Source organism: Zonotrichia leucophrys, chromosome 2 (assembly GCF_028769735.1).
Source record: "Zonotrichia leucophrys gambelii isolate GWCS_2022_RI chromosome 2, RI_Zleu_2.0, whole genome shotgun sequence".
NCBI classification, from domain to species: domain Eukaryota; kingdom Metazoa; phylum Chordata; class Aves; order Passeriformes; family Passerellidae; genus Zonotrichia; species Zonotrichia leucophrys.
Window position 1 is genome coordinate 131,850,174 of NC_088171.1, and position 72,089 is coordinate 131,922,262.

General features: G+C 41.4%; 2 protein-coding genes across 15 annotated transcripts; both read right to left on the reverse strand.

The window, feature by feature from the left end:
* Nucleotides 1-2,348: 2,348 nt before the first annotated feature.
* PLEKHF2 (pleckstrin homology and FYVE domain containing 2) lies at nt 2,349-24,200 on the reverse strand. 4 transcript variants are annotated; one of them, XM_064706465.1, is made up of 3 exons: nt 24,031-24,200; nt 23,175-23,226; nt 2,349-5,553 (listed from the first exon to the last, which is right to left on the reverse strand). In XM_064706465.1, exon 3 carries the CDS (start codon nt 5,537-5,539, stop codon nt 4,790-4,792), a length of 750 nt encoding a protein of 249 aa, XP_064562535.1. In that variant the 5' UTR covers nt 5,540-5,553; nt 23,175-23,226; nt 24,031-24,200; the 3' UTR covers nt 2,349-4,789. The 4 variants fall into 4 exon arrangements, with proteins under 4 accessions (XP_064562535.1, XP_064562533.1, XP_064562534.1 ...); XM_064706463.1 differs by lacking the exon at nt 23,175-23,226 and having other exon boundaries at nt 24,031-24,199; XM_064706464.1 differs by lacking the exons at nt 23,175-23,226; nt 24,031-24,200 and adding an exon at nt 23,629-23,972.
* Nucleotides 24,201-40,641: 16,441 nt separating this feature from the next.
* Nucleotides 40,642-59,772, reverse strand: NDUFAF6 (NADH:ubiquinone oxidoreductase complex assembly factor 6). Of its 11 annotated transcripts, none has more exons than XM_064706472.1 (11): nt 59,621-59,730; nt 58,581-58,705; nt 58,374-58,442; nt 56,111-56,214; nt 55,074-55,196; nt 52,990-53,046; nt 51,281-51,383; nt 48,582-48,715; nt 46,671-46,772; nt 41,326-41,382; nt 40,642-40,796 (listed from the first exon to the last, which is right to left on the reverse strand). In XM_064706472.1, the coding sequence occupies exons 4-11, from the start codon at nt 56,129-56,131 to the stop codon at nt 40,668-40,670; spliced, it is 726 nt and encodes a 241-aa protein (XP_064562542.1). In that variant the 5' UTR covers nt 56,132-56,214; nt 58,374-58,442; nt 58,581-58,705; nt 59,621-59,730; the 3' UTR covers nt 40,642-40,667. The 11 variants fall into 11 exon arrangements, with proteins under 11 accessions (XP_064562542.1, XP_064562545.1, XP_064562543.1 ...); XM_064706475.1 differs by having other exon boundaries at nt 55,074-55,250; XM_064706473.1 differs by lacking the exon at nt 59,621-59,730 and adding an exon at nt 59,237-59,572.
* Nucleotides 59,773-72,089: the final 12,317 nt, after the last annotated feature.

A 72,089-nucleotide genomic window follows, 5' to 3' on the forward strand; every position in this document is an offset into this window, starting at 1 on the left:
ACCTGTAATAGAGCTGACCACATCTACTTTTCATCAGCAAAAAAAGACTACCTAAGAAAGGTCAACAAATGCTCTTGAAGATCTGACTGTTGAAAGATTTAAGTCCTTGAACTCATTAGCATTATGCCTCAGAATATCTGAATAAAATAATCTCTTGCTTTCTGCCTGAACAATTATTCAGTGTGGGGGTATCACCTTGTCTAACAGGATTTGTAAAGGAGGCTTCTTTTAAAGAAGTTCTTACCATTTAATCCAGTTACCTTCTGTGCAACTGAGAATGACCCTGAAGAGTGCAGGGGGGGAAGCTGTGGCTGCAATCAGACCTCTTGGCTTCACCTTGGCCTTTCCTGCTGCTGCTGTTATGTGTTAGCCTTCTACGCTTGCAGAAATTAACCTGAGGTGGAGTTTTTAAAAATACTAGGTACAAGTAACTGTGAGTTTCATAAATGTAAAACTTCATCCCAAGGGACAGGTTCATTTACTTAGATAGGACCAGTTAGATGCACTAAGTGACTAAGGAGCCCTCTGCTCCTTAGCACATTATTTCACTGTCAACTCAACTGATTCACTCTGTTAGTTTTTATCCTAAATGTGTCCAAGTCCAGTTGAAACATTTTGGTTTTTACTCTGGGCACATGTAGCATTTCACAGACAATGAAAAATTTACATAGCAACCAGTCTCTATTCCAAAGACTGAGGTTCAAATTTCGTCCTGATGTTTCAGAGAATGCTCAGGTCGGTGCAGTCCAGCAGAGCCAGGGCTGTGCTCCCGAGCAGCTCCATCCCAGCTCCATCGCGGCAAGGGAACAGAGCAGAGATTCTTCCCAGCGCCGCCAGAGACCCGATGAGTCACGGGAGCCAGCTCTGGCTAGAGACCGGCTGCAGGCACAAACAAGTAGCTCAGATTTCACCAAATGAAATGCAATAGAGAGCCAAAAGACTTTCCAATATTTACTACAATAATTTGCTGTTGGAGGGGAAAGGGGGGAAATCAGTACTCTAACTCTTTTCTGTCTGTATCTGCTAACAGAACCAGGCATGCTTCTCTCAGTTCAGGGCCTACAGGAAAATACAAAAATCACAATACAATCCATAATCTGCTTCCACACAAACATTAACCAGCAACTACAGCCACCGTTTCATTTGCATTAAGAGATTAGCTAAAGCGTGTCCCCTGGGGGGGAAAGCCTCACATAAATACAAGGTTTCTGAATGTGATTTTCATAATCTGCCTGTTACAGACAGGACCTTAAAAGCTCCACTGCACACTCAGCACTCATTAATCCACTCCCCCATTTTGTTAAACTTTGTTTCAACTGAGTAGCAGTGCTTGACCCTCGGATTACAGCTACAGCAAATTCAGCTGCATCAAATCTGAAGGGAGAACAGTGGAATTTATCTTAATGGCAGTTTAGGTGCAAAAGCTAAAATTACTAGTGTTCAATTAAAATCTTCAAAAGCAAGACTTTTCCCTTTCCTTTAATATTTCTAGCAAATGACCTATGAAGTACTAGAAAACAGTGTTCAAAATGTGAACTCAGCTAAAGCAAACACGTACTTATTTTTCCAATACAGAATCTTCAACAAAGCAGAAACTGACTGCAGAGCCTTGCAGGAGACATGCACACTGTTGCTTTTATTTCATTGAATTTAGAAAAAGAAAAAAAGAGGTTAAATCTACCACAACCAAAAGGTACCCAAAATACAAAGACTGCCCACACATAATCCCTGTTTTATGATCTGGAGAGTGCAGCAGTTTTGGGAGAAGTACCAAGTTCCTCTCCTGTTCGATACCCCAAGAAGTCTTGTCCCCAGGGGTGGTGTGACAGGACCAAGAACAGAGACCTGCAACGTTGGAGCTGTGCCACTGCAAAGGCAGGGCCCCCAGCCTCTTCCAGTGACTGGAACTGTCACTTCCAGCAACCAACACCAGTCCAACAAAGCCAACCTTTGCAATGTGCTTGGTCATACTTCTTTCAAATCATTCCTTAAGTGCATAACTGGCATCTAAATCCATAACCACACTGATTTCAGAATTAGTCCTACAACTCCTTCTGCAGGTTTGTGCTCCCAGTTTATCGGTATCTCCTGACAGTGAAAACACCTGCTGCTAAACTACATGTCAATATAAATACCAGCTGCCCTGTTTTCTCTCACCTTTGAAGGCCGACAGTTAAAGAAAATTAAACACAGACTTGAAGCTATACCATGTATTTGTAAATAAAATAACTTGACAGAACAAGATTACAAAGTATGACATGAGCCCTTTCAGAATGTTTTAACTACAAGAGAAGTCAATGTTCAGTCCATATTGTAAAGTTTTAAACAAATATCACTGAGGAATATGAATATTTCCATAAAACACCTTTTTTAATGCTTTTTAAAAAAGCTTGGACCATATACAACAATTTCAGGTGAAAAATTCCACACGCACACATTGGTTTGGTTACAGCTTCAGGGGTCAGTGCAGCACAGTGCAAGTTTCATTCACAGATAAAAAGATATATGAAGTAGGTACAGGTACATTCTCAAATTACAGGATGTGATCTAACTCTGAGAAACCCTTTTCCCACCACCAAAAGGTGCTGAAAAGCAAAACATATGGAAATCAAGGGGAAAGTACACAAGGAGATGGACTCTTTAATAAGACAAGTTAATATTTGACAGCTTAAGAAAGAGGAAACAATTGGATAAGGAGGAAAACAATTGTTAGTCATTGGAAGGTATGTACGAGGGAGGCTTGGACTTTGATTCCCTAGAAAGACTGAAGCTAGCAAGTCTCCACTCCTAAAATAGAAATACCAAAATGTACAAAAGGTAAGCACTATTAACACAAAGTGCCTTCTCAGAACAGCCCATTTTCCCTGCTGCAGGGTCCCCACTCCCCTCATCTTTCAAGGAAAAAATATGTAACTCTTTATTTCCACTAATCTTTCAAGATATACAACCTGGCAATTTTACAGAATCTTCCTGGTCCCAAGTCTGCATCAAAGTGTTTTTCCCTTTGTGTATTTATTTCCAAGTAGAACAAATACTCCTCAGTGCTTCTAAAGAAAGCCTTATTTTGAGAAATTGTCTAAGCTAAAAATACTGATGCAATTTTCACCTGAAGCAATGTCTTGCAAAGTATGAGTGTAGAGTGCCTCTCTATAGATGCTAAGTGCACCTTTAGCTACCAGAAATCTCATGGAGGGATATGGCTCTGAAGTACTCTGCTAAATGTTATAAAAAAATATGACTGACACTTTCAGCATACAGAATGGGAGACTAGTGCAACATGCAGCATTGATTGTTTATTCAATAAATACTTCACCCAATTATTGCCAACCAAGGCAAACAGTGCAGAAATTGTCATGTATAGATACAAAGCTTTAACATTTTTTTGTATAAAGTCAGTCGCTACTATATCCATACAACTATTTCAAAGAGGTTTTTCTGCTTCAAAATTGAGGTTATCATTATAAAAACACAGAAACATATCTGGGGGTTTAACATGTCTTTGCAAGTGTAAATTCTGCATTTATACAGGAACATGACACTTCTGTATTCAAGAAATTAAAGTGAACACTATGATAGAGACATTTTCTGCACTGACAATTTCATGACAGTCCTTAAATACATCTCTCTTGGTCCTGGGTATTCATTTAAAATGAACTTGCATCTCACATTTATCCTGAGGTCAGCTGTGTAAAAAGGAAAGCCAGTTTTACAAGGATACTCGCAGGCTTCTTGTTCAAAAGATGAGGTTATTTTTAAACAAGCCAATAAAACTCCCGGGGGAAAGAAAAAACCCAGCCCTCTCACCAGTGTTTTAAGAAAAAAACTTGTGACATCTTTGGGAATTAATTCCAAAAATATGTAGGCTAGCACACCCAAATGCTGTATCACCCAACTAAAATTTCAGTATGCATTTGCCAAATTTGAAACTTAAACTGTTCTGAAAACAAAGTATATAAATCCCCATGAAGAATCTCCCTAAGGTTCTCATCTCAAGATCCCAACCTACAATAGAACTTCTGCAAGGAGAAAGCTGCTGAATCCTGTGAGTCTTCAGGCCTGCCTGCACAGGTGAGGATGTAACATTTGAGTGTCCATCATCCAACATGGGGTACAGTTATGACCTTGTCAAAGCTCCACTTTGAACACAGCAGTTATTTTCAATAGCACCAACAATCTCTCAGATACCAGCATTTAGGCAAATACAGACATAAAATAGGTTTGTTTCCTCCTGGATCAGCACAATTGGTACAAGGCACTGCTTGGCATAGGAAGTCATAAGTAACAGCAAAACAAGAGTTCCCAAGTTTTGTGACATTTAGGTTTGTGCACTGGATGACTTTGTAATTAATTATATACCATGGCTAGAAAAATAAGACAGTCTACAGGATTAACAAAAACATCACCATCCCGTGCATGCTCACAGTTTTCCTCCCTAGTTCTGAAAAAATCCCACATAACATACCAATGTGAAACATTAGAAAGTATGGGTTGTTAAATTAAGAAAGTACATTGCATTCTCCAATCTTCCACAAAAGTCTAACCCAGACACCACTCAAGTAAATGAAGTTGGAAAATATTCTAATAACATTTGCACCAGTCTATCCCTGCAGAGGAGAAAAATAAACAACTATTGTCTAGAGAATTCATAGATTGAGGCACATTGAAGATATTCAGGCATATTTCATGGCTAGAACAGGATTTCTCTGAGGAACCTCACTACAGACTTCCCCAAAAGCAGCTCCGTATGGTTTGAAACACAACTTGCAACACATGGAAAAACATTTGGTCCTTAATCGCTACTGTCTTCATCATCATCATCATCAGACACATCATTTAAAGATGACTTGGGTGACTGGCTGTAGGAGTCTGACCTAGCGGACTGACAGGCAGTCATCTCCCCCGTAGAAAGCAGATCGTAGCAGAAGTCGCAGATTCTCACTGGCTTGGAAGACTGGCTGGGGAGCAGGAACCTCTTTTCCGAGCACGGCCCGCACACGACGAAGCCGCACTTGCGGCAGTGGTGCCGGCGGTTGACGGGGGTGAACTTGGCTTTCTGGCAGCGCATGCACACCGCGGCTTCCGAGTCCGGCACCCACACGGCCGCGTGCTCATTGCTGGGGGTCTTCCCGCTTTTGGAGAGCAAATCAGAAACACATTTATTTATGTGGTTCATCCACTCCGACTTCTCTGTGGCAGTGGCAGCATAAACCGCAAAGGACTTGGTTGGTGTCTTGATAAGCCACCCGTTCCGTAAGTCTCCCTCATCCTGGATGGAATCAATAGTGACGTTCTCCAGTGGGATTATGTGCTGCTTGTTGTATTTCTTCTTCTGGATGACAATGTTACCATAAACAAGAATGTCGTTGAACAGGAAGAACTGCCTTGCTTTGGGCTTCTTCCTACAGAGTTTTGTTAGGACTCCCTCTCCAATCAGAACACGGCCAGGAATAGTCAGGGGTTGACCAGCTGCTCCAAAGCAGTTTTCCACTATACTTATTCTTCTAGTATTTGCCTCGCTGTTTGCCAAGCGATCCACCATCTTTCACAAGTATCCTAAAATCAGAAAAAAAAGTTTGTTATTAGAAGAGGACTGAAGCAAGCAGCCTTCCCCAAGGAAGGTACCAACCCTGCATTTCTTAAAATTCTAACAGGACCTGCTGGCTGAGAGGCACTCACTTGGGCTAGATTTAAATAAGTATTAACACCTAAGAATTTTTAGCAACTGGTTAGTCTTTTTTCCAAAACCAAAAATGTTCTATGCAGCTGACAGCTATCTTTATCACACAGACAGCACCTACAGCACTGCATTTGGAAGCCTCCAGCAACAAACCAGTTCCTCTTTAGTAAGGCTACTGCATCCTGACTTAATGCTCAAATTTCTCTTTATATCCTCCTGCACCTTTCTCCAGATGGCAACAGGAAGTATCATCCATCATTTCAAATTCTAATGCTACAAAAACATCAAGTTAACTGAGCAGCCTGGAGACCCACATTAGTTTTAACACAACAAACAAATTATACAATTACTGTTCACATAGGAAACCACACTCCCCAAACTAGCTCACAACTGCTCGTTTTTTCCAGTATGCAAACCTCAAATCATGAGCCAAAACCATGAATCTACCTGCTGGAAACATTTTGCACAGGCCACAGCTTGCACCCCCCATTACCCCTGCTTTCATGGCAAACTCTTGAGCCAGGAACAGGGTGTGAGTCATGGCTGGTGGCTCATCACCTGCTTTCTGCTGCCTTCATTTTGCAGGAGTTCTACAGTCTCCTCACCTACATGAGCCACATCTGCATCCATCACATTCAGGCAACCCACACAGAGGATAAGCCACACAGCTCACAATTGCTCCTGAGAAAGACTAAGTGACCTGCACCAGCTCAAAGTTTAAAAAAGATTACTTATAATTTCAGGAAGTGCTAATGAACTGTATGGTCCCATTACAGATTAAAGCCCCAGCTTGTTGTTCCCCAGGTAGCAAGTAAGATTTTTTCTTGTGTGAGATAGCTAAGGCATCCAACAGGGAACTAAAATTAAGAAGTCACTACAGTGATTCATACCTTGGCAAACCACTCTTTAGCCTCTTTTGCCCTAGAATTTTCCCAGGCAGAAGTCTGGCAAAGGCAAATCCTGCCAGCCTGATCCAGATCTGCACCCTTCAAACCCCTTGTGAGCACAGCCATGAACCTGAACTGTTGTGCTTGGTGGAGCAGTGAGACATCTGGCAGAGGCAAGTGCTATGGACAGACTCTCAGCACACAGAAGATGCTACCCCATGCCTCGCACAGGGCTCACAACGCCCCTTGCTACAGCCACAGCTTTGGACAGTGAAGAAGAGCAGAGCAGCAAGTACTCCAGGGCCTTCTACCTGTGCTTCACAACATGATCCCAGGGTGGGAAGTCCTCTACATCACCTACTTCTGCCATGAATACAGCATCAGCCTACAACTGAGAGGAAACTGGGCTGAGACACAGCTCAGACTCCATCGCTCTGCTACAACCTGATCCAGGCAATCTTCCTCCTACGAATCAAAGCACAGATACTTCCTTACAATATAGGGATGAAATATCTCACCAGGCCTCATCTAAATAAACATGTTACCTGTGATCACACACACTAAGTTACTGCTCTGAAAGAGTAATTAGTTTCACACTGTAATAGTTTGACAAGTGAGCTTGCAGATATAACTACCTTTTTTAAGCTCTGCACACATTATCTTGTATCGAAGATAATTCAAGACAGAAGAATCTCTAAAAGTTATTTCTCAGCGCTTGTCATGGTTTGAGCCTGGCACAGAGCCAGTGCCCCCCATGAAAATGCCTCACCCTGGTGTCTGCTGTGAGATGTGACCAGGAATAAGCAAAACAGGCTCTAACTTAAACATAAAGAACACTTTATTACCTAAACTACAGGAAAATAGGGAAAGAAAAAAAAAAGAAATTGAAAACCTTACAAAAAAACTTTCCTCCTCCCCACTCCCTGACTTTCCCAATCCGATACATTCTCCCAAAAAACACCAACTGCCCAGCCCGGCACGACACTTTAGTATACTCAAACTTCAGTTCATGAAGAGGAAAGGAGTCTTTCTCGTTCCATAGGCTTCTCGTGGAAACACACTGAAAACCTCGTGTGCTTCCCTGTCACTTCGGCACCGCCCGGAAAGTCCATTTGCCGCTTGTGACATCTTCCTTCCATGCTCAGTGCTCTCACCACTGAGACATGGCCAGAGCTGCTTTTAGGGTTGTCTTTCAAGGATGCCTTGTCTCACTCCAAAAAGGCACAGTCTCTGCTTTTGGGACATCTGTCCCCCCCATATTTTTCCAACCCCCTGGGGCCGGGGGTCCTCACGAAGAACCTTCCTGGTTTTGAGGCACTGCCTCCCCCTAAATGCAGTCTGTGTCACAGGAACAACTGAGTCCATAGCCACGAGAAAAGTCCAGCCAAAAGGCCACTCCAAATCATCTCTCCCCATCCAATCATCTCCACATTCTTCGGGCCAGGTCTTTATCTTATCTCATCTCTTATCTCCCTTCTTATTCAGCTTCGAGGAGGATTAGCATTTTTGCAAGGCCCCAATCATGCAAGAAAGGGTTAAAAGTTTTCAGTCTCTGTCTGTCCTGGGACGAGATGATACTCCCACACGTGCTGCTGCTGCGGCCGGCCGGGCAGTCTTCCTCCCCCCTTCTCCTCCTGGCTGGCTGCCATCACATTCGGTGCCGCCGGCTCTCTCTCTCTCTCCTGGGGGGGGCGGGGCTGGCTGCCCGATGTCTCGATGTCTCTTGGGGCTCCTCCACCCTTCCATCCTTGAAAGCCCCCTCAATCCCCTCTCTGTCCAGGCCCCGGGCCTACCGCATGGCTGCCCCTCCCCCCGCCCAGCAGCAGAGGCTGGACGGGGGAAGAGATCTGACCTCTGCGCTGCGACGTCCCAAGAGAGAGTGCCAAGGGCAGTGCCTTGCTTTTAACCCCTGTGTATTCTCGGAGGTGTGTCCAAACCCCACTGGCCACACCGGACGCCAGTCTCAAACCCAAAACCTTCATTGGTTTGACCACAGCTTCCCAGAATTCCCACTCCTTCCTGGTCAAACCACGACAGCGCTGTTTTTGAATTTTCTTTACATGCCTCACAGCATTAGCACAATACATGAATATTGTGTTAACTGGTTTTATGGTTAGGATAAAGCCACCAAATACAAAACAATTTTGAACTGCAGAAGGTGAAGACAAAATACAAACTGCCAAGTAAAAAGTAGTAAGAAGGGAATGGAAAAGAAACTAGGAGCTCTTTTTATGTGTACTTGCTGCTGTCCTAGGCTCCAAAATCAAATTCAGGTGCCTGAATGCTGAAGTCCAGAATCTGGAACAACAGTTAATTGCCATTAACTGCCAAATAACCATTCCCATTTAACAATATAAGAGAAATCAACAGCCTTTGCAAACATCAAAACTGAACCAACAGCCCTTCAAACTTAAAAAGCATGGCCTCAGTCACAGGGTCAGTCTAAAGTTATTTAGTAATCCCATGCTCTTCATGAAGTGGGAAAGGACATCAGTCATCACAATGCAAAGCAGACAGCCCAGAAAACACATTTTTCTGCAGGTACAAATCAACATGCACCACTTATGAACTTGCACTTTTATACAAATGATCTACAAGTTACAGCAAGTTAAATGCTTTTGGTAGTCCACAGGGGGAACACTGCTGCCACCCCGCCCACAAACACACCCATACTGAAGGGTTTCAGGGAAGCTCCTGGTGGGAAGTCACAGCCACCTGTAGGAAGCAGTTGCTGCTCCACAGCTCCAACTCAGCCACTGCACTCCCCGCCAATAAACTGCAAACTCAGTTCAAGGCCACTGCAAAAGCTTTCAAAATACAAGTCACCGGGAGAAGAAAACAAGGACAGAAAAAGCTAAAGGTTTCAATTAACTGTTCCCTAGGACAATTTAAGAGAAAACAACTCCAGCCAGGAATGTTTAATAATCATCATGGCTTGAAATCAAGAGACACAGCTCCAGAACTTCTGCCTAAGACTATTTTGAGCTTGTTGTGAAAATAATCACTAACTGGACCTTAAACAAGAATCCTGGGAAAGTTAGAAACTATTATGAAAGACAAGATAAATTGCATATCTTCTAGATTGAAACCTTTTTCTGTGATGGATAAACATTCCCACCTGCCAGCCTCAAGCCTGTAAATGCCAGAGACTGCTGCTGCCAATTCCACCTTTTCAAGGCATTAATTGTATTTTCCCACACTAACAGATTGGACTTTTTAGAATAAGCATGCAGATATTTTTCTCTTGAGTTTTTAAAGAACTGAAAATTAAAAATCCATCTGAAATCCTGTGCACACTAACGCTCATACACCTCCACTAGCCTTTTCTAAGAAAGGAAGTAAGTTCAGAAATGGAGGGGAAACTATCCAAAATACATCCTGATTACAAATAATCATGAAATATGACAAAAATAGAAATACAAGAGAAGATATCCCTAACTGACAAGAGCTAAAGTTACAAGAAGTGCACCTCTCGCTCTCATGAGCACATTGACCAAGGAGATTTAAATTAAATACTGTTCGGACACACAAAGCAACTTTTAACCCCAAGATGTCACAGTCCAAAAACAAAGTTATCAATTACCAGTCTTTAAAAATTACAATCTTTTCTTAAAGCATATTCAGATCTATTGTAAGAGATAGCAGATCATCATGCCCTGGAACTGGGTGGCAATATCCTCCTCTTCCAGTTAAAGTTTATTCTGAAATTTCTACTGTTGGCCACCATGAGAAGCAGATACTTGATTACTGCCCTGAAGATGCAGGATGTCAAGATCTGATCAAACAAAGTGATTCCTGATTAATGGCAAATTGCTGAAAACATACCCAAATCCTTCCTCAAGCAAGTGAAGAATAAACCAGAACTACAGGCTTCAAAATAAAAGGTCAGACAGCTCCACTTAAGGGGAGAGTGTCTTACAGTTTAGTAAGACACTTACATAGTCTCCATTTATGGATGCTGTGAAATTCATTCCCACTTCTATCATATGTGACTGATTTCACACTTCTGGCACACAAACTCCTAAAAGTCCTGAGGCCTTCATGCAAGGGGGACCCCATTTGTGATGGACTGCTGGTCCTCACAGCCATCAGATTCATGTGCTGTGTTCAGACGGCAGCACAATACTAGCTGCTAGTCAAAACACTTAAAAACCTGCCCCCAAACAAACCAAAAGAACACAAACAGATCACTTTGTAAGAAAACTAGCTACAAAGAGCTACTTCCTAAGCAGGGTTTACAAGTCTTTCCTAATAAATAAATCTCAACTTGCAAAATGCTGCGATACCTTCAGTTTGTCCCTCTCACACACACTCTTAGTACCTTTCCTGATGAAAATGCTGGGCAAAGGCTTTAATTTCCATGGCATAATATGCCATATAAAGGTGACAAAATACTCATGACACAGAAAGCCCCAACTCTCCTACAACATAAAGAACTGTTTTTGACATTTAAGTTATATCCACTTTTATTTACAAGTTTCAAGAGAAAGAACAAATCTGATATCAAGATCTTGCTCCTCCATTTCTAATTTTACACTTGTATCCTGTTGGCGAGAACAACCCCCTTCAATGCGATCAAACAACAGACACCACTGAAATTTCTGAAGAACTAACAAGTTATCCACTTACCTAAAACACAATCTATGCTGAGGAAGCCACGCACTTACTACAGTTATTAACATTCCAAACTACTGCAGCAGGAAAATAATTCTGTTAGGGTTGCTGTGCACAAAGTCACTTTCCACATAATTTTTTCTTTCTGCCACTGTATCCTGGAGACCAAACCAGTGCTCTCCCAGGACTCAATACTTCTACAGGTCTTATTTAAAATAGAATGTTTATTTCATATGCTAGCTCTGCTTGTGATAGCGACCAGACTAAACCGCACAGAATTGCTGCAGCTGAGGACAGACATAAGGAGTCAACCAAAAAGAATGCAACCCTGACTGACATGGTTACACCCAATTCACTACCAGTACATTAGCACTGTAGCAGTTAGCACCATAAGCAAAACCACAAATAACAAAGGTGCTGGAGGGGAGAAATGAGATGAAAAAGCTGTTGTGGCAGAGTGAGGCAGACTGCATGCAGCTCAGCACTAAACATCTCCTCACCCCAGCTCAGTGCATGCCACCATCACCAGCACTCCCTTCAGGCTGTAGGACAGGCACAGAGGGTGTGCAGGAGAGACGCAACCCAAATTCCCAAGTTTCTTCAGCAAGACAGCAGAACTGGCAGTGTTCCATTACTTTTGGCTTGAGCAAGAACAAAGTCCAGTGTACAGTCCTTGTTAACAACTGTTTATTAATTAACATCTGATTTTTAGTATTATTTTTCTTCAACACTCCTTCAAGGGAGAAAAATATTACTGGCCTTGTTATAATTGTCAGTTAATCTATCATCATCTTTGCAATTAGCTATTAGGCTGTTAACAACTACATTTAACACATTGTATTAATACAAACCGGGCAGTCTGTATTTCTCAGAGTATGGTATCAGGACACAGGCAGTTTATCCATTCCTATGAACACTCACAGTTAAAGTGACAGCTTTAAAGAAAAAAACTTATTTAAGCTGCTGCAAAAAGCACAAGAGCTCAGAACTAATCACAAAGAGGCCCATCCAGCCCTAAAGCTGCAGCAGGATCCTGGATGTTTCAAAGCCAGATTCAGCAACACAAATCCAATAAAAAAAGTGTCACTAACCGCACCATCAGAATGGCCAAGTGAGAGCTAGATATGGGTGCACTGAAGCAAATCTAGGGAATAGACAAGAGTCAGAAATGGAGTACAAAAAAAAAAAAAAAAAAAAAAAAAAGGCAGAAACAGCAGATCTAAATCAAAGCACATTGTACCTTGCCACACAATAACATGTAAATAATTATCCAGTTGTCATAGAGAGCCCTTGTTCCCACACCTGCACATACAACACCAGCAACTCTGCTACACCACATACATTCAAATTAACCATCCTTCTTACCTAAAGGTAACATACATGCTTCATAAAAGTTTTTAAGTCTCTCAATAGCAGGCAAAAGTTACAGGTTTTATCATGTTTGACTCCACAACTTGAAGGTTCTGAATGAAACAGAAATTTCACACAGAAATTCATTTTGTTTCATTATACTTAAATCACACAAATTAAACATATATGAAAGGTAGAGAAGAGCAAAAGAAATTTTTTGCAATTCAGAAACACATAAAATGTAAACCAAAGACAGATAAGAACTATCTGCAGACCAGATATCTACTGTGCATTAAATGACTGGTTTGTAAGATGACTCATTATTTGGATTCAAAGAGGAAAATATCACTTTTCCTAAAAAGAGTTCATCAGGCAGAATCAGTCATTTAGTTACATGGCAGTATTTTAGTAACAAGTTTAAAGTAATTATTATATATTATCACATCAGACTCATACAATTTTCCTCTTGCACTTTACCTATGCAAGGAAGACAGGCTAATTTGAGTTACAGCTGCATAAACACCAAAAATTAAGTTACCCAGACCCTCATACATCCCTCACTTAAAGCTCTGTCTGACACAGTAGTATCACTAGATTTTCTGGACAAACTTCCAACTATACAGGCATCTCAGTACTGTTATACAATATGGTGATCTCCATCAATATTATATATATTGCTCTTAAGAGCAACATTTGACATTTTGCACTACTGCCAAGTAAAACACAAGTGTAAATTCCTGAAGTGCAACCTGTTTAAGGAAACTTCTCCATGTTTAACATGCTGAAAATAGTTTTAGTGTGGAAAATCGCTGAACTAGAAACACATACAGCAGATCTGATACAAGTGAGAAGACAAATCAGCATGTCTTAAATCTTACTTCAGCCTCAGTAGTTACACCTCCTACCCTGCATCCTTCAGTACTTCTGAGAAGGATGATATTGACTCTTGTCCTGGCTGGCAAAATTACATTTTCTATGGACTTAGATCTCATCAGCTGTAATCAGAATCCAAGCATTCAAAGGTGGCACAAGACACCTTTACAGTCCTTGACAGGTAGGGCCAATAACAACAGCTGGATTAAACATAATATAGAAAGAGGCATTTAATTAAACTTTTATTTCTATAATTTAACATGTAAGATAAAATATTGAGGAAAATTAAGCGTTAAGTATCCACCAACCCATTTTTTAATCTCTTAGTATTTCATTCAATTATCTACAGTTATTTAAATACATTTGTAACAATTAACTGATGGCTTTTTTAATGTTAATTATATATTTGAATTATTCACCAGTTGCTTTTTATTAAATAGTAAAAAGACCAATTTAAGCATAAAGTGAAATAAAAAAAATTACCCACAAAAATATTACGTTGATAGGAGATATGGGTATGACAAATGTTTTCTAAAGGTCTTATCACTGCTAAAAGCTGACACAACAGCAACAACTAAATGCCCATCCTGTGCTGGAGCTAGGTGGATGCTATTTAAAACATAAGACAATTGTCACTTAAAGAGAAATACAGCCTTCTAACAAGCAGTTCTCTTAATGATTCTCTTCCAAAAAGTATTCCCCAAACTGCTGTATTTAATAAAGTCTTGCTATCACTATTATAACCAGCTAGTAAGGATACAGAGGATAACCCTGATAATATATCAAAGATGTATCAAGTGCAACAAAAAGCTCCATCACGATACCAAAAAGAAAGAAGACCAGAGATATTAAAGAGACTTCATCAAGGTGCAGATGATAGCAGGAAATGAGGCAATAAGATCCCTCTGAACTTCGGCGTAGTCTTTATCCAGATAATCACTTGTGACTGACCTGGTTAATGGCTGCAGTGTTCAGAAAGCTACTGATAGTGGGACAGAAACTTTGACTTGATTTACAGACAAAAAAAAAAAAAGCCCTTTTCCTTATGGCAATATAAGCTACTGAATCTTCAAACCATTTCCCACACCCTTAGTAAATACTGGTATTTAATAAAGGCAAAAAAGCTGCAAGATAAAACACTAGAAAATATGATGGCAACACCAAGGCTGCTTCAGATTACAGATGCAAAGATGCTTGCAACGTTTTATTCTGAGCACTATAAAGAAAGAGTAAGCAGCAATCAGTAGCACACTGGCAGGAAAGAGGGTGTTACTGTGGACCTCTCCCAAGTCCCATTTTATGATTCTCATGATTTATAGGATTTTCTATATGAATGCATTTTTTTCTTCCCCCCATGAAGACACATCTTCCTGCATTGTGCAAGCCTGTGGAGCAATGGCTGCAGTGTGGGGAAACACAGATTAGCTAACTCACCCCCTTACTGGTATATCCAGTATGACCCAGCAATCTTAACCCTTCATTTGTCTCAACCTGCTGGCCAATGCTGTGGCATCAACCACAGAAACCAGGCCGGAAGTATGTTCACAGCAACCACATTACTTCATGCTGTAATGTGCAGCCTGCGAATGCTCTGCCTTGACAGAACTTTAAAAACCTTCAGATTAATTCTGAGTCCAGCATACAGCCATGTCCAACTACATCATGGAAGTCATGAAAGCAAATCCATGCATTTGTCTGGTTAGATGTCATTATATACTATAATTACTATAATGGACCATATGACAGTTCATACAAACTGTAATTAACTGTTTTGTTTTTAACTTCTGCACATGACTGTCACAAACCAAATCCTACTAAAATTCTTCTTGAAAGCTCAGTGTAGATACTCTTGTTTTAACTGGATGACATCTTATAGTTTAGTAATTCTTTCTACAAATTACAGTTAATTTTTGTATATTCTAATTTCCATCTTACAAGCAAGGACTGTTCTTTCACTTTAATTCACCAGTTGTGTAATAATTGCTCATATAATGTAAATAATTCTAAATGTATAACAACAACCAAAACCCTCACTTTATTATCAAACCTGCACAGCAGGTGCATTGCTTTTCAAGTTTGCATTATCCAAAGGAGTTAGGAAGTCCTGAGTTAAGATTGCCCAGAAAGGCCAATTCTATCTTCAGGACAGAGATAATTTCTAGGGAGATCTTTCAAGATGTATGACCTTATATCCCCTAACCCACTCAGAAGCTCATGTGGGAACAGAAAGCCATCCTTAGCAAAAGACTATTTGTTTTGCCAAGCAGCATAGGTATCAGCACAGTGAGAGCAGAGCAGAGCTGTTTTACTATCCAGGCTACTCTGCTGAACAACCACCACACTCCTTGAGCTGCTGTACGCAGGGAAAACCATCCAAGTTCTGCACGTCAGCTCCTCACAAGGTTTGGTATTTAACACCATAAACCTCACCTGGAAATAGAACACCAACTTAACCTGCTTGTAAACAGAAAGTCCAACTCCCACATCCAGAGGAGCTATAATTCCAAGTAATCATAGAGGAGACACAAAGAAAGGCATGCGGAAGAGGGCTGTCCCACCAGACATGTCTGGCCTGTTTTAAACCTGCCCTGCATGAAGGATCAGAGCAACCACCTTGGCCATAAGGCCACGTGCAGGAACAGCAGCACCCCTGCTCCAAGCAAGAAACATGTGGCACCCATGAAAGAAACAGAGAAATGCAGAATTACCGAGTTCAAAGCTGCTCCCACTATCTTCTGCTTGGGGAAAACACGAAAGATGGAAATGCAAGCAGTACTAAAGGGTTTGTGCCACAGGGAAGTACGTGATCAGGAGTGCACTCCTAGACCAATTGGAAGGGGTTGCATTTCCCTCCTGTCCCCTGCAGCACCAGAATGCCCTTTAGGAGAGAAGATACAAGAATGTTCCCCCTGGACTTCTGCAGTGAGGTAAGAGGTCCAACCTTTTAACGAAGTCAGCTGCTTATTACCACTGTCAGGCTTCTATTTACAATAAACCATGGTAGCTGGTACTGTTTTTGTCTTCTGGCATGACAGAGACAGAGCTGCTGCTGGGAAGAAACATTTAATTCTTCATCCCCCACCTGGCAGTCAGGGGTTGGAGCAAACAGAGCAGCTATCTAAACTAACTTCTGTGTCCTTACCCATCTCTTGATAAGCTGAGCATTTCCCAAGCACCTACACAGGCTTACATGGCTTTGAGCAGCACTTTGGGAGCTGAGGTACTGCCACAGTTAGAGGAGAAAATTCTTAACGCTGTTCAAGATGTGAAAGAGAAGGCCACCAGCATAAGCATGTGAAATAGCTAGAATTAAAGGAATTATTATAAAAGTAACTAATCAAAAATGTACACACACAAAAGAAAAAAAAACCAAACCAAAAACACACACACAAAAAACCAAACCACAGTACACAGCCAAAAACCCTGAAAGCTTGAATTCTGCAGAGATGAACAGGCAGGCCTGATCCACCATGAATAGTGCTCAACTTCGACAAACTTGTCTCTCAAAGCACAAAAAGCAAGATCCAGGCAACTACAGGCACAGCAAATACTTGCAACTGTCAGCATACTAAAACAGGGATAAGTAAAAAAGCTGATATTTTGTATCTCTAAAAATTATGTATTAATAAACTACATAACACAAGCATGCCCTTTAAAACTAATTAACAAACAACTGACTAAAATGTCCAGTATTCAGATCAAGTTTTTATTGTCATGGGAAAACACCTCAGTATTTTGACTTGCCATCTGCAGGTATTTAAGAGCACTGTCAGTGGTTTAGCTTAACTTCTGGTGCTAGCAAACTGCATCTTTCATTTTCACCAAAGCACTGGGGACATACACCAGAGTAGAGTTTCAAAACCCATTTCCACAGACCTGAAGTTCAAAAAAGCTGAAGTTCATTCTGAAGTTTTCCACAGTTCTAAGTAGATAAAAGACATCAGAGGAAACATAGCCAGTAGATCAACACTTTACATGCGCCTGTGCAGAGGACAGCAGCCTGGGATCCTACTCCACCTCAAGCAGCTCCACGAGACACGAACCCCATCTGCTGAGCCGGTGCCTAAAGGATCACTTGACCAGGCAGCGATACCAAACACCGGGATGTATTTTTCTGTTTACAATCAAACGTTTCCCTACTCCAACTGTTTAGCTGTTTGGAGAGCCTCTCCCACAAAGTGTTACTCTCCAGTTTGGAGCAGGGACAGGGACTCGCCCCTCCCTCGCAGGCTGCCTGGCCAGGCGCCGGCCGTGCCCCTCCCATCCGACGCAGGGCTTCCCAAGGAGCAGCTCCGCTGCTGAGAGCCCCTTCGGCAGCGCCGGGCCAGCACTTGGACAAGCAAATTACTTGACAGACATACACACTTAACATTAAATGGACATTGGGTGAGAGATATTAAAAAAAAAAAAAACAACAACAGAGAAACAAACAAAAAAAACAGCCAAAAGGACCCGACCAATTTCTGAGCAAGCTAGAGCCTGCTTCAGCTTTGTCAATCCAGTATAACAAAGAGAACCCACTGCATCAACATTTTAAGCTTTAGAAAAGACCTATTTAAATTCTTTTGAGGAGGGGACGCAGCATCATTAGTATAGAGCAGCTGCATCTCTGTTTTTCTACAAGAACTATTGCCAAATTCATCTTGCAAGCAATTTTCCAAAACCAGATTGGCTGTGTGGTTTGTTGTTGTTGTTGCTGTGGATTATTACAGCACACACGGAGATAACTTGTTCATGGCTACCCAGCCCTCTCAGTCTATGTGAAAAAGAGGATTGGGTTTCCAGTGATTGAAAGAAATTGTATTTTTCAGCATGCTTCTTGCAGCAACTTTAACTGACAAGTACAGAACATTCACAGAAAAATCGCTATGCATCTGTAAGACAGAAGTATACATTAAAAATAGCACCTCCTGGATCTCAGGGCACCCGCTTGTTTCAGCACCTAAGAGCTACCAGACCAGCTACATGTTTCAAAGACCTTCATCAGTTCACAGAATTTACTTTTCCTTTTTTTTTTTTCCCCACAAATGCAGCCTGTTCAATGGCTCATGTACTTTTATTATGCACAGGCACTTAAGACAGTGTTAAAAAAGAAAAAAAAAGCTTTCTGTTTTAAGTTGTTTTAAGTTTTCTTTGGTTCATTTTTATTACCATTACGAGAGAAGTTACTGGCTTAACTAACAGTCTAACAAGGACTAGAGGACAGGCAATAATTCACAGCATGACCAAACTAGAGAGAGTTACCAAGTAGTCAGAGCCTGATGAGAGCCATTAATTTTCTACAAAGTACTACAACACAAAAGGACTTTCACTTTTAGGAAGCCATGTTTTAAAAGAGAGCAAAGTTTTCCCATGGAGTCTCACAATTTACAAGCACAGCAACATAACATCATTGCTATTTCATTTTTATTATATCAGTCTTTTTCACCTGCATGTGTTCTTTGAATCCTGTTATAGGAAAAGAAGCTGCACAACAAAGAGGTTTCTTTTATCAGCTCAGTAATTTTAAGCATTTCCACAAAACTAAACAAGACAAGCCAAGTAACAACACTCAACCTTCTCTTCTCTAAGCAGGTGCGATCACCTCAACTTTCTCCTGCTCCTGACCCACCTAAGCTAAGAAATTTCTACTTTGAGGAGTAACCCTAATAATATATCATACTGCAGAAATACTTTCAGGAGACCAGGCAGCTGACTGCTGACCTAACAGGATCAGACAAAACACACTGCTGCAGTACACTCTCAATATTATAGCAAGAAAAACAGAATATACAGACATACTGAACTCTTTCAAATTCTTCACTCCTTAATTAAAAAAAGCTCCAAGTAACTTCTACCACTAGTTCATCAGCAAGAATGGACTAAGGACAAGTATGACTGGTTGCAGGGAATCCTTCCCCTACTATTTAAAACCACTGAAACAAGTTGCCCAAGTTTGTACCAAAAATGGCTCATACCCCAGTAACCATGTGCAGGGCTGGCATCAGGAGATCCCAGAGGTGCAGGCAGCCAAAACACAGCTTAGGGCTTGGAATCAAACTACACGTGATTTTCAGAAAGCTTGACAACACTGAAGTGCTGCAATCATGGACCTGTCACTGCTGATCCCTAGCAGTATTTAAAATATCTTTATCCAGCATTATTTAAAAACACATAAGCCAATATGGCAAGGGTTGAATTCTCTTTGAGCAAAGGACATAAGACCTTTCTTACATCAAATGCTGCTACCTGGTGAAACATGGATGAATGATGAAGGTCTAGAAAAGTGACATGTGACAGCTATTAATAAAAGCCAAAAGGAAACCTATAACAATGATGCCATAAATAAAATTTGTCACTCTTCAATGTAACTAGCTCTTCAAACATAACCTGTGTGTTAAAAGGGCAGTTCACTCGCCTCAATGCTGTTACCCTAGATCAGAGAGAGGGGTGGAAGGGGAACTAATCACTGACACACACAGCTTTCAGAACAGAAGTACACTGAAAATCACTCTCAGAAGTTTTACATTACCAAGTATTGACAGCTAAGGCAGGAGAAATTTAAAGCAGAAGGAGAAGAGTAAAAACAAGGAGTTATTTCCTGGAAGAATCCCTTAATCACAGTAGCTTACTGTAGGTGATGGCCTTCCTGGGAAATGCACTCACTGGCCCTTTTCCCTTTCACTGCTTGTCAGATGTGTTGGATTTATTTTAGTTATATGGAAAGCAACTGGAGTACAGACTATACAGAGGACAACTGGAAAACTGCACAAAAGTTTGCACTGAAGTTAACCTGCACTAGGAGATGCTGGCAACCTGAACAGCTGTGTGTATGGTACACTGTTAATTTGGTTAGCAAATTATATGTACACTTTAGAAATGCAGATGTTAAAGAACATGCTGTAACTTTTCCTTTTTCAGAAGGCATACTAAGCACTTAAAAGCAAAACAGTTACCTCTAGACGATATGCTGGAGGCACAAGAAGCACTTAAAAAAAGCTAAAGCTGCTGATACAAAGATCCTATTTATCACTATTTAGCAGCCCCCTGTGTCTGCTTGAATCAGTAGAATTTCTCAAGAGATTGTCTCTCAACACAGTAAATAACTGCTTGCACGTCATCTTACTAATTCACCCACATTCTTACAACCCCCATCACACTGGGGATTGGAGGACAGGCTGATGCAGCAACAACATTCCTGTATTGGAAATCCTTAACTTTCAACTGTTTTTTTTCTTCTTTTGGCACACGTAGCAGGATTCTGGGACAGTCTGACAAATGCCAAAATCCTGCTACCTTACATACACAATACGCTTAACACTGTTTTACTGTAAAATAAAATGATGCAAAGAGGAAAAAATAAAAAGTCACTTCCTTCCATTTCATTTTTTAAATCCTTAAATTATTTACAATCACTAATAAAAAAACCCAATCAAATTAACAAAAAAAAAAATCTCATCCAAAGAAGCAATACTCTTACCTATGTATGCAACTAAAGTCAACATGTGTGCATTTCTGACTATGTAGCATTAAAGGAAGGCTGAAAAACACACAGTACTCTTCAATAACACTTCTCCAGAATAATGTTTATTTTCTTAAAGGGAGAATTTTTGTCCTGCAAGTCTCAATCAAGCCACTTCTCATGTGTAAAGACTCATTTATTTCAACCAGACTACTCTTGCAGCCCTGAATTTGCAGGACTCTACTTGCTAACATAATCATATCTTACAGTTCATGACAACAATAAAATAATCTTTAGTAAAGATATTCTACCACACCTATCTATAGAGTAGTTTTTCACCCCTCTCAACTATAAAAACAAGTCCTCCAATGAATCACGAAGACAAAAGTCATCCTGCAACAGCAAACTTGGCACTTGCAGCATTAGGGAGAAAGTTTTAAATACGTGTTTCTATTTCAGAAATCCATATTTGCCTGTATGTATTCTCTTTTGGAATATCATACTTTCATCCAAATACTGAATTAGTTCATGAAAGTAGTAAAATATACATATATAAGCATGATCTAGAACTTAAAAAAAAAAAACAAAAATTAAATGGAAAAAGTAAGCCTGAATATTAACACAGCTTAAAATAATCACAAACGTACCTTTACAATTTGAAGCTGTACAGAACAAAATTCCATTTTCTAGTACAAAATCAAGAATCTGTATTTCTAGCCTATCATCATCTAAGAATTGTATTAGTTTTTAATACTGGGATTTCCTTACTTGACATCATTCACTAACAGGTTCACTTTAAGAACAAAAACTGGCATGCCATTTTGTTTGCTAGGACATCACTTCCAACATTTTATCTAATATACATTTTCAGAAAATGAGGTCTGCAAGTACTAAAAAAATAAACTCTGCCTTATCTATGTGCCATGCCTTGACCCAAAGCTTTCACTTAAACACCTCTAGCCCTCTTTGGTGAAGACAAGCCACTAAAAAAGCTGTAAGTGCATGAAACCAGTGTTTGTACTCTGCCATAATTGCTCTCATGGGGCTTTTGGCAATGCGCTGTCATATCGTGCCTCACATGAAACTGCAGTTCCACCTCTTTACTGCTCTGAAACTACCCTGCATCCACTAACCACAACAGCGAAACTTAAACCCACCATAGCTTTTGAATATAGCAAACAGTTTGCCAATGATATTTTTTGTAAACTAAAGGGCTTTAGGATACTATGGATAGATCCTTCTGTTACTCTGGGGACATGTCTAATTACTGCGGTTGAAGCTCAGCCCTTGATTAAGGGAGACAGGACAAAACTCTAGCTGAAAAATTATTTCATCACTGCACCTAATGAAAACTCGCTTTTCAGCTAAAAAGATGCTACTCTCTTTCTACAGAGCACAACACGAAAACTGAACCAGCTTCTCCAGCTAAAAATTTCTACACACCAACTCTCATTTAGCATTTAAGGGACTTCCTCTATATGGGCTTCTATGTAGAGCAAAACGCAGACACACCAAACGGCACACAGCTGATTTGCATTCAGAAGGAAGAATTTGGGACTCAGGCACACAGCACTTCACTTTCACTCTTGTTTTCAACAAAATTGGTGGCACTAAAACTCTTGGGAAAGTATTATTTAAGAAAGTGAGCTGATATAAAAGACATTTAACAACACTGGGATTCCTATTACCCACTGGGATTAGTCAACAGTATTTAGATTAGAGGCTAAAAGCAAGAGCACTGCCTTCCGAGCTAAAGAACCGATTCCATTCTGCATGCTGATGACTGCACACAAAGCAATTAATCTGCAGGATCTCAGCGCCGATTATACTGCTGTCTTTAAATACTTCCCTTCTTTCAGACAGGCATCCCTAAAATAATTCAATATACAAGTATCAGAATTTAGGATCTGAATATTTAAGTTCTCCTCATTTCAGGAGAGAAAGAGGAATTTGCAGTCTCACTTCTGAAACAGATTCCTGCGTTGTGGGTCTGGTTTTAGAGTCACTTTGCCTACTGTATTAACCTCATCTGACCTTAAGCTGTTAGGCACATTGAAGCTTCAGCTATAGTGTTTCTCAAATAAGCATCAACCCTTTCAGTAACTCTTAGCACAGCCTGAGGACAGCCTGAATTAGAACTTAATGATGCTTCTGGAAGCATTTGCATCAATTGAGCCAAAAGACAATCCTTGATCTCTGGTTAAAGATATAAAAGGTCCTTTTGGTTATCAACAACCATTGTGCTGATGCGTCATGTCAAAACTCGAGTTTACAGCTATTTCCCTTAGTAGGGACAAAGCCGATGCCAGGACGTGCTGCTCAGCAGACTCACCCATCGCTTTCTTGCCGTGATGAGCAGTTCTGCCTTTTATAAACATCGGTGCCTATGAACATAAGTATTTCGAATGAGGCGAGAGGAAAAACACGCAGCTGTCTTTTCTCGAGCTACTTTCAGAACACAGCTTATGAGCCATACGTATCTCCGGCAGAGCAGTTACATTCCCCTCAAAACAGGCGAACTTCATACAGGGGGAAAAAAAAAAAAAAGGCACCTTATGCTCGCAGCCGCACGACTCGCGGTTCCGCTGTTTTTTCACAACAGTGCCAACACTTTTCGAGCGACTCGCTCTGAGAACGAAACGGAGTTTCCCCGGGCGAGCGAAGGGTCGGGGGCAGCGCGGCCCCGCCAGCCCGCCGGGGCAGGAAGCGCCCTCCGCCCGCACGCCCGTCCCGCCGCCTCAAGGCGCCTCGGCGGAGTCACGAGTCGAGGAGTTTCGGGCACTTACGTAACGCCGCGGGCCCGCCGCCGTTGTTGTTTCTCCCCTTTCCCGAAGACGAACTCGTTTCCGAGACCCCCAACTCCCTCAGTGCCCTGGGACAAGCCAGCGTCCGCCGCCGTCGCTTCCTTCCCCAGGTCCTGCCCGCCCCGCCGCCTCCTTCCCTCCCTGCCGGCGGGACGCGGCGCTGCCCCAGCCCCGCGGCGGGACAGCGGAGCCCAGCGCCGCCTCCCACCGGGGAGCTCCTTCCCCTCCCCGGGCAGCCCCCGGTTCTCAACATGGCCGCGGGAGAGGGGCCGGAGTCCCGGCGGAGAAGGGCTCCGCAAGGAAAGTTTCTCTCTCACTCCCCGGTCGGCCCCGACCCAAGCCGATCCCCAGCCGCCCGGAACACGGCCGGACGGCGCTGCTCACCCGGTACAGCCCGCTCCGGCCGCCGCCTGCCCTATTCGCCGCACGGCCGCGGTCATACACCCCGCGCCGGGGGACGGGCTCCGGGACCGCGCCCGGCGGGGCGGGGCCGCCGCCATCTTGGGCGGGAAGGAGTAGCGCCTCGGCCGCGAGCTGCCTGCCCACAGAGCCGCCCTGAGCGGGGAGGGCGGGCCGAGCTGGGGCGGCTCGGCCGATCCCGAGCCGTGGGTGGCACCTCGTGGGAGCGGCATGCTCCGGGCAGGACAGCTCCCTCGTCGGGCTTTTCTAAGAGATGTTCTTTGTGGACGATCGCGGGTTTGTGCTTAGCTCTGAGTATGCTCACCCAGAGGTAATTCGGGATGGGCACGTTTTTAACCACCTCTCTCTACGCAGCAGATGGAAGGGAATTAGTAACATGTCTCAGTCTGAAGAGTTGCTGGTAAGCCTGGAGAAACTATGGCAGAAGGGCTCCCACCAGAAACACTGTAAGCACAAGGAGCCCCTTCCACCTTCTGTGTCGAAATTTTTTGTGCGGACACATGGAGTCACCCAGAGCAGTATTTCCCAAATCTAGCCGGCTGCTCGGCAGCTCAGCTGATCCTCCAGGGTTCCCAGCCATTGATGGGTGCTGTCGGGGGGAAGGGGGGCTGGGAGTGTTCTGGAGAGTTTTGGAGCAAGGACAGGAAACAGGGTACAGCACCATTCGCTTCGATGGTGTTGCTCCAGTGCCAAAGTCTGCACTGGAAAATGACCCAATGGGCTTTTTTTTTTCTCAAGAAAATTTCACTTCCATGTAATATGGCAGTTTCATTTTTCAAATTTCACATTATTGAGCAATAACGTGGTTGGCTTTTCTGGGGATTAAAAGTAGGTAGTGGGGCTTTCCAGTAGTAATCATGAAACTGCTGAACTTTCTGTGACTTTCAGCTGGATTTTCTATCCCAGCTCAGACAGGGACACACATAGGCAAGAGCCACATCACTGAGCTGGATTTCTCCTGCTGTGGCACACAGGAAAGGGAGCAGGACATGGAAGTCTGAGCACCCTGCAGCATGGCAGTCTGGCCTTCCACTTCCCCCTCAAATCCTTCCAGTGTGTCAGCCTGAGCTGTCATGTAATTACTCTTAATGCACTGATTTATAGAAGGTGTGGGCCAAGCTGTTTAACATGAGTTTTTTGGAAACAGGTGCTTGTGGCTTAAGCCGCAAATCTCAGATTGTGTGCAGCAAGGTATATTTGGCAGGTGCTTCATGTGTAAAGAATTCGGGCACAGCCAGTATTTAAATTGGCCACGAGTGTCTTTATTTTGAGACTTCCAGTTGCAGAGAGATCTTCACACCACAGGATCTTTTATGTATGGGCTGGGATGGTTCTTGTGAACCAAAAAGATCTCTTTGTGTTGTAAATTTCTGTAGATTTTTCTTGTCCTCTAAGTCAATTTTCTTGGCATCAGAAGCAGCTTCATGGTTAATTAAATTTTCTTTCATGCTTACAAATAATTTTGTAACACCCAGCCGAGTTAAGATGCAGGAGAAAGTTGGATGCAGGCAAAGTGAAGCAGTCCTAGTGTTTTTGCCTGCATGTCTGTGTTTTAAGTCTCACCATGAAGTGCAAACTGGCATTGTTTTCTGAAAGGCTTGCAAAGTGTAACTAACAGCAGTGAGATGCTTTTTCTACCATATGTAGTCATGGAAAATCAGCACAAGACCTTAACTCGGGTTAAGAGAAGAATAAGTAACCTAAGTAATAAGTAACATAAGTAACAAGTTGTCTGAGGAAGGCTAGGAACTAAAAGTGACTTCATGTTATCATGCAAAGCAACTTTGGTGCTGTGAAAGCCTGCCATAATTTTTTTCTGTTATCTTCCTCTACCTTCAGAATTCTTTTTTTCCTACTCAATGGGATTTTTTTTACTCTATTCAGCAAGAGGGGAAAATAAATCTGAAAATGGTCTGTTTGCAAATCCTCAAACACTTCTTCCTAAGTATAAAAAAAGTAAACATTTGACCTAATTTTTAAATAGTTTTCAAAAACTTGGCTAAATGCCAGTAATTCTTGCTTTGTATTCACTATATGGAAATGTCATACAGATCATGTGTGTTGGTTTCAATGGTGGTTTTTGTATTTATCTATCTTTGCTCTTATATGTAGACTTTGTTAGTAGTGCAGAAGCACTCTTGAAAAAACTGGCTGTACAGAGAAGATGCATAGAAGGCAAAGAATGGGAGATCATCCAGTGTCTACTGGAAGAAGTAGACACTAATTTACTTTACTATTTCACATAGAGTGATTATTTATTTGTAATTTTAATTTAGCTGAAAAAAACTTCTTCCAAAGCATAGTGTAGTCTAAAGTGACATTTATTTTTGCTCTCTAATTATAATCTTACTGTCAGTTTGCCAGAGCTGTGCTTTAAGGGTGGAGGAAATATCTTCTTCACAAAATATGAAATAGCAGTGATATGCTGGAATACATGTCTTACACTGTGCTGCCTTATGATTTTTGAATGGGCACTGTTTGCACACAGCTGTATCAGGGCTTGCATTTTCACTTCAGATCTTCACAGGGATCACGTGAAAATTGAAGCAAATCTGTCTGGGCTTGAGCCAAGGCAAATAGTTGTTTCAGTAAGGATTTTTACTTCATCATGTCAGTGAGACATTGTCGTGGTTTGACCAGGAAGGAGTGGGAATTCTGGGAAGCTGTGGTCAAACCAATGAAGGTTTTGGGTTTCATACTGACACCTGGTGTAGCCAGTGGGGTTTGGACACACCTCCGAGAATACACAGGGGTTAAAAGCAAGGCACTGCCCTGGCACTTCCTCTTTGGGACATCGTCGGGCGAAGAGGTCAGATCTCTTCCCCCGCCCAGCCCGCTGCTGCTGGGCGGGGGAGGGGCAGCCATGCGGTAGGCCAGGGGCCTGGACAGAGGTGGGGGTTGAGGGGCTTTCAAGGATGGAAGGGTGGCGGAGCCCCAAGAGACATCGAGACATCGGGCGGCCAGCCCCCCCCCCCCCGCCCCGGGAGGGAGAGCGGCCGGCCGCAGCAGCAGCACGTGTGGGAGTATCATCTCGTCCCAGGACAGACAGAGACTGAAAACTTTTAACCCTTTCTTGCATGATTGGGGCCTTGCAAAAATGCTAATCCTCCTCGAAGCTGAATAAGAAGGGAGATAAGAGATGAGATAAGATAAAGACCTGGCCCGAAGAATGTGGAGATGATTGGATGGGGAGAGATGATTTGGAGTGGCCTTTTGGCTGGACTTTTCTCGTGGCTATGGACTCAGTTGTTCCTGTGACACAGACTGCATTTAGGGGGAGGCAGTGCCTCAAAACCAGGAAGGTTCTTCGTGAGGACCCCCCGGCCCCAGGGGGTTGGAAAAATATGGGGGGGACAGATGTCCCAAAAGCAGAGACTGTGCCTTTTTGGAGTGAGACAAGGCATCCTTGAAAGACAACCCTAAAAGCAGCTCTGGCCATGTCTCGGTGGTGAGAGCACTGAGCATGGAAGGAAGATGTCACAAGCGGCAAATGGACTTTCCGGGCGGTGCCGCAGTGACAGGGAAGCACACGAGGTTTTCAGTGTGTTTCCACGAGAAGCCTATGGAACGAGAAAGACTCCTTTCCTCTTCATGAACTGAAGTTTGAGTATACTAAAGCGTCGTGCCAGGGCTGGGCAGTTGGTGTTTTTTGGGAGAATGTATCGGATTGGGAAAGTCAGGGAGTGGGGAGGAGGAAAGTTTTTTTTGTAAGGTTTTCAATTTCTTTTTTTTCTTTCCCTATTTTCCTGTAGTTTAGGTAATAAAGTGTTCTTTATGTTTAAGTTAGAGCCTGTTTTGCTTATTCCTGGTCACATCTCACAGCAGACACCAGGGTGAGGCATTTTCATGGGGGGCACTGGCTCTGTGCCAGGCTCAAACCATGACAGACATTTACACTATTTATGAAAATCCCCAGTAATGGGCTGTCTACAGCTCCCTTGGCTTACAGGTTTCTCTCCAGCAATTTGAAAATTGCTGTGAATGTTTCCTTTGTGTTGACATCAAAATTCTGTTGGAACCTCTTTGAGGTTGCAGCTTTATTTAACATATAAAAATGCTCCAAAATCTTCAGCACTGTTGAATAGGGTTTTTTTAGCAGTAATAAAAAGTAGTGTTAAGAAAATTTAAAAGTAATATTTAAAAAATTTATAGAAACCAGCATATATGTAGGTTCAGAGATTTACTGTGTAAATCCTTTAAAGGTGTCTTGCCTTTAAAAGCTGGAGTTTGAGTTTTTTTTCCCTTAGAGTTTCATGTATAATGAATTACCTACTGGTAGTCAACTGCAGTTTGCCTCATGGAAGTCGATTTGTCTTTCCCACAAGCTCTGGGTTTTTTTTCAAATGCTCAAGCATCAGTTTTGCAGATAGAACTTGCAGCTGGAACCTTGCAGTGTTTGTTGTGCTTGGGCTAGAATAAGAATCCGTCCACTTCTGACAGGTGAGTAACACCTGAGTTCTGTGTTACAAAATGAAATCATTAGAGATTTAATTATTAACATGATATATTCTTGGTCAGCAAAATTCAGTCATGGTATATTCAAATTAATAGTAATTTAATTAAAAAGTATTACAAACAATGAAAAGAAAATCTTTGTCTTTTGCTTCTTTATTAAATGAAATTCATTTTGAAGCAGCAGCATCTTGGCTTTTCCAGCTGATGGAAATGCAGAAATGCAGAATACCTTCCCAGCTTTAGAGTACTTCTTCTTTATCACCCACAAAGGGAGACCAAACCCAGAAATTTAAAGTGATTTAAGGGGCAGTTAAATGCTTTACTGTCAAATCTTACCATTTGTGAAAATGAGAATGAATATGCAGAACTGGTGATTTCTAAGTTATCCTGGCCTCAACTTCTGCACTGGAAGTTTGTTTGGCTCCACTGTGTTGTGTGTGACACAGCCCTGCTGGTATCTCAGAGCTTTTGGATGTGTCCTTCTGGAATGTTACTATCTTTTCTCAATGTTTTGTACATATACATTATCCTCTTTATGAATTTCATTTGCTGCCTTGTTGAATTGTGAAGGAGCCCATTTTGGCTTTTCTCACACTTTTACTGCTGTGTTGTCCATGAAGTGTTTGGCTGAGGAGAGCTGAGCTGTGAGTTTTACGGATGGGGGTTATAATAGGCACTTTTCCATTATGATTTTTTCTTGTGTGTTTTTTTTTTTCTTAATTGCAGAGATTTCCTATTCTGTGGTACACCAGGGACTAGAAAGACACTGGCACCAGACATTTGCTAATGAATGTAGCCAGGGTGAAGGGGGAGTAATCTTTTTTATGAGAAATGTGTAAACTGCCTGAGTGAATGGGTAGGATAATATGAATGACAGTTTTGTTTATTATTTGAGCAGGTATGATTGAAATGTGCCACATGTTCTGAGTTGTAACTAATTTTCTGTGCTCAAGAAGAAGTTTTGTCATGTTTTGTCAGGTCCTTCCACAGAAATGGGGCTGTCAGTGCTTCCTTTTCCAGTGGGGTTTTGCGGGGCTGGAAATCTTGGGATGTATTAGGAAATAATAATAACGCAAACAAGAAAATTTTGCAAAGCACAACCATCCCCCTCAAAAAATCCCCAAACTAACCAGTTCTAGTGCTCTTGTAACCATAATGTTTTTCATGTATTTTACCTTTCATACAATGCTGTTTTCCTGATGTCAGTGTTCCTGTGTTTTCTTTGTAGGCCTGCCAGATGTGACCTTCAATTGTTTTCCTGGATGAGATCGATGCTCTTGCTCCTGTATGGTCCAGCAAACAAGACCAGGTTCATAGGTGGGACATGTCTTGTATCTGTATAGAATGTGCTTGATTTTTGTGAAAAGAAGACCACAACCTATTTAACTTGATGTGACACGTTCATTGAACCTGAAAAGTAGTAATTCAGTGCTAGTGAATTTCAGATGATTTTTAAATGAGAATTGAAAACAATTCACCAAGCTTGAAGTCAGCCCAGGGTCTGTGTTATCTGTATTTAGTGTCTTAAAATGACTCTTTTGCAAATTAGTATCTCATCATTAAAAGCTTGTCCTTTTTGAGGGATCAATGGAAATGGCTGTGTGGAACTGAAGAAAATTTACTAAACCAGTGAATGAATCATATTTTTTTGTTAGCTCAGTTGTTGGAGCACTTCTGGCAGTAATAGGTGGCTTTGCCAGTGGAAAGGTTGTGGCAGTCAGAGCCATCAGCAGACTGGAATCTGTAGATCCTGCTTTATGAAGACCTGGACACTTTTGTGTGAGAATTTCACTTCAACTTGCCAAACAAAGAGGTCAGAATTTCAACTCAGCCTTAGTGCTTATGAGGCAAAGTTCATCTTTAACAAATCCCTGTAACAAGGCAGCATCACAGGGCAGTGCAAGTCTCCATCAGCAGTGTTCAGTTGGACACCAGAGAGCTCTCTGTGAATTTGCTGTGGAGGCCAGACCTGGTACTGCATATGTGTGAGTACAATGATTTCAACAGGTAATTATTGCTCTGATAATTTTTGGTTTCACTTTGACCTGTGATGGAAATAGGATGCTGCCAGACACCAAAATGTTTTAAAAAGAATGAGTTCATGAATTCATTATAAAGTATGGCTGTAGCATCTTGAAGGCAAAATAAATGGTGTGCACACAAGGATTTCTTTTTGGTAACAAAAGCTTTGATCAAGGCTGGTGCTGGAGCAAATTAAGTGTGGTTTTGGATCTGATGTTCTTACTTGTACTTATTAACAGAGACTTGGACTAAGATGTAAAGCACACTGCAAAGCTTGGGAACCTTCTAGCTCATTAGCAACAGCTAAGCAAGAAAATGGGTATGTAGCAACCAAAAAGTTTTGAGATGGGGGTGGTGTGTGGGGGACAGTGTGTAAAACTGGAACCCTGGTTTTGTGGGTTTTCTCTGGCTATCACTAATACTTTTTAGTACTTTTTGGAAATAAAAAGATAAAAGGCTTCTTGGATCGAAGGCCAGTAAAAGTGCACTTCCATAAAGATCTGCACTCAACCCAGCTTTCCCACACCAGCACTCTGTGTCTCTTGGGACTCAGTGCCTGCTCCAGGGGGCAAGCCTGGAGTAGCAAGGGTGGTCTGAGTCAGAGGGTGTCCCTGCAGCCTCCTGGTGGCACCAGTCACATCCTGTCATGTTCAGACAGCACATGAGAGGACACTAGACTGAAACTAGCACTAGAAGCTGGAAATTAGATCAAGGTGCTGCTGTCCCTGGACAGGGGCAATTCCTGTTCTCCCTGTCCACGAGAAGAGACAGTGCATGGTGTTAAAAAGCCACTATGGAATGGTCCTGGAGTAACTGGGAGAGACTGAAGGCAACCAGGGAGACACAAGGTGACATAAGAGCTTCTCCAAGGATGTTGATTCCAACCCAGGGACTCTGTAATCCCATGCTACATCCCAACCTCCTGCCATGCCCCACACATACACATCCCTTTGGGGACCACACCCTGGCGAGCTCATCCCAGCACCCTGTGCCTGCTGAGCCAGCATTCCTGAGACCCCCTCACTCAACTAGCACTGTTCCACCACTGTGTCCCTGCCTTAGTCAGTAAAGGCTGGGCTGATGCCAGAGGGCTGTGTGTTTCCTGGGTGTCCCCATGCTCTGGCTGTGTGTCCCATGGTATCAAGTCCAGTCAGAACATACCCATGTCTTGATGGGTTTGTGTGTCCTATGGAGATGCATGTCAAAAACTAGCACGCATCTCCAGGGATGGAAGAACTGATGAATGAGAAATTTTATCCTCTGTCATTCTATAAAGTGTCAAGATTTCACCTGCTGGTCATCTTTTTCTTTTTCTTTGCTCTTTTGTTTTTTCCCCATGTTTGTGGTTTTGGCTCTTTTCCAGTTCTCTTCCATTTCCAGTATGTTGCTTCCTGTGCTGATGCTGCTCCTTTTTCTTTCTCTTTTTCTTGCTGCCTTGACTCTCCAGAGCTGACACTGCTACTCTGCCTTCCAGCTCAACTCTACAAAGGCTGAGGCTACATTTATCTGCTCACACAAAATAAATTACATTAATTCAAACAGTCACCATTTCCCCGGATTTTTCCCTCCCCGGTTTGGTCTGGGTTCTTTTTCTGCTTCCGCATATGCTTACACCAAAACTTCTTTCAGCTGCTGACATAACACCTGATAACATGTGAAAGGTTCTGCTTGAAGGCAGGACAGCTGCTGCTCTGTGAGTGTAGAACACACCAGAAGGGTCAGTCTGCTTCCACCCCCTCTAGCCTATGATCTACCAGACCTACTGATGGATTTCAACTGGTGTATACTGGCCTCTACTGGTACCTGACACCCATTTTGAATGTTTATTGTCCAAATCTGTGTGCTCACTGACTACTGCACTGTGTGTTACTGAGAAGGACTCTGACTGATCAGAATACTGACAATAGAAATGTTATAGAAGCTCAAGAGGAAGACTTCAGCATTTGCATGTCTTTTATACTCCAATCTGCAGATTTGTTCTTGAAAAGGTCCCTTTGTCTTTTCAGCAGAGAGAGATGTTCCTTGGATTGGAGGAAACACTGTTCCAATACCTGTCAATGATTAGAATCATTGTTGATTAATTAGTTTTTATCCAAACTAAGGAGGTTTTGGGGGTTTCAATCCACTACAAATGCCCATCTATAATTAATAGGTGAATATGATCTGGAATTGAGAGCATGAAGTTCAATAGTGCCAGGAGTTTCTGCTACACAACAATACTGTCTGGTTTGGGGATTTCACTGGTGTAATCTTTGAAGATGTTGAGCTGACTGGATCTAATGTTTCAACCAGTCTCTTTTCCACTCTCTAGAACAGTGAAGAGTCACCAATCTCCAGGTTAATGAATAAACCACATTTCAAAGCACTTCAAATTAAACTAAACATTTTTGAAGGCCAAATCTCTCTCTGTAGCCACACCACCAGAAGAAGGAGGAAGCAACAATTTTCTTTCTGCAGATGGTCACTAGATGAACTAACAAAGTAGGTCAGACTAGAAAAAATAATTTTTTGACAGCTAGAAATGAATTTTCCTTGCTGTTACTGTTGTTGGCCTGAACCTGCAGGTTCAATTGCAGGACAATATTGTATGCTCAAAACACCTCACCAGGTTGTTGTTTGGGGATCCTTGGAAAATCATACAGAGACAACTGACAGTGGCCTCTCTGCCTCACCTCTGCAGCTCAAACACCTTCTCATCTACTGCCACTTAAATGGAGGCTTTTTGGATTTCTAACCCTCCCCTGCCTGTCTTCAGAACACCTTTGCTTAAAGAAATGGTGCAAGTCCAATGGGTTAATATTTTCTATCACATTACCTCTGCCACTAACTTCTCCCTGGGTGAAATTACTGGCTAGGAGAGAAGTCAGGAATTCAGGCCAGTAAATGGTATAAAATGGTTCATCAAGAGGAGGCTACTGTGAGAGGATGGGAGATGGGATGTATTTATTACTTGCTAAAACTGCAGGCATTTAAAAAATGAATTTATCATTCATTTTGCTTGCATTAAGTTTACAGTCCTGGAAAAGTGTCATTGTCATAGAGGTCACAGGTAGGGCTGGCTCCTATGCCTCAAAGGCTCTAGGAATTCACCATCTCTCTCAATGATGTTAGGACCGTTTATTCAGCCATCTACATATTTTGGGGGGAAAAAACCCATCAGAACCCAGAACTATGAAAATAAAAAGTCCTTTTTCTGTGTTGGTAACTACAAGTCTTGACACAGTAGGCTCAGCAGGGACCAGCAACTGAAGGGGCCTGGATCTGACCTAAGCAGAAAATGTAAAGCAACTTCTCAGTTAATGTATTTGATACAGCTAAAGACTGGAAATAAAAACCATCACTCAAGCAGAAAGCTCACGGTAGAACTGTAGTAACATTATTATTTCAGCCAATAGAAACATTCAGTCTTCTTTTCTGTTAATCAGTTACCAGGCAATGAAATTGAGTACACAAATAAGTCCTATGCTTATATGAAATACATTAATAATGTTTAAATGATCATATATCCAATTGTAAGTAACTTGTAAGTAAATACTGCTAAATTCATTTTCCCTGAATTAGGAGAAAGTGAGAAAAATATGTATTTTTGAGAGGAAATCTCTTCAATTGGTGTTTAATACTTCATACAGCTCAATGGACATGGGATGGGTTTTAATTATCAATTCCTCCAGACAACTGCAGTCATATAAAGGTGTCCCAGAGACAAGCACTGACCCATTTTTCTGGCCATAGGTGTGCACTGTCTCACACATACTGAACACCACAATTCTTGCAGCATGAAAGGCTCTCAAGACATCACAGCACATGCATTATTCTCTTAATATCACCATTTATACAGTCTAGTTTCACGTAAGAGCACCAGCTCTAGTCATTAAACAACTAGCTTTTAGTAAAAAAAAATAATTAAACAGCAAAGAGCATCTAAAAGAATATTTCCATGAAGTAAATACTGTGAAACAAACATGGGACTTTTGCTACTCTTGTGATTTTTGCCTAGTAAGTAGACCCTACAAGGTAAAACAAAGCATACAGAATGAGCTAAAACTAAACACAAAAACCAAACAGAAGCTTCTGTGTTTCTAAGTAATCAAAAAGCAGCTACTGTGAAAGAAAGGACAAAGTTAGCAGTTCAGGTAAGTAAAGAAAGCATAAATAACTCAAACCTTTCTTTGCATGCAGCTATTTGAAAACTTTGAAAAGACCACAGCATGCCAAGAGCAAGGGCTTGTGACTTAAGGTCCTTTTGTTTTGGTTTTCCGTTTTTTTTTGTGATGTTTTGTTTTCCCTTCAATTGCATTGGCTTTGTAATATAAGGGTTTGATTTGTTTGCTATTAATGCAAGAAATTATATCAATTCAGTTTAAAATCAGAGGCCAAAATTGCTTTCAGGAACAAGTCAAGGTAGTCTGTTTGCAAAGGGAAACCACCAAAAAACCCTAAAATTCCTGTTTAACAAGTCCAAAAAGATACACTGTTCTGCATGTCTGAGGCCAATTGTTTGCAATTACTTTATTTCTAGGATGTATGTCTAAAGGGGAGATTCTGAACTTCAATTGAACAGAACTGTCACTGTGTTTCCATTATGTCTTAGCCAAGTGCAGAAAAATAATCCATCAAAGCATTATGTGTAATCAAACAATGTGGATTTTATCATTATTACTCTGTCCCATCCTTCACCATGATTTTACAGAGTCTGCTGATAACAGAGAGCCAGACATGTGCCAAGACCCTGACTCAGCTGTCAGATCTTGTCAGACATCAACACCATTTGTGTTGGGGTGCCAAATTTCCTGAAAGGCATTTAAGACTTAGTAAGAAGAACATCATTATGGTATAGGAGGAGATGAGTGTCTGACATGGGGCAGTTGGTGAGTTCATTGAAAAGAAGCACCTGGAAAACATGAGCAAAATCACCATGGGGCAAAAAGAAAGGTAGAGGATGGACATGCTTTTCTCTAGAGTGAACCAGTACAAATATTTCATGTTACTGTTTCTGCTAGAAATGCAGATTTAAACTGAAAGACTGCAGGTTAACACTGGCCCTGAATGAGTCTTCATAGGACAAAGGAGAGATGCCAGTCAGAGGCTGAGGAAAAGAAAGTAAATAAACGAGGGAGGGAAAAAGGCAGAAGATATATCTGTGCTTTGATGTGGGTGGCATGAGAAGGAAGAAGGAACAGAAGAATTGCTTTCAAAGATTTTTCTGTTATTTCATATTTAAATGAGGTTTCTATCCCAGGAAAATCAGAAGGGCATAACTTCAGCAAATTTTTGCACAAGTATGACCAAGTTTAGTTCTCATCTGAAAGCCCAGATAACAGTCAGATTCGCAACGATATTATTACATTTTTTCCCTCTTTTCCCTTAGATATACCTTACCTTGCCTATACCAAAGTTAGGTACCCACTCTCATGATGGAATCATCCAGGGAAGAAATTCTAGAAGACTATTTTCTGCACAACAGGCAGTACTGCAGCATATTATGAACACAAATGGATGGCAACTGCATGTGAGAAATAAAAGCTGACTGCAGTGCATGCTCAAATGCCTGTAAAAACAATTTAATCACCAGCCCCTCCACTTCCTGCACACCCCATCACAAGTTTCTCTCACCTCAGGTGTCAAATCCAACCTGGGGCCCTCAGGCATGAAGGGAAGTGAAAGAGAGTGATGATGCTCAACAGATTCCTAAAACACCTGTGTGAGGTATCAGCACTATCGGGATAAATCAAACTATTTTATAGTACCTGTAATAAACACTCAGTCTTTTTTTTCATCAATCTTAGACAGCATCCAGTGAAACACTGTATGTTGCCAGGAGGATAATTCCTTGGAAAAGAAGGAAGAATATAGTTCCCTTCTCCCAGCTCAGTAGGCTGGGTACCCTGAGGGCTGCTGGTCTTTCTGTTAAAGACTGTGGCATTAAGTACCTCTGCTTTTTCCTCACCACATGCTATAGATGGGCTTTTGGAGGCTCGTCACTGAACTAATTTTGAAATTAAAGGTTTTTTTGGTTTTTTTTTTCATGAAACACTAAGTCTTTATGAAAGGCTTTGCCACAATAATTTTCAATGGCTATTGAGCCCAAACTGTCCACAAGAAGAGTTTGGGAAGGGAGCTTTAGCTGTGAAAGCTGGTTTTTTGGGTTTTTTTGGGTTCTTTTACCTGAGAGCTACTTCTTGGTGTAGAAATGGTTCGTTACCTGCTATTAGCTGAGTCAGGAGAATTACAGAGTAAACTTGCCTCAATGAGTGAGAATTTCCTTCTTAGCTTAATTTCAGTGGCTCAGATAACTGTTCTTCCTTCTTTTCCCAGGAACGTTCAGCTTGCATCCCCCCAGAATATTCATGTGAAAGAACATTAAAATGTCAAAGACAACTGAAAAATGGGTCAAAATGGAAAGAAAGTGATCTTTGTGGTTAAGTCTCCTTCCAGAAACAAGAGTATCAAATCTCCTAAACAGTCACACCTAAGCAAGGAGAGGGAAATGTCAGATTGTCAAAGAGCTCAAACTTCTGAAGATGCAGGTTCAAATAGCAAGTGAAAGTCAAATTGGATCTTTAGCTTCTTTTTTCTTCCCAAGGACAGTTACAGTATTTATTAGGTTCCAGCTTTCTTTAATCCATTGTTACTCTCCCAAATCAGCAGTTTCTTGCATAATCCTGCTGCCCCTCTAGTTATGCTGGCCAAACTAATGTTTTTCAGCAGCTGCTGCTTTTTTTGATTCTGCAGTTTGGTTTTCAAACAGTACCTAATTGAAAAATAATCTCTTGGCCTTCATTTCTATGAGTAGCTTCCCAGTAATGAACAGTGTAAGGTAAAAAAGCTGTACTTCAAGCAGTGTGGACCCAGAGTCACATGTAAAATAGAATAATTGTGTCCTAAAGTTTGCAATGCAAGATGTTTTTCCTAACCTAAATTACTTGGAGTTCTACTGTACAGTGCTGTAATGGCAACATGACATTTTTCACTAGTGGTTTTTGGTTTTTTGTATCCAAGATTCTCATTTTTATGGAGCTGTGACTTTTGCCAGAAAGTAAAAGTCAAGCATTTCCTAGTGAAAAAATGGTGACAGTTCTCTGTTTTTGCAGAGACATACCTATTCCAGGTATGGAATACTTCACTGATACTCTATTCCAAAGAAAGAGAAATCCTGACTTAAGACATTTGTGTCACTGACACCCTATGGCTCATGCAAGATATTCTCAGGTAGAAGGAGAATCACAAGTATGTGATGGGAAAGCAAAGAAAATTTACACATGGGGACCATTTTTTGGTTACCCTGAGCTCAGAGTAAGTCTGATTTCAATTTTGTTAATAATAAAGTGGGACATTTTTTGATACTCATACAGTTGCAAATTCACTTGGTTGTTAACTGATGCCAATTCAAACAATTATAGGACGGATATTTAGCTTGTGAAATAATTCAACCTGTAATGGACTGACTTGTTTCCAAAGTTGGTGTGGACTGTTCCTCTTGGTTTTAGTGATCTACATTTTAGGAGACTGGTTTCTCTTCCTAATTTTTAATGTAAAAGGGCTTTTTACATTTTAAAATAGCCTCCTAGTAATGTTGGCTATTAATGTCTTAGCAGTTTTTTTGATGGATTGGGGTGGGGTTGTTTTGGTTTGCTGTTTGCATGTTTTTATGTATAGGAACCAGGAAAGGACTGATTTCAGCAGTGATGACTTTAAACCTGAAGTTCAGTGACCAGAATTTCATCCTGGACAAAATACTAATACTTGCTTTGCTCAATTTCTTTGAAAATCCAGTGTTAGAACTGAGCATACGTAGAGTTGCAGTGTTATAAGGTAACTCCAGTACCCTGTAGGAGAGAAGCCACCCTGGGCTACAGTTGGGGAAAAGGTCAAGAACAGGCCTAGCTACAGCTTTGCATAGACTGGAGAAGGCTGGAGAAGGACCTGCCTTCACAGGATATTGCTATGAGGAAAATTTGGGAAATTGCTACGTTGAAGAGCTGGAGGATGGTCAAGGCAGAGGAGGCTGCTGTTTACCTGCCATGATGAGAAAGGAAATATTACAGAACCACAGAACCATTTAGGTTGGAAAAGACCTCTGAGATTGAGCCAAACCTTTGACTGATCTCCACCTTGCAAACTAAACCACAGCACTGAGTACCACATCCAGTCATTTCTTGAACGCTTCCAGGGATGGTGACACCTCCACTTCCCTGGGCAGCCTGTTCCAATGTTTAACAACCCTTTCCACAAAGAAATTCCTCCTGATGTCCAGCCTAAACCTCCCCTGGCACAGCTTGAGGCCGTGCCCTCTTATCTTGTTGCTAGTTGCCTGGGAGAAGACTTCACAGGAGAGTGATTCCTTTTGAGAGGACAGACAGGTCTGCCTCAACTGGCCTGACTCAGCACATTTGGAACAAAACATGACCAAGTGCAGAAAGAGGCATTTGTAATGCTTGCTCCAGATCACAAAATAAACAGAGGGAATGTGCAGCTGGCCTGGTAGCAGCAACAGAGCCTAAGCCTTTGCTCTTCATTTGGCACAAAGAGTCGCAGTGCCTGCATAGGAATTAAACATTTTCTTTTCACCAGACCTCTTTGCCACATTCAGAAACACCACTGATATGATACTGCAGGTGATCTGACAAGTGGACAGAACCTGTAAAGATTTTGCATTAAGAAAACAGCCAGTATGCTCCCAATCCATTACATACTGATTCTTTTTGCTTTATATCACCTTGATTATTCCACCTCTAGTAATACAGAAAGCAGGATCCTGAGCTGAACAAATTCAAAGAGAAATGTCTTACTCAGGAATAAAAAACTGCAGATTAACCAAGATCTGTATCACAAACCAACTTAAAACATGTAAAGCAAAATCACCAAATGAAGTACTTTATGTCAGGTTCCTATTCCTAAGATTTTCACCATGCTGACAGTTTGTGATAGAAAAAGCCACAAATCTTGTTCTCAGAAATTCATTATGTAACATTTTACACAAAAATACAGGATGTTGTTATACAGCCAAGCATCTGGGGTGATTTGCCCTGATTTAAGAAATAAAATCTCTAGGAAAAGCAGCTATTTACTAGAACTAGGATGAAGGCAGAACAAATGACCGGATTTGTGCAATTCAATCATTCTGAATGTTAGGAAGCATTCTTTTACCGTAAAAAAATCAAACAGAAATGCTTACTTATCTTGATCCTAAGAGATGCTGAGTACAAAGCTACTCGTAATTTCCCACAAAAAAGTTCAGACCAGTATCTTTAGAGAGAGAGAGAGGACTAAAATTACCTGAAACATTCAGGAATGTTTTCACAGTACCAAAGAAAAGGAATTCAGGGAAGCCACACAGGAGTATGTCCTGAGAGATGTGTTGAACACTGAACAAAGGTGCAGTCAAACCCACATTGCAATGACAGCTGTGGGCAACAACAGACACGAGGCCAGGAGGAAGCCACAGCCAAACCAAGAGCAGAGTGAAAGCACCACAGATAAAAGATGTATTTTGTTTTATCCATGCTGATCCATACATATTAACGTATGGGCTCTCTTCCTTGGATGCAAAGCTATCCTCCCACTACCTACAGTCACTTCAATGCTCCATCTCAACACACAGTTAAATAATTTCTGCTAAAGCTTTTCCTGACAGTTTTCTTGCTCATTCTTCCAACTTTGAAGCATCACCACTGCTTGCAGGAAGCCTGCTCCCTGCACTAAATAGAACTACTTAGCTGATTTATAGGGCATTTACTGTAACTGCTTTTGGGAACAAACACAGCAGTCTTTTTTCTATTTCCTTTCCTCGGCAAAGAATCAGAACTGTCAGAAGTATCCATTAGCACAGTATTTCTCCAAGAATTCTGTCATACTGCTGTTATTACAGGAAAGACAAGAAAAGCAATCTCAGACAAGGACATATGACTTGGCAGACAAGTGAAAAAGAGATATCAGCCTAATATTCCAAGAAGAAACTTAGCTACTGCCAGCAAGCTGACAGCTACAGTTCATGTGCATCTGCTGTTTCTCTGGAACAGCATTTTGCAGAAGTGTGAAGTCAGACACTTGGCAATTCTAGCAAGTTAAGCATTAAAGAAAAAAACTCAGCACTCTGAATCCATATTAAAATAACCAAACAAGCTTTAATATGTTTTTTTCCAAGATCTAATATACAAATACAATGGTAATAATGTACTCTTCTTTTGTAAGCTTGGATGAAATATATTGAAGTCCACTTTCCGCATGTTATATAAATAATCATCTAAAGCAACCTAGAAAAGAAGAGAAAGGCTTAATACACATGGTGCACACAAGTAATTAGGCATCAAGTTTAAAAAGCAAAGAGAGAAACTGAATGAGAAACTGTAAAAAAGGCTCAACAATTTGCCTTTGCTATTAAATGGTAGTGTAATCATCACATTCCAAACATATAAAAAAGTCAAGTTTTGTGAAGAGAAGCATTAACTTTTAGTACTTTAGTACTTATCTTTTAGACCAAACACTAAATTATGAAAATAGATAGGATTTGGGGCTTTTGCATTAGAACAACAGTCTACAAGCAAAGACATCTTGGGTGGAATGATGTAGTTAAAAGAGAATGATTAGAAGTGTTGATCAAAACTGTAAGGTTCTACAGTCAGACACACATTATGATTTCTATGAGTTTTAGATTTCTATGAGTTTACATCCTCCCAAAATAAGATAGGTGAAGTGGTAGTTCCCCATGCTTAATTTGAATGCTCTTCACAAATCAGCACAGTTATAAGTCCATCACTTAAAGAGTGCATATATCACACCCACCGTACAGAAAAAAGCAGGATACGCCTTCACAGGAACTTTCTTACTGAAAGATCTAGCCTAAAAGTAAATGGGGTAAGGTGGGAGGGAAAAACAAAACACAAAAAAAAGTACTTATCAGAAGAATTTAACATTTCTGATTAAACATCACGTACTATATATCATGCTTAGAGGCAACACACTGTATTACCAGTGTTATCCCTTTTTATTTTGACATCCTGAAACTGCAACATTTCATTCCATGAAAGCTGTGTACAAAAGCAGTTAAACAAAAGTATGTAATACTGGCAGAGGCTTGCAAAAATACTTACATGATTTGACAGACCTCAAGACTACATACTATAAACCAGGGTAAATTAGCATGCCTTGTTCCAACAAAGTCCCAAGATGCATCTGGTTTAGTAAATACAGGTTAACTTTTTTTTTTCCCCCAATAGACAGATATGATGGAAGAACAGAAATGCATTTTTCTGAGTGCATCTTTTTGGTTCAATGTGGCCATCAGTCCCACGAGTCCATCTGTAAATGCTTTGGTTATGTATCTCAGACATCAAAATTATCTCAGTTCCTCAGTATCCACATATAAAAATCTAAAGCATGGCTGTATCAAATCTGCAGTTTAAACTCATATTCAAGTCAGTACATCTAACAGAGCTGAACAAGTCTCCCTGTAATGCCTGTCTATAAAAACAAAATCCCTTCTTGTTTTGCCTTTTCTTACAGGCTAAAACAAACTAACTCTATAAATACTGATAGGAATGTGTGAGTTTGTAAAGTTTAGTTTTTCATGGACTGTCATGGTTTGAGCCTGGCACAGAGCCAGTGCCCCCATGAAAATGCCTCACCCTGGTGTCTGCTGTGAGATGTGACCAGGAATAAGCAAAACAGGCTCCAACTTAAACATAAAGAACACTTTATTACCTAAAACTACAGGAAAAATAGGGAAAGACTATAAGGAAAAAGAAAGAAAATTGAAAACCTTACAAAAACCACTTTTCCTCCTCCCCACTCCCTGACTTTCCCAATCCAATACATTCTCTCAAAAACACCAACTGCCCAGCCCGGCACGACACTTTAGTATACTCAAACTGCAGTTCATGAAGAGGAAAGGAGTCCTTCTTGTTCCATAGGCTTCTGGAAACACACTGAAACCTCGGATGCTTCCTTGTCACTTCGGCACCGCCCGGGGGAAAAAAAAGTCCTTTTGCCGCTTGTGACATGTTCCTTCCATGCCCAGTGCTCTCACCACCGAGACATGGCCAGAGCTGCTTTTAGGGTGGTCTTTCAAGGATGCCTTGTCTCACTCCAAAAAGGCACAGTCTCTGCTTTTGGGACAACTGTCCCCCCCATATTTTTCCAACCCCCTGGGGCCGGGGGGTCCTCACGAATGAACCCTCCTGGTTTTGAGGCACTGCCTCCCCCTAAATGCAGTCTGTGTCACAGGAACAACTGAGTCCATGGCTACAAGAAAAAGTCCAGCCAAAAGGCCACTCCAAATCATCTCTCCCCATCCAATCATCTCCACAATCTCCGGGCCAAAGTCCTTATCTCATCTCATCTCTCATCTCCCTTCTTATTCAGCTTCGAGGAGGATTAGCATTTTTGCAAGGCCCCAATCATGCAAGAAAGGGTTAAAAGTTTTCAGTCTCTGTCTGTCCTGGGACGAGATGATACTCCCACACGTGCTGCTGCTGCAGCCGGCCGGGCTCTCTCTCCCTCCCCCCTTCTCCTCCTGGCTGGCTGCCATCACATTCGGTGCCGCCGGCTCTCTTCTCCGGGGGGGGGGGGGGGGGGGGGGGGGGGGCTGGCTGCCCGATGTCTCGATGTCTCTTGGGGCTCCCCCACCCTTCCATCCTTGAAAGCCCCCTCAACCCCCACCTCTGTCCAGGCCCCAGGCCTACCGCATGGCGGCGCCTCCCCCGCCCAGCAGCAGCGGGCCGGGCAGGGGAAGAGATCTGACCTCTTTGCCCGACGATGTCCAAAAGAGGAAGTGCCAGGGCAGTGCCTTGCTTTTAACCCCTGTGTATTCTCGGAGGTGTGTCCAAACCCCACTGGCTACACCAGGTGTCAGTATAAAACCAAAACCTTCATTGGTTTGACCACAGCTTCCCAGAATTCCCACTCCTTCCTGGTCAAACCATGACATGGACCTTTCCAGAAAACTGAGAAAATGAGCCTGAAACTTTAGGAGGAAAAAAATATCGATCTTTTCAGAAGACAAATTATTTTAAAATTTTCAGATATAATAACACCTGTATGTGCATATCTATTTCTAAAATAGAAAAATGTTCTTCCCTGATCTAATGCTCTGCCCTTCTATTATTAATTGCAAATGAAAAAATAAAGTAGTCTTGTTTGGCCTTCTCAACCCAGAAGGGGTCACATGTCATTCAGAAAGCATTTAATCTCCCTTGATAAACTGAGTCCCATAACGATGTAGGACAACTGAGACAAATGCAAAAAACCAAAAGGGAGACCCTTTTTCACCAGAGGAATTGGGGAAGGGGTGCTGAAGAGAAAGAGGGAGAATGTTTAAATGTATTTGTAGACTTTCAAAAGGAACACTTTGGGGGACTGACAGAGCATTTCCTTATATGCTTTTATGCTGATAAAACACACAATTCCTAAGGAAAACTGCAATCTTCATTATCATATTTTGCCACCTGCTGGTCAGCAGCTGCAGTGTCAGGAAGACCTGACCATATTCCAGAAACCTTTTTCTCAAGATTAAGGGCCACACTACTACAGTATGCTTCATGTAACATGGCTGAGACTCCATTCAGCATTTCAGATTTAGGTGTCTTCTGGCTGTGAAACAGGGGTGGTAATTGCTACTCTCATCCTCTAAAATACATGGTTTGAGTAATAAATGCCGAGATAGCTGAAACCTCTCTGCAGGTTTGAACCTTACCCTACCCTGTAATCCCAACTAAAACTAAGGATAAGTGGCTGTGAAGACCCTTAGGCAAAACAAAATGGTGATTTTATACAACAGAACAGATGCATTTAAAGGCACCAGCCCATTATATCTACCTAAGGTCCTGAAATACCCAGCAAATGCTGCTAGCAAAAGCCCATTTCATCCATTAGGCAGAAAGTATCCTGTCCTTGCATTAACAGAGACCATCTGATTATGAAGGAGGCCAATACTCTGGCACTGCTGCCAGCTATGGCCAGTTCAAGTGGTTTGAACACTCTACAGTTCCTGCACTGTCCACAATTCACTGATGATGGGAGACTAGAAACAAGTATTCAGAGAGGAATTTTTTAAAAATTTTAATTAAGGTGATATAACCCACCCATTAAAAAACATACAAAGGGGAAAGAAAATGGGAGGAGTGCCAGGATCAACATTCAGTTGAATAAAATGCTAATGTTGCCCTAATCTGGTTTCTTGGTATTTATACTTTTCTCCTTAGTCTCCAATGACATGATCACATTGCATACTTTCCACAGGACCCTCCCAGTGCATAACATGGGCAGGGCTCTAGGAATGAAGTGGGAAGAAAGGAGGCCAGTTCTCTTCAGAAGTTGGTAGGCTCATGTTGGGAACCAGGGGACCAATGCACTATGAATTATCAAATTACCTGAAAGGTTCTGAAGAACCAAATTCTTTTTCTGCTTCTATCCCAAAGTTTTCATACAACACCAGCAACCAAATTTAAATATGTGGACCATAAATACACATTACTTATTTTTCATGCCGTCCATTCTTGATATGAGGCATTTCAGGCCATGCACTTGGCATTTTTCTTAGCCAAAAGGCAATGGGTTTTATACACTGTACATTATGGGTTGAAGGGTGGAGAATAAAAAAAAAAAATCAAAATATTTCAGCTTGAACAAAAATAATTGACAGTTTTGATGTTGTACTTTGTCTCTGTTCCCTACTTCTAAATGGAATAAACAGTTTTCTTGGGCATGTGACCACAAAAACTGAGACATCAGGTTAAACAACATGAACAGGAATGCCTTAAATGTGAATTATAATTAGTGTATGAAAAATAAAGCCAAAGGGTACAAAGAATCATAGAATGGTTTGGGTTGGAAGGGATCATCTGGTTCCAATCCCAGCCATGGGCAGGGACACTTCCCACTAGACCAGGCTGCTCAAATCCCCATGTAACCTGCCCGTGGACACTTCCAGGGATTCTGGGCACTGGACTTCAGTTTCTCTGGGCAATCTGTAACAGTGTCTCATCACCCCCACAGTAAAAAATTTCTTCCTAACATCTAATCTAAACCTGCTGTCATTCAGATTAAAGCCATTTCCCCTTGTCCTTAATGCCCTTGTAAGAAGTCCCTCTCTGGCTTTCTTGTAGGCTCCCTTTAGGTACTGGAGGGCTGTTACAACATATGCACATTATTAACATAAAACAAAAACATTTATCAGCTCACTGACTGAACAAACCAGGGATGCCGAATTTGACTTTCAGAAAAAAGATGAAGGGCTCCCCTATGTGGATTGCATAAGATACTGTGATCACAGGTAATGCTGTAATTGAGGATTGTATTAATGGTGCAAATGCAGAGATAAATCTGGCGTTTCTTTACTCTAAAGTGCTATCTTTCCAGACTACCTTGACTGGAACACTGGGTGCAATACTCAAAGTGTACATGTACTTGTAAGAAGCTCTTTGTAGCACTTTGGTTTCCAGCTAGAGGAAGACAAAGCATTGCCAATAAAACATTTTTCTGCTTTTGTACTGGGCACTAGGCAAACATCTCATAATGCAGCTAGAATAAAAGCATGAAAGAAAAAATAGAGTAGAAATCTGCAGTTCTTCAGGGCCCATCATCCACTGCTCCAACCAAACAGACTTTCCTAATTGCCTTGGCTGCATGCCAGGAAAGAAATAAACAGAAAGCACCTTTCTCAACATAGCTTTGGGCATGGCTGGTCACGTCAGGGAATGAATCCCCCCTCCCACACACACGAACCAGCAGTTAAAGACAACATGCTCTGTTTTCCTGGCAGCCATTCCACGGTGAAATCCGTATGCAGATGTTCTTTCTATGGTGCTCATCCCATGCTGGCACATTGCTGCATTTATAAAAGTCTACTAAAGTTTCTCTTCCAGTAATAATTCTTTTAGGCAGCATTTATGTATATGAAATTGGACCTGGCTGTGAGTAAACTGTCTCCTGTACATAAAGATAATATTCATACAGAAGTAGTTGTAATATTTGAATCTTTAATGTGGTGGGATTTTTTTAGTGTAAACTCTCAAAATAAAAAAGGGCAAAGTATGTAAAGTATGCAGCTTTAGGTCTTCTAACAACAAATGCTTTGTGAAGACTAGCATCAGTTATGTTTATTTAGATAAATAAAAGAAAAGGAATCTCACATGTTCTAGATGAATATGGGCCTGGCTGGCGATGTCATAAATTACATCTCTTACATTTTTCTCTTGCTTGCCTCTTATGAAATCCTCTTGTGAAACTCCATGCTAGACATAGGAAGGAAAACCAAAATCAAAAAAGAGAAAAAACCCTCTAAAAATATCAAGTTTCCATTTTTGCTTCTCAAAAACCTGTCCCAGCAATGAAGCTAAGGACTAAAGACTAAAACAGCCTAAGTGTTCTACCACTGCTCTCTCATTTTTAATTCCCCTTCTTTTGATCAGTCACTTGGAACAAAATCAAGAAAATAAAGAGAACAGTTGGTACAGACTCTCTGCACAAGTTTGTTTCCTAAAATTTTGTGGTCAGTAAGATTACAAAGTCAGATTTCCAAGTTTGGAGGATTTAGATCAGGTTAGATACCCAATTTTTAAAACCATAATCCAAGAATCAATATTAAGCAGAAGACAGCCCATAACAGTAACAGCTATCAAGAAGCCATGCTGGCTTTTGAATCTTGGGATTGGTGTGCACATCCCACGCTCACAAAAAACCAACAACCAACAAAACATGAAACAAAGCCGTCTCCAAAAACCAACCAACCAACCCCAGAACCACCAGAAAAGAGCCAAAAAGCCAACTCCAAACTTATTCTTTGACTACAGTGACCAATGTTAACACAGAATATGGCATATTCAGAATTGCACCAGCTGCCACGCCTCTCAACCACACTGAGGCATGTGAGAGCTGTATGAAGGTGGGCAGAAAGGATTCACAGGAGGTACAGAGTCAGGAGAACTCCACAGTTCTTGCCAGCAGCTGAAAAGCTTACAAGATTGTCTGCACAGAAGGGATACAAGCTGTTTTTACAGTTTCACTGCAGAACACCTTCCATGGCAAGGAATGACTGAATTTTCAGGCTATGTTTGAAAAGCTGAAATTTGGAAGGCCTCCCATAACAGGCAGTCCCAGAAGGGCTGAAAGGAGAGTGCAATTCCTTTCTGTTGTCTTATAACCCTGACCTATATTAGTATCTTTAGTATCTGACCTATATTAGTACCTTAGAATCATTTCATCATTTTTTGCAGCTACCTACATTACTAGACTTCCAATTCAAATTTTTAACTGTATTGAAATTATATTCAGAAAATACTAACACAACCACCTTAGGCATCACCGTAATTGCATAAATTTTGGTTAAGTTGAAAAAGAACAGTATTAGCATCTAAAAATAAAGACTGGAAATGAAGGACTAACAGCTGAGATGCCTACAGATTAAACCAGGGAATATTAATGAAAAATTCCAAGCTTTAATCTCATTTTATCTAAACTGACAGATCTGCCAAATTCCAGTGTAAATCTGATGTACAGTTTAAATTGGAGGGCTATACCATCTCCTATAAATGTATGGAATATAGGCCTATAACTGTAAAATGTGGAACAGGAAAAAACCCACAAACCACCAGCACATTATGAAAAGGTAATAAAGAGAAGCACAAAAAGATTTTTTAAAGTAAAATTTCTCACAGTGCTTCCTTTATGGTGATAGGAAAAGAAAAAAAACAGGAAAAAACCCAGATCCAACTCCAAAACACAAACCCCCAGGACCCATTCTGTATATGCATTTTTATACATTATTGGAAAAATTCCTGAAACCTAAAATATTAATACATTTAATAATAACAGACAAACCCCTAAGGGAAATCTAGAGTTTCTTGAAGTTTCTTGAAGATCACTGCTCTCACTTCCCAAAAGATATAAAGCCGTGAAAATTACCAGGCCAGAAGAATGAGTAAAAATAAAGAAAAAACATACCATTTCTTTCTGGCATAATAAATTATGATCTCATACCTAGCCTTGAGAAACAGAGATAGAAAAACTACACTGTTCAATTCCAGACTATTTGCTTCTCTTACCAACATACAAATGTCCATGGGAAGAAAGACCTTTTGTCTTGTACAGTGATAAGGAGTTGCTCTTAAACAGGTAACTATGCCTTGTGCTTTCCCAATGTGACTGGCTGCATGGTCAGCATGGATGTCCCTCACACCTAAAATTGCAGAAACAATATGTTTAGGAACATGCAGTCAGGCCTGTTGAGGGGTATGGTCTTCTCTGATGTGTATCACAGTCATACTTTAGGAAAGCTACATGCATTGGTCCATCATAGAACTGTTCATGTGAATAAACTGCTTTGAGATCTCAACTCAGAGGTGCAAAACAGCAGGAAAATTCATTCATTTCCACATTCAGGAGCAAGATGCCTCTTGTTGCAGTATCTGCAAAGGATATACTTAGAAGAGCAGCACCTATTCAGATATATAACACTGGTACACAAACTCACTTTCATTGGCATATCCTCTCCCAGGATAACAGTATTCCAAGAACTGCTTTTCCTGCCAGAAAAAGTCATTCAAGTGTGAGATTTCTGACAAGCATTAATGCTTTCAGTGTGGTTTCATGATTAGCTGCAGCTGATTCATCAGTGTAGTGAAGTCAAAGAGAAATGATCCTATGCTTCACTTCCCAAACCCATTTCTCTGCCCCTTCCCTTGTGCTGTCAGGAGCAATGAGGCAAACTGAATCAGATCAACAAAACCACAGAAAACTAATGTTAGTTACTGCACAGACACATAAACTGTGAGAACTGAAAGAGGAAGGTGAGTGGGGCAGAGCAGCACCATTGCTCTTCATGGCAAGACCATACAAGCTTGGCTTAGACTGATCATAAAACTGAGCTAGGATAAAATGAAAATTTGAATTAAAATTTACAAAAACTCTTAACAGAAGCAGCATTCTACAAAGAAAGCAATGGGGATACAGCAATTACAGATCAATGAGCCCAACTGACATCTGGAAATAACACTGGGGGTACCAGATTCACTGCAGAAGCCTGTCTGGGTCTTCAGTGGGTCTCAGAATCCTCTGTGAAAGACTGACTATACCCACACTACAGGGACTGATTTTAGCAATGGCAGCAGAAAGCAAAGTGTGGCTTGGAGGAAACAATGGATATTATTTACTAACTACTTAAGTAATTAGTTAGAGAGCACAAATATTAGTATTTTTAAATTACAGGAGTTGAGAGGAAGCACCAGGACTTCAGATGACAGGATTACCAGCCAAAATGAGCTTGACAAAAGAAACAATCTGAAATCAGCAAGAATATAACAGCACTAGTACTGGGAGAGTACACATGGGGAGAGATACAACAGGAGACTTGTCAAAAATAAGGAGTCTAAAGAGCACAAGAAATTTAGCAAACATGACCTGAATGAAACCAGGTCCACCTAGTCTAGAAAACAGTGCTGATGGGCAACCAAGAAAGGGGCTATATTTGATTAGTTTCTCAATTTGTGGGGAAAAATAACAAAAGTTAACTGTTTAATATGCAGTGGAGGAGACTTTTGCTTAGATATTTTGTTACATTTGTATATTTAAGAGAAGTTAAATATGACAACAGAAGACTTAAAATATCCAGACTCTCCATACAGATTTTCAAAAACAGTTTTATCTGATTTGTACAAGGAGTGAGTGATCCAAGCATGACTGAACTTATTCAGGATTTCTCAGAATGGAAGACACTGGCATTTCTCATGGTCCTACATTTCTTCAATAAAAGATTCAGAAAGATATTTGCAGCATTTCACTGACTTCCTACTGAGGAAGCAAACATCAGATGTTAAGAAATAAGTTCCTCAATTCTTTCAAAGAAGAATGTACTCACCATCTCTCTTTTTACTTCTCCTTTTTCTATTTCTTTTTTAACTTTTAACATCAGTATTTGCCTTTCATCAGATTAGTCTGACAAGCAAGAGGAAAATATTGCCACTACAATACTAAACAATAAATAATAATAGTAACAACAATGATATTAACAATATTAATAATATTAATAATAATTTGGGGGTTTTTCACCTTTTTTTTACATCCAAGCTCATATTGCGAATACTTCCATAATGCAAGAGATACCTAAATGAAAATTACCCTTTTCTTCACTACAAATGAATAGTTCTTTCCCAATCTGTGGTTCTTACATTAGACATGACAAAGACAGTAGTTCTTGATCACAGGGATCATTTTGTTGCATTTTTTTCTAGCTCTTCAATTATTGATAGTTAACCTACTTCTAGGAAGAGGAGAGGATTCAGACCCAAATTTAAAACATCACCAAAGGAAGTTTGTAGATTGGGAAGTTGGCTGTTTCAAGACAATCAGTGTCCATCACTGCAATACAGAACAACAGCTGCAGGATACCTACAGCGCTTTGTATTCTGATAAGCAGGAATAATTGAAATACAGTGAAGAGCTGAATTTTCCACATGCTGTAGGAGGAGCAAGAACAGAGAAAACCAAGCAACAAAGAACAGTAGGAAACTGCACTTCAATGAGCTCTGCACTGAGCAGCTTCCAAGGAAAGTAGCGTTCTAGGACAGCTGCAGTACAATTCCACATTTATAGTTCAGCATTCAAAACATATCTGAAATTCTACCTAGGACAGCTTTTACTGAAATTAAACTCCAGTAGGAAAAGAAAAGGGTTTTTGAAATACCAGTAAATATTGCACTTGCACTAATGAGTCATCAGCAAAACCGAGAAAGGTGAAAACACCTACCCAGTGTTTCCAAGGTGAGGTACAAGAGAGCGCTCTGAGTGTTCTCAGCGTATGTTTCCAGCTCCTGGATGTTACGGTACGGCCGATCATCCAAATTCTTCTCCTGGAACATAAACACGGAGCTTCAGTAGAATGCAAACATAACTGCTGTTTGTACAGGCTTATTACTACGGCCATGTCAATCCAATGCACCACCAAAAACAAAAAAGGACAAAATTGAGAGACTGAGAGAGAGTATAAAGTCAGATAGAAGCCCTCATTAAAGCTTACAGCAAACCTAACAAATAACTACGCTCAACTGCGGCCAAAGAGCAAATACAACTTTCTGCAATAATATGAAATCAGAATTCTCCATAAAAAAGGAAACAGCAAAACAAAAACATCATATGGTATTCTTACATTATAGGGTTGTCAGTATTCAATTTGCATCTGAAGCAGAGAGAAATTTAGATAAACAGGAACGTATTTTTTAAAAACATAAAGTAAATCTATGAAATGCACAGAAGTGTTAAAGTCATGTAAAAACCCATAGATTCGTAGAATCATAGAGTGGTTTGGGTTGGAAGGGACTTTAAAGATCATTCTAGCTCCAAGTTCTCTGCCATGAACATGGAAACCTTCTACCAGACCAGGTTGCTCAGAAGTCCACCCAACCCCTGAACACCTCATAAAGAGGCCACAACCTCTTTGGGCAACCTCTTCCAGTGTCTCACCATCCCCACAGTAAACAATTTCTTTCTCAGAACTAATCTAAACCTACCCTTCTTCATCTCAAGGCCACTCTCTCTTGTCCTATCACTACATTCCCTTGTCAAAAGTCCCTCTCCAGCTCTCGTAAGCCCCTTCCAGGTACTGGAAGGCGCTCTAAAGGTCTCCCCAGAGCCTTCTCTTCCCCAGAATCAACAGCCCCAAATCTCTCAGCCTGGACACAGGAGAAGTGTTCCAGCCCTCTGAACAACTTAGTGGTGCTTACAAATAATACATCCAAAATAATAAAATACACCCAAAACTGTAACATCCTCCAGCATGCCTCCTGTCCTAGCGGTTCCTATGCTTAAAATAAACCACTCTAAAGACTAAAAAAGTCTTAACATTAAGAAAGTCTGAAGTCTTTCATAGCAATGACCCTCTGCAAGTAACTGACCATCAACTTGCTCAATTTATAGCTTCATGAGACACTTTAGCAGCAAAATTAGCTTAGGAGATCCCTGCACTCTGCTTTTCATTCTTGTCCTTGTGTCAGAGTTTGTAGCAACATCACTGTACCAGTGATGCTCTTAACCTTGTTTTTCCCAAGAAAAAAGGTGGCTATTTTAAACTTCATGTGATTTGAATGGTCCAGTTTACACCACTGCTTAGAAAAAACTCCACAGCCATGATAAGGAGTAGCATGAAAGTGTGGCAGAAGGGTTCAGATAGGTCACTTAAATTTTGAGATTTTATATCCACATGAATTCACAAACTACATCAATTTAAGACATAAAATAAACAAAGGATTCTATTAGCCATTTTTGAAGAAAGAACAGAAACTATGAAGAGTAGGATCAAGGAAGAATTTTTTAAAATGTAGCAGTATAACTTTTAAAGAGAAATACTACTGTCTGGAAAATTACATAAGCTTTTTTTTACATGCAAACCTATAAAAATAAGAAAAAGAAAACCCAAATATGACTAAAGCCAGAATCAGTCTCTGAAGGGTAAATACTTACTCTTTCATCTATGATCTTCATGAACCACATTTTAGTCAAGTTATGCCTCTTGACAGCCTGAAAATTATAAAATAAAACCTCCTCGTTAATGTACACAAAGTGATGGTAGTACTGCTTCTGAAGGCTGAAATAATTTCAGGTATTTAATACAAGACTTGTATTCACTGGGTTAAATCAAAGTGGCAAGTCAGTGGAAAATGAGAATCTTCTTCAAATACAAAAATTTTCAGCTGGCATTTACAGCAAGTTGCTGCACACAGAAAAATGAAATACCAGACATCATGCCAGCAAACTAAAAGCATTTCTTTAAAAATGTTTATGAAATTAATGTATTCTTGGAGTCATATGTTCCCACAAAATATTTGCAGATAACTATATTCACTTTCCAAAAAGAACAGAGTTTCCTCCAGAGCCTAGCAATAAAAATATTTCCCCTGTAAATTCTCAAGAAAATGTCAGCACAACATACCAATACATACTGTAAAGACAGAATGCTAACAAAGCAATACAATTAATATTATGGGTTTGTTTAAAGAAATATTGCACAGCATCTCATATTTACACATTCTTCTTTTGGTTCTTGTCTTATATTTCACTTCCTTCCTGTGCCACTTCATTCTATCAACTTACCTTCAATCCTCTTAATGCCACACTTTTAATTTTTCAGAACACATTTTCAGAAAGGCTACAATCACATGTGAAAACATCTATAAACAAAATTTAGGGAGCAGATTTCTCACTGTTTAGTCCTCATTGCTCACTTTCAACTTCTTCTTTACATCTATCATATTAGTAAATATTTTTCAAGGTTTTACAAGACCAGATCTTCTAGATTCTATAAATTCTACTTGAGACAGTACTTGGTACACAAAAAGGAAAATTTTAAGTTATAACTACAAATATTGTTTTTTAGTCTCACTTGTTCACCTCACATATCATTTTGTAAATTAAATCCTTGGAATACTAACAGGTCAAGACTTAAAGGACCAAAATCAACTATGCTAAATTACCTAATTTGTACATTACATCCATTACTTCATTCAAACACATGGGTCCTCATTTCTCAGAAGTTTGACAAATTGGCTTCTTCCACAGAAATGAACAGAGAATTAAGTCTCACTTTTCATACATTCAAAACAGACAGAAAAGATCACGCATTGTACAGTTGCTGTGTAAGTTTATATAAAAGTCACCAAGAGGTGAGCTATTAATAATTCTAGAAATACTATTAAAGGCTACTTGTCTACTTTACTAGTCTATAAAAATTTGGAACCTACGTGCAAGTATTATGGGATATATAAAACTTCAGGAACACACTTAAGCATCATTAACTTAAATTTATTCTGGAAAATCACATTGTCCTCATATAAACTCAACAGCAACAAAGGAATATACATAGAATATGCTGTACAAAGACACGTTAATTCTACTAACAGCTCTGCAATACTTGTGAGTTCAGGTATTTCCAAATCCTTTTTTCTAAGAATTGCAATGACATTCTTGGGTATTTGTGAAGTCATGGGCTTCAAATAGGTCACTCTTGGGGTATTTGCTGAAATATGGAAATAAAATCCCATCCTGACTGCAAAAGTTACCAAGTCACATTAAATTGTTAGTTCACTCCAGTGCTCTGCAGTGCTTTGAGCTATCAGAGCTCCTAAAATTACTTTCTGAATTATTTTTCATCATCTTATTTTGCAAGCAGTTTTGTCTGGAATGTATTATATTGGTCTTCCTTTATTAGAATCATACCTGAGGTGAAATCTCACCAAAGACCATTCTTCTTCCACTTCAAAACCAATTTTCTGTTTTGTGAGAAGGGAGTACATCTGGCAGTCTTAGCTACTGGAGAGGGTTGCAATTGGTACCCCAGAATCAGAACAACTTCTATCTGAATACAGTACTGGTTTTGGCTGGGATGGAGTTAATTTTCTTCACAGCACTTTTATGGTGCTGTGTTCTGGATCTGTGCTGGAAACAGTGTTGTCGGTTGGAAGAGATGCCACACAGCACACACAAAACACTGACATTACTTCCCACAGTAATATTAAAGCAGATTTTAGGACAAGAAAGGTGTATTTTACCCTCCACAGCTCTGTAGCAACGGGCTGATGTGGTGGGTTATCGCTGTATATGTCCTCCACAGCGTCCCTCCAGAACTGCATCCGCATCAAACCTGTTGCCTTCTGAGTTATGGAGTCTTTAATCTGGAAAGGACACATCCGGAGTGAGATTCAGTGTCTTTAACACACTTGGTCTATCTATGATGAAAAGACAGACACAGGACACAGTCAAACTCAGAAGAGAAAGAGCTCAGTTCTGAACTGACATTTATTCCTCATAAAGCTTCAGAACACTGCATAGAGTAAATGTAAAATCTTCACCACAACCTGATTTTGAAACCCACAGAGATTAAATGTTGGGTAACCCTCAATTTAGCTTTTTTCCTGGAAGGAATAAGAGCAGTGGTGACAGCAGCGAGGGAGGGCACACCATGGGCTGCCAGAAGCACAGCCTACAGAAGCTGGTGAGGGATTTTGCCTGGTCAGCTCATTTCCTGGATTGCTCCCTTCTGGCAAGCACTGCCAACCTTCCTGGTTGCACTGGCAGTTTCTGGCACCTTGCAAATCGGAGAGACTGCAGCCACTCCTCTCCCACAACTCTCTAACTACAAACTTCCCTCCTGCAGCCTTTTCATCACCTTGCTTCTGCCAACAAAGGCTTGGTTCTGATTATGGCATCCCATTTTTTTAGCAACCTGTTACAGTTAGGGTTCAGCGGCACTTTACCCATTAACTGCACGTGTGAAGCCAGGATTTAGATGCAATCACATAACAGTATCAAGAACCACTGCCTGTTTGCTATAACTTGATTTTAAAATGCATAAAGAAAAGGTCATAAAAATTATACACATAAACAAAATAAAAGGGCAGGCTGGATAATTTCCATGGGCCATTCAAAACTGGAGGTTTGTACTGCACTATTTATTCATGGCCCTTGACTGTATGAAAGTTAACCTTGGCAAAACACCACTGACTACAGAAAGAGTACTTACAAGCGTAACTTAGAGTATCAAAATTCTTATTTTCAATTTCCAGAGTTCACAAATGTATTTTAATACCTGCCTGAGCCAGTTCCACATTGAAGGCTCTCAAGGCAAAAGCAGAGGTTCGAGATTCCACAGGCAGCAGCAGAGAACACAGAAACCCTTCATAGTCACGCTTCCTATAAAAGAATCAAAATGCACATTTGTTATTTATAGCTGTAAGTCAATTGGAGGTGCTATTCCTTAGCACTGAACTCCTGAAAGAGTCGCAGTAAGTTACAGGTCAAAACTCTGACTTTGCAAAAGTAGCAGCTTTTAGGCTTGTTTTAAAGTAAGACCAACTCCAAAAGAGAGTGCAGGCTGCTTGAACTCTCAGTGCACCTCTGAATTCCACATCTGAAGATATCTGGCTAAAGGCATGGAGCAAGGCTGTGGCAGAACTGCAAATAGAATCCAGATTGTCCGACTTGCAGATTTCTGTTCCAAACACGAAACCACATTTCTTTACAAGACTGTTCTTTGGAGCTTGGCAGAAGAGTGCTTGCTTAACCATTAAGTTTTTGTTTACTGGCAACTGTATTCAAAGCATAAAACCTCAGGGAGTTGGCAGTTTTGTTGCAGGTAGCTCCTTGCCAACCCAGAGTGATGTGCCTTCGTTTGGCCACGTGGGTGTGTGTGCCACAAAATTAAAAACACAGTGCTCAGAACCATGAACTACAAAATCACTCCAGCTAACAAAAACACCTGACCACCTCTGAAAAGCTAAACTGCTTGTTTTGAACAACATTTTTGTGTACTTTCTGATAAGCCTGAAACCTGATTCTTGCTTAGAACAAAATGAACTCCCAAGTTTGGCCTGAAGAGTGGAGAAGCAGGTTGTCAAGGAAAACACATGCACTCATTTTCAGTAAGTTTGCTGTTCTTGCATGTACTCATATTTCTTTTGAATATGATCTTAAAATAGAAACCCAAACTAAACCCAAAGGTTATTAGGGTTGCTACTTTTAGCATCAAACAAAAAGGAAGTGAAGTTTAACAGAGATGCTTAACCCTACAATACACAGTAGCTGAAAACTAGCAAATGCTTTGTTTCCACAACTGTTGTCAGACTCTTTTAGACCTCAATGCAAATACAGAAATATCAACCCAAAAAAAATTACATTTTGGAGCTGTAGTAGGTTTTAAAGAACACCATATTACAGAACAGATACGTTAAATCTCCCTCAGTTAGGACACTTTTTGAAAAATATTATCAGCTCAAAGCCTAGTATTTTTTTCAAGACTTATTGTAGAAATACCAGTATTGTCCACCCCAGACAGAGCTGCATGGTTTATAGCCACATTTTCCCAGTTCCAGTCTGTCTGTGTTGTTCACACAACACAGAACCACCTCTACTTTCAAAAAGGAAACAAAGAAATATGTTACACAAAGTACAGAGCAACACAATAGAGCAAATTGTCTTCCCTCTGGTAATGCTGTTGACATGGTGGGGTTTTGGTTGCTTTTTTCCAATTCTTCCAAGCTCAAAAATTTAGTGCATCAAATCCATTAAGCCTCAGTAAAATAAAATTGATATTGCTGTAGATCACATTCCACCCCAACCTTCTTCATGTATGAGCATAAGGAATGTAGAAAGGAAGGAACGACCTTAAGTCAGGTATTGACTTTTTGATAGATAAGTTGAGGTTTTTCAAATAAGTATAAGCTTATATATAAACCCACAGCCAGAAGAAAAATTAGTATTGGTCATAACTGGACTTTTCATATAATGAATGTGTAATAAAGGTATCGATCCACAAGCTTGTTTTTGAGACCAGGCATCCCTGACCGTAAGAGACATACAACATACCTATAAGGAAAACATTTTTTTAGTCAAATAGCTTGAAGTGAATTCAGTTGTTTAAAGAAAAAGGAAGACCAAAGAGAAAGAGCATCTTCCATATTCCAAAAACAAATATACATTATAGAAGCACAACTCAGTTGTACTTCCTAATGTGTTGGAGACTCAAATTCCGAACTAGGGAGTTGCTGACACTTCCATAGCCCCAAGTGTTTTATTACTGTTTGAATAATTCCTTCCACTTATTTTTTATGGTTATTATTTCCATGCAATAGTTGAACTACTGGGAACAGCAGCTTCAATTAAATAATGCCAAAAGCATAACCACTTTTCATTTTACTATTTTGAATGCTTGTGTATTTTTCTAATTAGTCCTTTTATCATTTAACAAAAATACATATAAAAAAGTTTTAATTCAACCATCTCATTGGAACCTAACTATTCTGTTCACAATTGCTTGTTACTGGAAACATTTCACCTGCAGATGTTAACTTTACCTGTGTATTGTCTGTACACACAGCCTCTGGTCTCCTGAGTATCAGGGAAATGAATCCTGGGTAGAATAACTAGGAAAAGAAAGCTTATTCTGAAAATCATGAAAAATGCAATGTGGCTGTGCATTCTGGTGCATCTGTACGGGTCAGCTTCTTGCTGCTGCACTGAACATTTAAGATTGTCCCATTTCTTTCCTTCAGTTTTCCTACCTCAAACATTACTGCAGACCACACACATCTTTCTGTCTTTTTACAAGCACCAGTTTGGAGAAGATAATCCTGTTCCACTCTGTCTATGCACACATGGAAACCTTCTCCCAGCTTTTGTCAATCATCTGGAAAAACAGTATCCAAAGAGAAGTTACCTAGGTCTTTACTGAGAAACTTGTTTAACATCTTACTTTACAATGAACTGAATTCCTGGGAACTCCAAAGCAGCCAAGGGGCCCTACACATTGTTTGCAGCCCAGAATCCAAGAAGGAAAAGTGACCTCACCTGGAAGTGTGTGACTGCACTCTGCTCCTCTTGGAGCATTTTGGGTTTGACAAAAGAAAAAAAGGATGTTTTGGAAACACAGGCCTCCTCTTGCGTTTACGACAGAGAAGGTACTGAGCTGCTCCAGCTGTCAGATGTCCTCTGCTTTATCCCATTTTTTCACGGCTAGTTCTCAGTAGCCAACATTTGAAAACAACCAATGTTTTTAAACATCCACTTCGGTGATTTGGCTCTCCAAAACACCGATACAAGGGAACAAGAACGTTCCGTTCTTCCGAAGGAACGCGGACACAGAGGGGGAGGGCACTGCCGTGGGAGGCTGCCCAGCACGGTGGCGGAGCGTCCCTGTTTGGACACATTCAAAACCCACCTGGACACGCTCCTGTGTAACCTGCTCTAGGTGACCCTGCATGGGCGGGGGTTGGACTGGATATCTCCAAAGGTCCCTTCCAACACAGACGAATCAGTGATTCTGTGTGCAGGCTGAATCATCCACGCGGCCTAAATATGCGCCGGGTTTCAATGCTCCCGACACGGCGCGGTCCCGCCGGCCCACCGCGGCCGGCCACACGGGCTGTTTTCGGGGCCCGGAGAGCCCGAGGGCGGCCTGGGCAATCCCAGCCATCCTTTCCGGGAAGTCGTCAGCGTTCCCGTCGGCTGGGAAGCGCGGCCGAGCCTTCCCAGGCCGGGCTCGCCGCCCAGCTCTGCGGAGCGCGCACCCCCGCGCCTGCAGCCCCCCGCGGCGGGCACTCACCGCACCAGCTCGGCACAGTACTGCACCGCTCCTCCGGCCGCCGGCCCGCTCCAGCCCGCCGCCGCCGCCCTCCCGCCGAGCGCCGGCGGCCGCATCAAGCGGCGGCCGACCCCACCACGCCGCAGCGCTGCCCGCGCCATGCTGCCCGCCATGGCCCCGTCGCGCCGCCCCGCCCCGCGCACGGCCGCCGGCAGGGGGCGCTCGGGGGCCGGCAGGGGGCGCCCGCGGCCGGGGCGCTGTGGGGGCGCGCGGCGCTGTGTGCGCTGCGAATGGCGGCCGGCGCAGGCCGGCAGCGCCTCAGCGTCCAGTGCCTCCCGAGGCGAATCCCTCCGCTCCTCCCGCACAGTGGCTGGAAAAGGCCCAGCAGTAAAGGAGCTCGGGGTGTTGGTTGGCAGCTGGCTGAACATGAGCCAGCGTGTGTCCGGGTGGCCAGGAAGGCCAATGGCGTCCTGGCATGCATCAGCGGTGGTGTGGCCAGCAGGACCAGGGCAGTGAGAGTACTGGGCACTGGTGAGGTCGCACCTCAAGTGCTGTGTCCAGTTCTGGGCCTCTCACTACAAGAAGGACATTGAGGGGCTGGAGCATGTCCAGAGAAGGCAAGAGGGCTGGGGAAGGGTCTGGAGCACAAGTCTGATGGGGAGCAGCTGAGGGAACTGAAGGCGTTTAGCCTGGAGAAAAAGCTCAGGGAGGACCTTAATGCTCTGTGCAAGTGCCTGAGAGGAGGTTGTAGCCAGGTGGGGCTGGCCTCCCGGGTGACAAGTGACACAACAAAAGGAAATTGGCATAAGCTGTGAGAGAGGATGTTTAGGTTTCACATTAGGAAGAATTTCTTCACAGAAAGAGTGATTAGATATTGAAATGGGATGCCCAGAGAAGTGGTGGAGTCACTGTCCATGGAGATATTTAAGGAAAGACTGAACATGGCATTTAGTGCCTTGATCTAGTTGACGTGGTGTTTGGTCAGATTGGGCTCGATGATCTCAGAGGTCTTTTCCAACCTAATTTATTCTGTGATTAAGTTTTTAAACTGGGTGCCCAAAAAAGTCAAGGAAGCTGAATTGTAAAAGCCTCCCTGTTTTGGTCAGTGTGGCATAGGAGCGGCTGCGGGACTGTGAAAAGCCACAGGTGTGCTGTGTGAGGCGGAAAGGCAGAGCAGTTCTTCCCAGGCAACAAAGCTAGCCCCAGGGCTCCATCCTTGGTAAAATGTGTTCAAGCTTTGCAGCAGAAGCCTTATTTCCTCCTCTTAGCTGGCAGAGGAGTTCCTCACCATACAGGCTGGCTGGATTTTAACTGGAGACAGAATGGCTCTGTTAGCCATGTAGTCATGGACAGAACAGCTTCCTCAAAGTTTAGCCTGTATGAGGATAAGACAGCAGAGTCATCAGAAATGGCACTATGCTTAAAAGCAGTTTCATCTTAAAACTACATCTACGAATAGTTACCTATTAGTAACTACCTCAATCTAGCTTTGCAAGAAGAGGCACAAGAGCAGTCTGGCTCTTCTTTCTCTCCCCAGCCATGCCATCCTCTTCCTTGGTGCCGACTTTGATCTTCATTTTATGGCACAGGGAATTAAACCAGTAAAGACACATCCACTGCTCACTTTCATTTTTCATGAGTTCCTTTTCTGCCAGTTTGGTGCCTTCAGTTAGTTCACTGCGTAGTCAGCTGGGCTGTGGGCTGAGGAGAGGGCGGGCTCTCCTGGGCTGTGGGCAGCAATACATGTGTTCATTAGCTCAGCTGCAAAGTGAAACCATGCAGCAAATACAGGGAGAGTTTTGAGTGGGCAGTGATGTTCAAGGGACAAGGCATCTATTTGGAAATCAGAGCAAGCCTTTATTCTGTGTCACAGAGACGAGGAAGAGAAAGAGGTTAGGGATCACACTTTAACATTATTTATTTTATTGACTAATGGCCCTTGTGGGCTTACTCTGAGCCTTTCTTCTTCCCTTTTTCTCATGTCTAAAGTTCTCTCTGTCTTGAAACTCTGAACCTTGTTTTAAACCCTTGCTATGCCTTGAGCAGGATTTATTGTTTGTTAGGGCACCCAAAGAAGGCCATTTAGCTTTGGGTGGAGGCTGAAACTGCTGTTGTTTAAGTTTTCAGGGAGAACCCCTAGATAAACGAATCCAGCTCTTTCAGCTGCTGCCAATTCCTGGCAGAAGGGTTACATAAACATACTCTAAACCTCAAGGGTATTATAAATAAATCTTATAAAATACTAACTTTTTTTAAGTCTCTGAACAAAAAGGGTGCTAAACTGATTTAAACTCATAGTAAGAAAGGAATAAACCAGTTGTTTATATAAAATACTAATCCTGACCTTGTTCTCAGTCATTTGTTTCTTACTGTTCTGTACCTTTACTGTTCTTATTAAAGTACTTCTTTTTTCTTTAAGCAAATATTTTAAGTGTCATGTGTAATTATTGAAAATCTTCCTCAAGACTGTCTAGATTCTAGTAAGTTAGCTTTTTGTGCCACCAACTCAGTGGGAGTAAGGATTTGGCTTAATGTTTTAGCAAGTTTTTAACACTGTAGATGAAAATTGAAGCTTTGTAAGAGTCATCTCCAAACTTATTTTTCATTATCTAACTATGTTAAGAAGCACATTCCATCACCTTTTTCAGTATTTCTCAGAAGCTGAAAGATGACCACCTCTCTGATGTGTTCTTACTGAATATTTTGTCCCACTGACTCCTCAGACAAAACTGAAATCATTGGGCAGCAGTGCCAGCAATGGCAATGGCTGGTTTGGGTAGAGATAGTTCAGTTATTACTCTAACCTGGCATTTCTGGGAAAAAACCCCAAGTTCTGTGTCAAGGAAATACTGATCAGTTATAACTCACCCTTATTATAAGAAGATCCAGATTCCATTTGTCAACAGAGAAATGGAAAAGGGCCCCTCAGCTGTCCCATTGGCCAGACAGAGGCTGAAGTTTAGAGAGCCTACATGTGCTCAAGTAGACACAAAAGTCTCCATGCTGAGGAGAACAGAGCAGGAAGGAAAGAGATCTCCCCCAGAATATCCAGGGACTGGAGGCTGGGGAGTTAACTGGGATGTGAGGGACAGTCACTGGGATCCCTTATCTCTAGCAACAAGAGCAGAAAGTGATCTGACAATTCTCTACACTCACATGACCAAGGATATATTCTCCCTCTCTCTCATTTTCTGAATACTCCTGGCTTAATTCCAATATCAGAGTCAAGGAAAAAATCCATGTGTGCTAACGATAGTGTTTCCTGTCAAGTTCCATGCCACAGTGAACAGGCACATGCAGTTATTGTTACCTGAACTACTAAAAGTATTCAACCAAAAATCTTTGTTTAAGGAGAACACTAACAAAATTAGTTTAATGGCAGTCATTTAAGTCCTGGGCAAAGAATAATACATTAATGCGTGTGCTAATAAATACTGGGCCACTTTAAAACATTTTCCCCATTTTTCATGCTTTAAACATCTCAGTCTTTAATTATGAAGTAGATGAAAAGCTATCCCAAAGGACATTGCAGTGAAAGGGTTTCATCTTCGTTTGCTGCTGCATTTTTAATTTTTGGTATGTTTCTCTGTAGATGAATTGCTGGTGAACCTTTGTTTATTTATTGTTATTGTTGTTCTCTTTCACTTCCCAGTTTCAGGCACAAATGGGGTTGTACAAGGTGGCATGCTAAAAGCAGTGGGAGACAAAGGTCTCAGTGTCTTACGGAGAGTGAGAACCACTGCACGCTTCCTTGGCTTTGTGCTGCAGGACTGGGCTGGAGTGATGTCCTGCAGAGGGGAAGGAAACAGCAATTTTTCCTTGTCCACTGCCAACCATGAGCATGTGCCACTGCACTCAATGGGAATGGCTGCTCATCTGATATTTCCAAGCCTCCTGGGCTTTTACCTGGGATTCAGGTACACTCCCATGAAACAGATGGATCGATCAATACACTTTACATACACCATCAAGTAAAAGCCAGATGTTACTGACTTCCAAATACTTCAGCTTCCAACTGCATGCACACTTGTGAGTGAAACAGTGTCTTCTTATGCAACCTTTTGATACCTATCTTTTGTTAGGTGTCCTGGTTCAGAGCAAATTTGGGAGAGAATCCCCAAAGGGGCTCCTCTATTAGAGCAGATTCAATCGGCCCCTCCCCACAACCGGTACGGGAGAAAAAATTCTTCTCTCCCCCCTTCACTCTCTGGAACAAATCTTAAAGGTGAAAAACTTATTATTCAGCATAAACAGAACAAGACAATTGGGGATAAAAGCATCATATAGTCAACCCAGGACATTAGGTTGGTCTCATCTCTTTTCAGACAGCAGATTAAAATAGGACTTCTACAGAAAGTAGTTCAGAATAAGGAATAGCTTCAGCTAATCAACTTCATTCCTCTCCTTGCTGTAGGTTACTGACTGTTTCTAATCAGGAACCTCTCTATAGCTGTGCCACATTCTTTGAACACACAAACACACAAATGCAGAACTTGAGGCCAAGCTTTCAAGTCTTTAGTGCATCTTAACTGTCCAACATTGACTTTGGGATCAAAATAAGATCTTTAGACCTTAAGAAGCGTTTGTTATTAATCTAACAAGTTCCTTCAAAAATCCTGTTCTCTGGGGGACAATGTACTCTCCTAGGAATTTTGTCTCTAGTTTTTCAGCACCCATCATAAAACTTCCCTATTGCCATGAGAAGAGATTACTTACTTGGCCACCCTTGCACAGGAGTGTAAGCCCACACAAACACAGTTTGGTTCCATGTTGTTGTCTGGTGTGACACACAGTATCAAATGCAAATACTGTGAATATTTGAATGGAATTCACAAAGTGTGTGCTTTTAAGATAAGTGAAAGCCAAGTCCTTCTACTGCTGCTTTGGATGCAAATGTATTTGTAATGAACTCCTGGTTTTGTCTGTATCCCTTATCTTGCACCTGTTATCATCCTTGTTGTAAAAAGCTTAGGGGTAAGCTTGCCAAATGATATGCCCCATCTGTGCTACCTGGATAGACAGTGTTAGCAAGAAATATGCAAACTGAAAAGCCACAAGTTCTTGACAGACAGGTACCAGCACTTTCTCTCTGGCTAGCAAGAACAGGGTCTTTGTGTTCTTTTAACAAGTTGCCAGCCTTTTCTTTAAAATTCTTGTGAAGTTGTTGAGAGGGAGATGAGAGAAAGAAAGAAAGAGAGGAAGCTGAGGGTGTGCAAACTTGTTTGGCGCATGCAGATGAAGTCAACTGCAAATATAATAATGATTTCACCAAATGAATGTTTCTTCACCAGAAGATAAATTGACCTAAATGTTGTGTCTTCTGTGTTGAAAGCGGGTCTATTTGTTGTGTACACTGCTTTTGTTTATATCTCTTCCCTTGGACCCCTGCAAGCCAGACTAGCACTCAGAAGGAGGGACGGTGAGTAATGAGAAACTGCATCACTAGGACTAATCCCTGACAAACCTGGAAAGAAGTGACAGCAGATACAGGATGGTGAGAGAGGCCTCAGGCATTTGGGCAAGGCAACAACAGTAAAGAGAACAACTTGTTCCAGACCTTATCATGTTCTACTGAGGTCTCCACACTTCCCCATGTTTTCTTTTTTCAGAACATATAAATATAGGAAGGACCATTATTGAGTAATTAAAGCACAGAGTTGGCAGCTGGGCTTCTGAAGTCCTATCACTGAGCTCCTGTGGCTACACATGTACTGTCTGCAATGGTCACCTCAAGAGAGGTGGCCATTCATGGTCCTAGGCCAGCTCATTTTAACTTAGTGTGCATCTAAGTGTTCACATCTCAGGGCCTCTTTGGTGCACAGGGCACATCACTACTGCAGATTGATGGGGTACAGGGGGGTATGAGAGCTGTCCCATTCGGGAAAGATTCTCCAGGCCTGTGTCCAGCTTTGCTAACTGAGGCAGAAGAGATGAGACCAGCAGCACTTGCTGTGGCTGGATACAGACAGCTCCCTCTTCTACTGTTCTTCTGCCTTATCCTCCCTGTGCAGGCATGCTGGGGCTTGTTACTTTTGTGTGTTAGAATGAGGTAAAGGGTAGAACTTGGCATCAGGAGTGACCTGCAAGGGAATTTACCTAATGCCATTTCACCAAAAGAGACAGAATTAGGACCCACATTCCTTTGGTTGCTTTTCATGTGGGGTCTGTGTCTGCAAGAGCTAGGAAGGATCCCTCACCTGATCTGCACGAGCCTTGTTAGTCAGCAAGGATAATTCATAAACTGGTTACCCTGGCAGAGTCCAAGATGACAGCATGTTTTGGCATTTGGATACATTCCACCAGACACAAGCCAGGAACCTCTCATGTCTTCTGCTGTTTAAAAAACTGGTGGCCTGAGGGGATTCCTTTTTATTATGGTCAGTTCAGCCTAACCCCTGACCTGTCCAAGAACTTTAACCAGGCTCCAAACTCTTTCAGGGTTGCGTGTGCTGCCAGGCAGCTGGGCAAAACATTACAGGTTTGCTGGCAGTGCTACAGCAACCAATGCACCCTTGCTGCCTCCAAGGCCCTTGTAACAGCTTGTAAAAGAGCTCAGAGAAAACTTTCTGTGCAGAAAAGACACTCCTAGGATGTTGCAGACCAGTCAGTGTGCCAGTTTCCAGGGATAAGACAATGCTTTGGGAAGCTCACCTGTAACCAATGACTGGCAGCAACATGTTCAAAACTTGTAGAGCTGCAAGGACACAGATTCATTGCATCTTGACTTTTGCTCTCTGTCCCAGTGGCAGTCTCCTTCCCCACTCCTGATAGGAAACTAAGCTCTCCTCCTCTCTCCTGAGTACATCCCAGACCCTCATGGCAGGTGTTGGCAGTCCAGTGAGAACAGGCTGCAGAGTCAGCTGCTTAGCAGGAGACTGTCCCAAATCCTGCAAGCTTCTTTTTGAAAAAAATTTCTTTTCAAAACCCATTCTGCAAGGGTGCAGGGTTGCTAACCCTGCTAAAACACCCTTAAATGATCTGACAATTTTATACCATGTAGGCCATAAGGAACAATTGTAAGGACAGTACTGCAGAATACAGTGTAAATACACATGCTTAGGCTCCTGAGACTGTGCAGCATTTGTTCTATCTGTATTCATTTTTAAATGGTTGCTGAGGGAATATGAGGTTTCCTGGGTCTGGTTCCTGAGGTGAGTAAGGGATGCTGACGTGCCAGAGGTCCTGTGGCAGCCAGCTGTACCAAGATAATGCCACATGCAGAACCAGGATCTTGGGTGTCTTAAGTATTTTTTCTGACAAAAACTTGGGCACTTCCAGCTCCTCAGATCAACAACCTGGGCCTGACTGTCCAGTCAAACTGCTTTCTGCCTAGTCTTTATCTCTGGTGTAAATTCTGGAATATCCCCTTCTGAAACTCAGCCTGATTCCTCAGAGGTCACACAGAGTACTTCCACCCTGTCACATTGTTCTGCTCCATGTCACAGTGGGATCCTACTCTTTCAACCATCCACACGAGCATTCTTACAGATGGTGTTCTTACTCTCAAAGAGAATCCCTCTCAGCTCTGCTTGGACAAAGTAATTTGTCAGATCCAGGGGGCCTCGAGAGGGGACACACTTGGGCAGAAGCCAGGAGGATCTTCTGCAGAGGGCTTCAGGGCATAAGTATACATAGGAATCTTGATATTGAAATTTGCAGTGGTAAGTAGAAACAATCACTCCCAAAAATGTTCCTTATCAGCCAGCCATAGTAACTAGCAGGGTACAGCATTTGCTGGAAAGAATGAGGTGCCTAGCTACTGCCCTGCTTTTCACTTCCCCACATTTTTCTGGTGATGTGGAATCTCAAAGCATTTCTAAAACACCTTTTAGAAATCAACTCTTTTCAAATCCACAAACACTCCAGTTCTGAGCATTATAAATGGCCATGCTAATTAAATGCAGCTCAAATAGTGAAAAGAGTTGCAGGGCAGACAAGATCAATGACAAAACACCCTGAGAGAGCACAGAAGGGGGAAAAGTACTGTAGAAAGGTGATTTATGGTGATTCTCTGGTTGCTGAAGCAGAACAATTATTGAGAATCTTAAGGAGAAAGGAGCTTTAGGTTGGAAGATTGACGACTGAAAACCATGGGGAAGTAATCCTTTCAGCACCAGCATGGCAGAGCTTCGGTTCGGGGAGGCAGGTCAACGTAGGTCAGCACTGGCTCTGGAAATGCTGAGCTGGGGAACCTCTCTGGTTGCTTTCTTACACCATGTTGCCTCCTCCTCCTCACCCCTTCTTTGACAAAGGGAAGCCAGTGCATTTTGGTGTTGTCATTTCACATTCAGCTCCACAATCTAATTCCTAGCCAAAGGCTGCAGCCCTAGGCAGCCTGATGCAAGGGTAAAATAAATTGCTCCAACATGGTGATTCATACTTCAGCCTAAAGTCAGGACGTTCTTAAATATAGGTAGCATTGGGATTTGTCCCCTGTAAAGGGTCCTTTTGTCATCTTTTACCTCAGATAAGCCACTATCACCTTTTAACGCAGAGACATTTCAAGGTCCATCTTATACAAATATGCATTTGTGAGTTACTTTGTGGCCTCCAATAACTTAATGGGGGGAAAAAAGTGAGAATAAACTTTTATTCAAAGTGACATTGTTATACTTTCCTATAGAAAGTTGTTCCTGCCCAGGGCAGGGGATTGGAACTAGATAATATTTAAGGTCCGTCCCAACCCAAGCTGATCTATGATTCTGTGACTGCATAATCTGAAAACATTGTATGCAAAACCTGTATCTCCATATTCTACACAATAATAATATTCCAGCTTGACCAGTAAACCCATTGCTACAGATGATGAGAATTGGAAAGAGTCAGCATGTTGATTTTTGAACCTCTTAAATTTCTTTTGGATTAATATAATTGCATATTTGAACAATTGTACTGTTATGTTTGGACAGTTATTTTATGACTATCACAGGGTGTAATTATACATAGTTGTCTCACTTTAAAGATATCATTGTCTTTGTTTCAGGAGGTTTCAGACAGCAATTATTGCAATTGGATGGTGTTCCAATAGCCAGTCTCAAGGAAACTCCTATGGTGAGTCAACCATCAGAAAAACACATCAAGTGTGGTGTTATAATGTCACATAATAGCAAGTCAGTGTCTTTTGCTCATGTTTTAATGACAACCATTTTCAAGGTTTTCAAAAAGTGTTTCTTATTCACACATAATGATCTGGGTTGCAAAAACACCCTTGGAGAATAAAGCTAATAAAATAAGCAGCAAGTTATTACAAACTCCTTAGCTTAATTTTATTGTGTGGAAAATAGCAGTTTTCTTGCATGAGGAAGACTGCTGTGGCTTGCAAAGTTCCCAGGTGCCCCTGCAGCTTCCACATTGCTCCAGTCAAAGGGGTCAATCAGACAGTTGCTGCACTTTCACTGTTGCTGACCTGTGCACCTCTCTGTATTTCACAGGTTGGCTTTATTCAAAAAGTTATATATAGCTGCAAAGCATTCGTCATTAATCTGGCACCATTTGGATGTCAAGTATTAATCATTAATCTCATTAACCTTTTACATGCTGGGTTTGCATTCTCATTTCCTTTTCTTGATAGCAAAATAATGTTTGCAAACAAAATGCAAGCTCACTTTTTTCCTCTGTTTCAGAGAAGCATTTTAGAAGTCTCCTGTTGTGCTTCTTTCCATCAGAGAGTAAAGCAAACCTGCCCAGCTCAGTGAGCTACTGCACTGCCCCTTGCTCACTGTGACTAATGCAGTTACACCAGAAGGAGGTTTAAAATAATTTTGTTAGCATTTGGAGCATGAGGCTTGTCTTCAGCCAGACCTCAGACTGTGCTTTCCACAGCATTTGGATCACTGAAATACCCTTATATAAGCCTAATTGGCACAATTAGAAGAATGACTCTTTGCAGATGTGTGTTGCTGTAGCAACCTGGGGGGAGGGCAGCCAAAGTGCCCTCCATATTTAGCAAAATAATATTAATCATAATAGATAGGTGCACTTTATCCTTTTTGTAAGGCACTTGCTCAGGAGGTAAGTGCCTTAACATGTCCCAACAAGGATCACTGTAATGGAGTGTAAATAACATGATGCCAAGCTAAAATTCTGTCAGTAGTAACCAAAATGACATCGAAACAGAAACATAGTCAAATGTTGATCAAATCTTTCAGAATACAGGCAGAAGGCTTAGCTGTTCAATGCTTTGATTCCACTGCTGTAGGAGCACTGGGGGAGGAAAAGCACCAAAGGCATCCATGGTGGCAGGAAGGGGCCTGTGTTGCTGAGCTCATCTCAAGTCTTCCTGCTGAAGGCCCCAGAGATTCAGTGGGAGCACTCTTGAAATCCACCTGCCACCTCCTTTGTGTGAGAGGCACTCCATGTTGCTGGCAGTGGATGTGGATATGTATAAAAGCGTCAGTGGTGCTGGCAGCACCGTGAAACCGTGGCAGATCTCCTGCTTCTCATGTGGAAAGAGTGGGAACAGCTGCTTTGCAGAGTGGATCCAAATGGTTTGTTCCTGACTCTACCTTGCCTGTCCCAGTAAAATTGCACATCTCATCCAAGCATCACAGTCTCTTTGAAGTGTCAAAGGGACCATGTGAATTACCCAGGACTCACGACTTAGGGCTTGTTTTCATAAACTCCTTTGATTTGAAGCCAATGATAAGTCTGGTATGATTGTTTGCTCATAGTTATTAATTTAACACAGTTTTAAATTTTGTCTTTATGTCTTTGCACCTTGAACAGTCACATTTTGTTGCTACAGAGTACAAGAAAAACCTGAACTCAGCTCTGACTGGGACTAAATAATGGGATTTCCATTTCTAAGATGAAGAAGCAAGTGACTAGCATGAATAAACAAGCAAATCTGAAAAAAAAAACAAACACTCATCTTGTGGATGAACATGGAAAATAGAGATTAAAAGATATCTCAAGAAGTTATCTATACCATCCCACTCTTTACAGATGGATATATTTTTATCTCTGTCATTACTGACTGAGTTTTATCTGATCTCTTTTAAAAAGATTTACAATCCCCAGGCAATCTTGCCTAATGCATCACTAGCCTTATTTTTAGAAAGTTTTTCCTAATGTCTAACCAAAGCCTATTTCTGCTGCAATGGAATGTCTTATTAATCTGTAATATCTTTACTTTTGAAGACTGCTTTCACATTTCTGTTAGGTTTCTCTTCAATAGAACAAGCACCCCTGTTTATCCAGTCTTCCCGTGTAATGTGTGTTTTTCTAGAACTCTGATCATACACATTGGTCTGCTCTGTAGCTTGATGAATGTTTTATCTCTCCCAAGCATGGTTGCCCAAGCCAGGCTTGCCAAGTTCCCACTGATCTTTGCCAGTACTGGGGAAAGTGGAGGAATCACTTCATGCGCTTTATTGCCTCTATTTATATTTGTACCTCTCACTATGTAGTTTGCTTTTTTTTTGATAGAGTATGCAACATCCAGAATATTTCATCAGGGCTGTTCCCTACTCATTTGCTCTGTGTTTTTGGCAGAGGATTATTCTTGACCAGACATAAAATATTGGATTTCCTAGTCTTAAATAACCTCTTATTTTTTTCAGCTATGTAGTTAACTGGTGTGAAATTGCTTGGTTGAATGCTAAGCTTATATTTCTTCCATCTTACTTTCATTTTTTTTTTTAACTTTATCATGCTGGTTTATGCCTGGGATCTATAAATCTCCAGCTTTGCTCTAGTTATAGTCCCAGAGCCCAGGTACATTATGTTCATGTGCAGCCTTCCCTTCCCCTGTTCCAGGTACGGTGTTATGATTATAGCTGTTTGACCTGTTGCACCATTGGAAGTTCAGCTTGTCCTGATAATAGTGCAGTTATGTTTACTGTCCTTGCAGCTCTGGCCATTACATCTCATTACACCATTTTAATAACTCAAACACTGACATCTGAGTGATATTACGTTCCAAAATTCAGATCCAGAGAAAAAGGGTTCTTTCAACTTCAGTCTTTTATTTATCTGTTCTCTTGAACTGCCTGTTTTCTCACAACACATTCCACACTCTGTCACAACCACTCCTTGTGTTTTTCCAAAAACCCTGGAAGACACTGTAAGGCCCTGCTTCAGCCAGAAATTTTTTCATTAAAAAATATTTCTTACACTTCAGCACTTTCACTACAGCAGGATGAAAGGTGTATCTTTAAAATATGTTTGGTATCATGCCTTGAAGCACTGGCATAGGTGAGACAAATGGTTTGTATCATATCAGCTGTTAGGGCTGAGCCCTGGGAAATACCAGGTGCTAGGAGGGCATCATTCTCAAGTTGTCACTTGCTGTAGTACTGTCACTCATGTTTTGGTGTATTTGTTTAAGAATTTAATACTAATTTACTTTCTCTATGTTTTGGACCTCCCACCTGCTGAATTGTCAGCTGGAAGAATATCCCAAGAGCAGCTCTATTTTGCCTTACCCAGGAACCTTTCCAGCAACTTACAGCCATGTGAAAAGTTCTTAGGCAGCCTAGAGTAGAAAGGG

Excerpts from the sequence above, each read along its gene's own strand:
- PLEKHF2 (XM_064706465.1), bottom strand. The coding sequence starts at position 5,539 with ATGGTGGATCGCTTGGCAAACAGCGAGGCAAATACTAGAAGAATAAGT.
- NDUFAF6 (XM_064706467.1), bottom strand. The coding sequence starts at position 59,772 with ATGGCGGGCAGCATGGCGCGGGCAGCGCTGCGGCGTGGTGGGGTCGGC. Across the intron at positions 53,047-55,073 it reads TTGCTACAGAGCTGTGGAGG|GCTGTCAAGAGGCATAACTT; the intron begins GTAAAATACACC and ends TATAATTTTCAG. Across the intron at positions 40,797-41,325 it reads ATCCTGCTTTTTTCTGTACG|GTTGCTTTAGATGATTATTT; the intron begins GTGGGTGTGATA and ends CTTCTTTTCTAG.